Source organism: Melitaea cinxia, chromosome 13, assembly GCF_905220565.1.
Source record: "Melitaea cinxia chromosome 13, ilMelCinx1.1, whole genome shotgun sequence".
Lineage (NCBI taxonomy): Eukaryota > Metazoa > Arthropoda > Insecta > Lepidoptera > Nymphalidae > Melitaea > Melitaea cinxia.
The window spans coordinates 17,170,129-17,242,217 of NC_059406.1; the positions used below are offsets into that span (position 1 = coordinate 17,170,129).

At 37.9% G+C, this 72,089-nt stretch overlaps 3 protein-coding genes across 3 annotated transcripts in view; all 3 read right to left on the minus strand.

Moving 5' to 3' along the window:
* The window catches only part of LOC123658968 (uncharacterized WD repeat-containing protein alr3466-like), a 13,786-nt gene extending 5,073 nt beyond the window's left edge, over positions 1-8,713 (minus strand). Inside the window, 13 exon segments of the mRNA XM_045594258.1 lie at positions 1-94; positions 182-316; positions 749-849; positions 938-1,057; positions 1,850-2,147; positions 2,150-2,404; positions 2,672-2,870; positions 5,134-5,288; positions 5,653-5,926; positions 6,078-6,238; positions 6,437-6,546; positions 6,908-7,288; positions 8,185-8,713. The exon segment at positions 1-94 is cut by the window's left edge and continues 41 nt beyond it. Coding sequence (XP_045450214.1) covers positions 1-94; positions 182-316; positions 749-849; positions 938-1,057; positions 1,850-2,147; positions 2,150-2,404; positions 2,672-2,870; positions 5,134-5,288; positions 5,653-5,926; positions 6,078-6,238; positions 6,437-6,546; positions 6,908-7,288; positions 8,185-8,713 — 2,812 coding nt within the window.
* Positions 8,714-15,019: 6,306 nt separating this feature from the next.
* LOC123658981 (circadian clock-controlled protein daywake-like) lies at positions 15,020-24,800 on the minus strand. The gene is made up of 5 exons (XM_045594268.1): positions 24,712-24,800; positions 17,031-17,250; positions 15,882-16,015; positions 15,544-15,678; positions 15,020-15,192 (listed from the first exon to the last, which is right to left on the minus strand). Exons 1-5 carry the CDS (start codon positions 24,770-24,772, stop codon positions 15,035-15,037), a joined length of 708 nt encoding a protein of 235 aa, XP_045450224.1. The 5' UTR covers positions 24,773-24,800; the 3' UTR covers positions 15,020-15,034.
* Positions 24,801-42,998: 18,198 nt separating this feature from the next.
* Positions 42,999-59,722, minus strand: LOC123658983 (circadian clock-controlled protein daywake-like). The gene is made up of 5 exons (XM_045594269.1): positions 59,631-59,722; positions 44,650-44,869; positions 43,895-44,028; positions 43,566-43,700; positions 42,999-43,171 (listed from the first exon to the last, which is right to left on the minus strand). The coding sequence occupies exons 1-5, from the start codon at positions 59,689-59,691 to the stop codon at positions 43,014-43,016; spliced, it is 708 nt and encodes a 235-aa protein (XP_045450225.1). The 5' UTR covers positions 59,692-59,722; the 3' UTR covers positions 42,999-43,013.
* Between the last annotated feature and the right edge of the window lie 12,367 nt (positions 59,723-72,089).

A 72,089-nucleotide genomic window follows, 5' to 3' on the forward strand; every position in this document is an offset into this window, starting at 1 on the left:
GCGTGCGGCGCGCCCGCCTCCTGAGGGTTATACGACTGGGTCGGCAACGAGCGTGCGACAGCGGGCAGCGCAGCGCGTGCGGCGCGCCCGCCTCCTGAGGGTTATACGACTGGGTCGGCAACGAGCGTGCGACAGCGGGCAGCGCAGCGCGTGCGGCGCGCCCGCCTCCTGAGGGTTATACGACTGGGTCGGCAACGAGCGTGCGACAGCGGGCAGCGCAGCGCGTGCGGCGCGCCCGCCTCCTGAGGGTTATACGACTGGGTCGGCAACGAGCGTGCGACAGCGGGCAGCGCAGCGCGTGCGGCGCGCCCGCCTCCTGAGGGTTATACGACTGGGTCGGCAACGAGCGTGCGACAGCGGGCAGCGCAGCGCGTGCGGCGCGCCCGCCTCCTGAGGGTTATACGACTGGGTCGGCAACGAGCGTGCGACAGCGGGCAGCGCAGCGCGTGCGGCTATAGCTTACCATAGCACAATGTTGTTCCGATTTGTCTGCCAGTAACTACTAAATTTAAGATATAAATAATTTAAGGAACTACATATATCTGAGAATACATATATCTGAGTTGGATTATGAAGATGAATCTAATGATAGCTCAATTATATAAATTCGTTTAGCAGTTTTGCATATATGAGCTGAAAAACAAAATTACATGCATACATACAAGGTTACCGCAAAAAGCATAACCCTTCTAGCAAGCAATAAATAATAAAGAACAGTAAGAGAACGATATCAGTTATTTAAACTCACCAAATCGTAAGGAAGAAAGTCTCGACGCAGCCACAGTATTTCATCTAGCAGTCGCTCACGAACCTCATGAGGCTCGTCAGAGTCTTCACTGGGTTCTCCTCCTTGAACAAGGCGTTCGTCTCTAATTAAGCATTCATCTATTTAACTACGAGTATATACACCGATTGTAATTTAAAGTTAAAAACACACCATATCCGAAACAGTTCATCAACTCCATCAGCGGAGTGTCCAGCAACTTGTCGCCGGTGAGTTCTGCTTCAGTGACCGCGTCGAGCAATCGCGTCTCCTCCTCCTCTGACACCGTCGAGCCTATAATATAACGATCATCTACATAAGAAATATTAGACACGGTTGATAGTTTTAGCAATAATGAAAGTTACGGGAAAAGTACGTGTTGCCGCACTCTCAGCAATGTAATCTTTGCGAACTAATGACCTTCTTTAATTTAGACTACTTATTGCTAATAGTTGTTTTTACATGTACCTTCCTTACTGCACATATGACGTCTGTTATTTTGCCCATAATTATACAAGTATACACCATCTATAATCATCTCAATAAATTCAGTGTAAGATCGACTTTTATTGGGTTTTATTTACCTCATTGACCTTCCCTCAGATGTCATCTCTCACTCAAATATAACATTACAGACGTATCAATTATTATTTTAGAACAAATGACGAGTTTTACCGGTTAAGCTGTATTAAGGATGAAAATGTCTAACTTTGTACATAAAAGATAATTTTAAAGAATTTTGACGAATATTTTATAATTGACACTTATGTAAAAAATATGCGCTTTTGTCGTTTTTACTATCGTGTGTCTGAATGTTGGCCGCGGATCACGCTGAAATAACTACTACGACAAACGAACCAATGAATTTAAATCAACTAGATTAGATTTGAGTAATACTATAGAGCTATATAGAACACTCAGGATTCTTTCTATGTTGTACTTCGACGTGGTTTATCTGGTCAAAATGTTGGTATGATTTTGGTACGTAACGCATAGAAACATCGCCTTGTACATTTTTTTATTAAAATTTGAGTCTTTCAAATATTTGAACACAAGAATAGAATCACAGTTGTCGTGAAGCATTACCGGGCGGTCTGGTGACATATTCTCGCAGCCACCGCTCCACGCCCGCCGCACTCCAGAAGCGTGGCTCCTCGCCCTCAGCGTCCTGTAGCGCGTCATCTAGCGGCACGCGCCACACGGTCAGCGCGCCGCCCAGCGAGCCCACGGCCAGCCGCCCGCCCTCCCCGCCCAGCAGGCGCACGGCCGGCGCGCCGCCCGCCCCCGCCGGCACCGCCACCGCCACCTGCACGCGCACGCGCCCGCCGCCCGCCCACACGCGCCACACGCGCGCCCAGCGGTCCGCGCCGCCCGTGGCCAGCGCCAGCCCGCCCTCGCTGCCCGCCCGCCCCAGCGCACGCACTGTACCGCGCCGCCGTGCGCCGCCAGACTGCTCGCCAGCTCCAGAGCACCCGTCTGCGCGCCAGTCTCATCCACGCTCAACCTCACCCACCACAGCTTCACTAACGCGTCACGACCTCCCGTCGCCAGTAGTAGCGTAGACTTCTCGTCTTCAGATTCGGAATTTTCAAAACTATCCGCGAAATCACAGCTCAAAACCCCTGCAACGAGTGTAGGACACTGTTTGAAACGATGAAATTTAACATATTCACAAATACTACGTGAGGTCAGCAAAATGCTCATTATTACCTCATTCTGTTAACAACACGTAAGAAACTGTTTCTGTTTGAATAATGCTGACCACGGTACATCGTATAGTATATTTAAAAAAAATGTGCTTAGTCTTTTATTACACTTTATTACGAAGAAGTCATGCATTATATTTAAATAGTTAAAAAATGGTTATTGCCACTTTTTCTCAATCAGCTATTTCGATGCTAACATTACACTATTTGATAAGAAATCAGTTGTAAACATTAGGTACACAGTACCGAGGTCATGCGCGTACAGCTGCTGACACAGCAGGCTCGGCTGAGGCGGCGGAGCCAACAAGTTCAGCTCGCCCGCCTCGCCCCCGGCGACAAGCGCCCGCCCGTCCGCGGACCACGCGCAGCACAGGGCGGCCTCCACCAGCCCCAGATATACACTGCCATTTACATATTATATATTTTTTATTTTATACTACTAGTGGGTGGCAAACAAACTTATTTGCCAATCTAGTTATATTAAAAAAAAAAAACGAGAGAACACACACGACTGAAGTAAAACTTAAAAAATATAACTCTCTCTTTCTATCTTCACTAAAATATTACGTTATTCAGATGCCCGACGTTTCGAATATTTTACAGCAATCACGGTCACGGGAGGACTCAATATCTTATATATCCCTTTCAACTTCCGTTCGCCTCGCTCGATCACACTTTTCGTAACGCTCTCGTCTCGTATTCACCAGCTCCTTCTCCAAGTCAAGCGTGCGTAAAGAAGCTTTACTCCAATATTAATAAAGCGTACAGCCTACTTACCTATAATAAGCGATTCCATAGTCTATAGACGCCTGCAACACCAGAGGCATGGCAAGCGCGCTGCTAAGACTACCTCTGACCCTCCCCAGGACTCTGGCTACCTTACTCACCACTAGAACGTAACACGTGTGAATGGTGTCATTCAGCTGATCTTCTGTGTGATCGAGGTGCTTTCTCTAACGATCTGATCTAAATTTTGAGCAGGATATGTCGTGTTGTGCCCTACATAAATAATATGATAAATAAATGAAACATAGTCTTGTATGTGGTCGTTTAGTAATTTATTCCTTATTTATTAGATTCCAACTAAAATTACATGCCATGGTTGCTCTTACATATAATTATCTTTAAATTATACAATTGACATTTACTCCAAATGGGTCGATTATACTTTTTGCGTGTTGGAATTAATTCGAAACAGCCAATGAATAATAGATTACATGTAATTATCAGTTGAATAATACAAGCGTAGTTCGCTTTGCTTAACCGGGGCGTGCTGTAATGAGTGTGGTCACGCTCACGAGACATTTAACGTCATAAATCAAAAGTTCCGATGGCTACTTAATCACAGTACAGTACTATCTGTTCCTTACATCTGCGTTTAAACAACGCGGACGAGCTGATTTGTTGACTAACATGACATCGTTGACGAGCCAGAAATATTGATGTGAATTCCTGACTGCTTAAAAATAATACTTATATACGATACAAAATGGACCACATACATGCTTCAGCGTTTCCATAATACGACCTTTAGATATGTCGAATAGAGGAAAAATGTCTGTATGGAAATTCTACCATTTGCTGAAAATGTTGCAAATATATGTATGTGAATAAGATATGCAGAATACTCCTAATTCATTTGTTCAGGTATATTATATTTATATTTACACATGATGTATTGAATTACCATTACGATAGTTTGCTGGTAAAAAATAAAACCGTTTGGCATTAAAAACTTTTTTTAACCGACTTCCAAAAAAGGAGGAGGTTCTCAATTCGACTGTATTTTTTTTTTTTATGTATGTTACATCAGAACTTTTGACCGGGTAGACCGATTTCGACAAATTTTGTTTTAATCAAAAGGTGGTGTGTGCCAATTGGTCCCATTTAAATTTATTTGAGATCTAACAACTACTTTTCGAGTTATATCTAATAATGCGTTTTTACTTGACGCTTTTTTCGTCGACCTACGTTGTATTATACCGCATAACTTTCTACTGGATGTACCGATTTTGATAATTCTTTTTTGTTGGAAAGGGGATATCCCTAGTTTGGTACCATGATAAGGAAACCAGGAGCTGATGATGGGATCCTAGAGAAATCGAGGGAAACTCTCGAAAATCCGCAATAACTTTTTACTGGTTGTACCGATTTTGATAATTTTATTTGTTTTTGATGTTTATCATGTGGTCACATATAAATTTTATCGAGATCTTATAACCACTTTTTGAGTTATCTTTGATAACGCGTAATTGCTTGACTATTTTTTCGTCGATCTACGTTGTATAACTTGTCGATGTAATTGAAGTCGGTTTTTTTTTTTCGTTTGCGAGCAAACACAATTATTTGCAAAAAGTGTGGGTTATGAGGTATTGCTTGTTAACCGTCGACATGTAACACACACATATCACACATACATAATTATACTAACTATTAGCATTTTATTTATAAACTATTATAATATAAGCATATCCGCACTATACCCGTAGTATACGGCGGGTTTGACATTAAATCTTTCTCTCGCGATTTTTATACTGACATTTATTTTGTTATTATTTAGAAGCGATCTAGAAACATCTTACCGCGCACGATCGAGGCGTTGACAGCCCGGACGACTATATAGGCGTCTATCTCCAACTAAATATAGTTAAAGACGAGTCTAACTGCAAGGGCTCCGGCGAGGGCGGGTCGAAGGCCCACAGGCTGGCCAGCCCGTCGTCGCTGGCCAGCAGCAGCAGCGGCGGGCGCTGCGGAGACACGCGCGCGTCGCGCACGCCGCACTCGCCGCGCGCCGGCAGCGTCGCCAGCTCGCAGCCCGACTGCCACCACTTACAAGTTTAGTATTTGTATACGACGAGGTTGGCAAACATGCGTACGGCCCGTCTGATGGTAAGCGGTTGCCGTAGACGCTTGCAACGCCAGAAGTGCGTTGGCGACCCTAATCCCGACCCTCCCCACGAGCTCCGGCTACCCCAGTAACCACAGGAGCACAACACTTACTTGAGAACTGTATTATTTAGCTACCCCAGACGGTCTGCTCCAAATTTTGAACCAGGTAGATCTTGCTGTGCTCTACTTCAATGAAATGACATTAACAGTCTGTCAGTTCGTCAGTTCACTTAACAGTAACACTAAATAATATTTTAAACCACATTAATATCAAATAAACATTTATTCTCAAACCTGCACATCCCAGAGGTGAGCGCACCCGTCCAAACCGCCGCTGAGCAGCAAAGCTCCGTTCGCTCCGAAGTCGACCGCCAACACGGGGTACGAGTCCACCACCAGCTCCAACTCAAGCTGTAGGCTCTCTTCTTTCTCGTCATAGTTGAACACTCGCACGTGTCCGTCACTGAAGCCCCAGAGTTTATGTATTGATATGATGTTACTAACAATAAGGTAGGCCACATCAGAATATGTCCTGCACACAATGTAAAGCAGCTCGTCTGGGTAGTACCTGAACCTTGTAAACGATCACAGCTAAATAATACTGCTCTCGAGCAGAGTTGTCTGACTGCTTACCGTTAGGAAGGCCGTTCGATTGTTCCAGACTTAGTCGTACAAAAATGAATGTAGGTGACCGCAGTTAACAGTGAATTCAAGTTCACCTGCAAGCAGTCGCGATCAGCTGATTGCAGGCGGCGATGCAGTTGATGGCGGCGGCGTGAGGCTCGCGAAGCACGCAGCGGGCCACCGAGCTCGCGCACGCGTAGTTACTCTCGATGTTTTCTAAGTTATCTGTACGGTCTTCATCTACTGGACCGATGCCCTAAGATGTGATTATTCCTTATTTGACTGATTCAGTAACCTGGTTAATTTTAATAAGGTTATCAGAAAATGAAAAAACAAAACGAAAAACTACAAAACCAAAATAGAAAGTAGTTTTCCATCCACGTTCGTAGATTACAAAATTTATTACTTTTCAATTGCTGCAACGATTTCGTACAAAAAATGGAAAAATATGTACCTCAAGGTCTCCGAGAGCGAAGTGAACGAGTGGATTGCAGGCTGGTTCTAAATCATCGTTCTGTGAGAAGCTCCCCAGCGACCACGTGCACACCGACTTGTCGTTAGAACCTGAAAACAAACAGTGGCAGACTGTCACTGGCCCACCGATACGTTGCTTTACTACAACAGGTTGTAATGTCTTTGATGTTGCTTTGGGACCATGCCGCCATGGGGAAATAATCCATGTGCAACTAATGTATAATGTAGATCATTTAAAACAATGACGACGTAATGGTGCAAGCTCCGACTGGAACCCGCACCGTTTCCGATTCATATATTGTGGCGTGGCTCACCTCGCCTTAAATATCATGTTTGATATATACCTAATTTTAATAAAACCTTTTCTAAACTCAATCTCCTGTAATAATAACGTGCTAGATATAGCAAAATAAAGGTACTGAAAGCTTGGAATGGTTTATATGAAACCCACCGGTAACCATGTAGCGCAGGTCGGCCGCGAGCGCGACGCACGTGAGGTAGCGCGAGTGCGCGTGCAGCACGCGCACGCACGCCGCCGCCGCCGCGTCCCACAGGCGCGCCGTGCGGTCCAGCGACGCGGACGCCAGCAGGCCGCCCGCCCAGCGCAGCGCGGTGACGGCGGCCGCGTGCCCGGCCAGGGCGGCGCCCGCCCCCACGCGCCGGCCGCGTCCGCCGCCCTGCACGCGCCACAGCCGCACGCGCCCGTCGTGCCCGCCCGTCGCCGCCCCGCGCTGCAGCGGTGTCGCGCACAGCACGCCCAAGTCGTGCGCCCCGTCTTCCCATAGCAAAGGCGTTGGGCCCGCGCCTCCCTCCGTGCCGTGTCTAGCTAATTCTATGAATACGTGAACGAACGTATAGTTCATGTTTTTTAACCGACTTCCAAAAAAAGAGGAGGTTCTCAATTCGACTCGACTGTATTTTTTTTATTTTATGTATGTTACATCAGAACTTTTGACCGGGTAGACTGATTTCGACAAATGAAAGGTGGTGTGTGCCAATTGGTCCCATTTAAATTTATTTGAGATCTAACAACTACTTTTCGAGTTATATCTAATAATGCGTTTTTACTTGACGCTTTTTTCCTCGACCTACGTTGTATTATACCGCATAACTTTCTACTGGATGTACCGATTTTGATAATTCTTTTTTTGTTAGAATGGGGATATCCCTAGTTTGGTACTATGATAAGGAAACCGGGATTTGATGATAGGATCCCAGAGAAATCGAGGGAAACTCTCGAAAATCCGTAATAACTTTTTACTGGGTGTACCGATTTTGATAATTTTTAATTTAATCGAAAGCTGATGTTTATCATGTGGTCACATATAAATTTTATCGAGATCTAATAACTACTTTTTGAGTAATCTTTGATAACGTGTAGTTGCTTGACTATTTTTTCAACGATCTACGTTGTATTACTTGTCGATGTAATTGAAGTCGGTTTTTTTTTCGTTTGCGAGCAAACACAATTATTATACGGTTAGAGCGGCAAACAAGCATACAGCTCAACTGATTTACCAGCATTTACTGTAGCCTATAGACGCCTCCAACGCCAGAAGCGTCGCAAAGAGTTTATCAACTCTACACCTGATCCTCCCCACAGGCTCTGACCATCTTAAGATGGTATGAGTAATTACTACAGAAAATCTGAAGTACTTGATAGCAGTATACGTATACAATAATTATTTTATCTAATATACTTTTAACAATAATTTAAAAATTCCTTACTTTCGAAATCGAAAACTTTGAGCACTCCTTCTGTGCAAGCACTTAGCAGAAGAGCGACGTTGTCTAACGTGGCGAGAGCGTGCACGGCCCCCTCGTGCGGTCGCACAAACGCGAGCAATGTTCCGGATCGCACCGTCCACACGCGGATCGCTCCGTCATCGTGTCCAACGACGAGCCTCTCGCCCGCCGCCCACTGCAGTGAGCGCGCCGCTGCAGCGTCGGGCGCCGCCAGCGTGCTCTTCGCTACGAGGGCCTCTCGTGCGCTCCAGATGCGCGCCGCCCCGTCTACACCCACCGATGCCAGTAAAATCCCCGACGGAGAGAAACGAGTGCCCGTGACGCCATATCTATGTGCTCTATTAACCACGGTTCTCTCGACCCAGGCGACGTCTCGTACCCAGCTCCACAGCCGCAGAGTGCCATCCCCACTGCCGGCCGACAGCCGCGCGCCCGCCGTGTCCACACATGTCACTTCCCCGCGCTGCAAGCGCAGTGTGCTCACTGACACGATCTCGCCAACCTTCTCCATGCAGTTTCTTTGCTTAACTTAGAACGAGGAAATTCTGAACAGGAAACAGTATTCCATTTCTTATGAACGGTCTAAGACATGTCGTGTACCGTTTCTTTACAACGGTGCATTGATCGTCGAACTATCGACAGTACTACAGCAGCGTAAACATAAAGACTTAAGTATTTCGAGTGTGTCATCAAATATTTAAAACATCCATTACCCAGATGTAATCAGTCACGTCAGGTGTGGCACACAAGTCAGCGCGGAGTGGTGCGACGGCGGTGACGTGGTGCTATCGATTACAACGCGACCTCGCCGCGACCAACATATCACACGCGTTGTGCTTTCGGATGGACGAATGACATTCATGTCTTAAAATATAAAAGGATTACAAATGATATAATGCTGTCGACTGAACACCCTTTTACACATAAACACACATAAAACGTCCATAAGCTACACAAACAGAAACACGCTATAAATGAATCGCTACAATGTTGTCTAAGTAAACAGTAAACAAACAAGACATTCGGGAGTCCACGTCGCCGAAACAAATTCATACAAGTTTATAGCTATAATAATACTGTTCGAAAACACTAATTAGCAGATACGCTAGTGGTCGTAAGTTCTAGTCCCGCACATGTCATTTTTTTTATAGGCACTGAAGATTTTAAAATGGTATAATTATCATGTTTGTATTAAAACAAAAATACAATGTCTTTTTTCACTTTTTAACCGACTTCAAAAAAGGAGGAGGTTACTCAATTCGACCGTATACACATATTTTTTTGTGTATGTTCGGGGATAACTCCGTCGTTTATGAACCGATTTTGATAATTCTTTTATTGTTGGAAAGGAGATATCCTTAGTTTGGTACCATGATAAGGAAACCAGGATCTGATGATGGTATCCCAGAGAAATCGAGGGGAAACTCTCGAAAATCCGCATAACTTTTTACTGGGTGTACCGATTTTAATGATTTTTCATTTAATCGAAAGCCGATGTTTATCATGTGGTCATCTTTAAATTTCATCGAGATCTGATTACAGCTTTTGGAGTAATCTTTGATAATGCGTATTTACCCGACAATTTTTCGTCTACCTACGTTGTATTACTTGTCGATATAATTGAAGTCGGATTTTCTTCGTTTGCCTGCAAACAATTATTATTACTTAAAGTTATTATACGCAGTCGGTTTTTTATAATTAAATTTATACATTGCTTAATTTTTTTTAATATATATTATAAATCGTCGTCAAATTTAATACATAGACTATACCTACAATAAAATCTTACACTTTTTTTAACGTTACGGACGTTTTTGTCGGCTAGGGTACCCTCCGCAACGCCCTACAAGGAACTTCGTAAACTAAACAAAAATAGAATCGAATTGAGAACCTTCTTCTTTTTTGAAAGTCGGCTAAAAAATAGAGAGTCCAAATATTTTAAATACAGTGTATAGATATATTATAAGTTAATCAAAATAACCACTAACACACAAACACACACATAGGATTACAAAATAAATATCAATTTATAGAAATTAAAACTAAAATATTGTCAGAACTTCCAATTAGAGAAAGTCGGACAAGCGGTCGGTCCTGGCGGCCGGCGGCCGTGTATTCATAATAAATTACCCGCAATTTACATAAATAAATTGTCTACGATTTTGATGCGATTAGTTTTTGTTTACAGATTGTTGTAAATGTATGTATTATTGATTTAGTTGTTCTATAGTTTTTAACCGACTTCCAAAAAAGGAGGAGGTTCTCAATTCGACTGTATTTTTTTTTTTTTTTTTTTATGTATGTTACATCAGAACTTTTGACCGGGTAAACCGATTTCGACAAATTTTGTTTTAATCGAAAGGTGGTATGTGCCAATTGGTCCCCTTTAAATTTATTTGAGATCTAACAACTACTTTTCGAGTTATATCTAATAATGCGTTTTTACTTGACGCTTTTTTCGTCGACCTCCGTTGTATTATACCGCATAACTTTCTACTGGATGTACCGATTTTGATAATTCTTTTTTTGTTAGAAAGGGGATATCCCTAGTTTGGTACCATGATAAGGAAACCAGGATCTGATGATGGAATCCCAGAGAAATCGAGGGATACTCTCGAAAATCCGCAATAACTTTTTACTGGGTGTACCGATTTTGATAATTTTTAATTTAATCGAAAGCTGATGTTTATCATGTGGTCACATATAAATTTTATCGAGATATGATAACTACTTTTTGAGTAATCTTTAATAACGCGTAGTTGCTTGACTATTTTTTCGTCGATCTACGTTGTATTACTTGTCGATGTAATTGAAGTCGGTTTTTTTTCGTTTGCGAGCAAACAAAATTATTATTGTCATTAGCTATTGTTATGAGATTTTAAATTAACGTGGCTATTTTTATTACTATAATTTAAATTTTTTTTTAAATATTCAAAACGAAAAAAAACATTGTAAATATCACGTTTTTGAATAATTTTAGTAACTTTTGTTATAATCCCATAATAAATGCAAATGTAATCAATGTATTGTAATCGTATTGACTATATCTAATATAATATAATTATATATTTATTGCTTATTATTTATTATTGTGTTACATTAAGGAATTCCAAACATTTTTTTTAATATCATATTAAAAAGAAAGAATTCATTGTAATACGAAACTTTGAATAGTTACGAGTGCTGACTCACTACAGACGACGCCGCGGTCGCTTAAAACCGAATATAAAATCAAAAATTTCGAACTAGCGACTGCATCGTGCCGTAGTTTAGTTGGCTAAAGCACACCTACACGGTGAATCGGAAATGCAGGTTCGATCCCCGCTAGAACGAATTTTTGATATAAATCTGTAATGCATGTTTCTGATATCTGTATGATGAAGATATTTGTAAATGTTTGGCTAAAATAAAACATTTATTATTATTATGATTAATAATCACATGATATAAAAAACGTTTAATTTACTGTCTCTGTGTAAGAGGCGTAAAATGTTTGATATTAATATATATGTTGCAGTCAAAACTCTTACCCAGTCAAAAGCACTATTGACTAGCAAAATCAGTCAGAAGTACTTTTGACCGTTTGCTTTAGATAATAATACTTTTGACTAAAATAACAGTTAAAAGTACTTTTGCCCAATGGAGCTGGTTAAAAGTACTTTTGACTAAATGATTCCGTCAAAACTCTTAAAAAGTAAACTTTTATATTACTCATTATTGGTGGAGAACTTGCTGATATTAGAACAAAAATGAGTGACTACGAAAAGAAAGAAGGCTTTTTGCAAAGAATTTAGCGATGGAAGATATGAAAGATAGTCATTTCAATGTGATGACAAAAGAAAAATTTGAAAAGTTTGCAATGGATGTGGAAGACGCGAAATTTAATGAAAAGGAAACACCATTACAGTACTGTAGATTACAACGCTTTAACACATTGAAGTTTGTGGTATAAAAAAATTAGTTACAAACACAGAACCTGTCAAATATTTTTGCCGGCTGAGGTAATCTACGACATTATTGATGCTGCTCATATTTCTATAGGGCATGGTGGTCACGATAGATTTAAGAATGAAACGGCAAATAAGTACGCTAATGTTACAAAAGAAATGATTAATATATATTTATCAATGTGCGAAGTATGCCAAAGGAAGAAAAGCAATAAAAGTATGGGTCAGGTTTAGAAACCGATTCTGCACACTGAAATGAACAGCCGCTGCCAAGTCGATCAGATTGACATGCAGTCGCAAGAAGATCGCGGGCATAAATTTATTATGGTTTATCAGTATCATTTAACTAAATTTATTCACAGTTAATATAAGTAAGTTAATAGTGCTTTTGACTGACGCTTTTTTGCAGTTAAAACTACTTTTGACGGAGAGCGTCAGTTAAAAGTATTTTTAACCGCGAATTTGCAGTCAAAAGTACTAATAACCAATAACTTTCAGTCAAAACCACTTTTGACCAACTAGTCCAGTCAAAAGTACTTTTGACTGATTTCGCTAGTCAATAGTACTTTTGACTGGTTAAGAGTTCTGACTGCAACATATACAAATAAATAATATTGGAGTACTGTTTTTAATCAAAATCAAAATCAAAATCAAAAATAGCTTTATTCAAATAGGCTCTAAAAGCACTTTCGAATCGTCATTTTACAAATTAAAACTTTAAAAATTATTATTTTTGTAAAAGTGAAGCTACCACCAATTCGGAATGTAGATTCTGCAGAAAAGAATCGGGAAGTAACTCCGCAGTTACTCTTTTGAAAATAATATATAAACTGTGTTTTAGTACAAAATTAGATATGTTGCATGAAATACAGCGCCACTAAGTCCACACATCTTTATCAACTATGTAATCCTGCACCGAGTAATAAGCTTTATCTATTTTTTTTTTAATAAAAACTTTAAATTTATATTGAGACAATTCCAAAATCGTTTGTGGTATTTTATTATACATGCGAATACCACATTAAAATAACCGTTTTTTACTAAATACATCCATATGGTACATATACCAAAATATTTTTTTTACAATTTTTGTCTATCTGTCTGTCTGTATGTATGTCTGTTTGTTCCGGCTAATCTCTGAAACGGCTGGACCGATTTTGACAAGATATGAGGAGTAACTTGGCCACTTTTGTTTTAGAATTTTATTAGGATTCTCGGAAATGAACAATAACTTTTTTGTTAAATTCCACGCGGACGAAGTCGCGGGCACAGCTAGTATTTATGTACAAAATTTTGACCAGTGGTGTTGACTTCTCATGATTACTTAGCAGGTTGTCTTTTGTTTCTCAAGTTCGTCTCCCCGAGCGCTCCTCACGCTTAAAACCACAATTCACACCGAACTCATTTATGTACCGTTCCCCTAACGTACTCGTACATACATACATGTCGAAGCTTAAATCTGTTCTCTTTCAACGCTTGACTTGTGGTTGACCTCTTGTACAATTTTTTTTTTATGTCACTAGGTCGGCAAACAAGCGTACGGCTCACCTGATGGTAAGCGATTACCGTAGCTTTATAGACGCCCGCAACACCAGAAGCATCGCAAGCGTGTTGCCGACCCAATCCCCAATCCCCCCAGGAGCTCTGGTCACCTTACTCACCAACAGGAACACAATACTGCTTGAAAACAGTATTATTTTGCTATGATCTTCTGTAAGGTCGAGGTACTACCCCAGTCGGGCTGCTCCATATTTTGAGCAGGAAATTCCTGCTGTGCCCTACCTCAGTTACAAGCTGACGATAAAATTGAGTAGTCAGGTACTATTACTGTTCTATTTATATAATTGTATATAATTGTATATAATTGTATATAATTGTATATAATTGTATATCCTGTAAATAGTTACCCTAATATTGTAAATTTGCTTGTATTTTAATCCGTCTGACTAGACGGACAGAACTGGCTCAACAATAATAACTCTTGTGTTATAATAAATTATTTATGGGCACTATTAGGTCTTTAGTTAGCTCATAATAAGTATGTTACTACACTCGTATTATATGACTATTTCTTGCCTTAAATAAATAAATAAAAAATAAAAAGATATAATGGGAAGGAAATGTCTACCGAGACCATAGGATTTAGTTTTCCTTAAATATTTTGAGTAAGTTATTGTTGCTGGATAACACTGGGTACCTACATTACCTTACCTGAGACAAAATTAAAAGAATATTTTGAAGCCCAATAACCTATGTTACGGTAAGGAGGCTGGTATCATGATAATAAATCTTATTGGTTGTTGTGAAGTTGGTGACCTGGCGACGGGAGCGTGTACTAGAGATAAATTGATTTTTTATTATCGATTTTTATGAACAGTGCCATCTATGCGACAGATGAGAACAACGAAATAAGTTTCAATTTTATATACAGCGCCATCTATGCGGCGGCTGAAACAACTCAAAGTAAATTCATTATTACTTGTAAGTTGATTAAATAAAAAACGGCGCCATCTGTAGCTCTGTATACATGTAAAGTAGTGTCAGTGTAGTGAATAAAGATAGTAATATAGTTGTTGGTAAACATTTAAACAATAAAAATATGTTCTAACCGGTTAGGTTGCTCTGTTGGGTGTTTTAATACCTAAAAACGGCTGGTGAAAGTATTTTACAACGAAGAAGGATATAACCACAGCGATATGCATGTACTACTCGAAAGAATTAAAACTTGTAATAATACTACAAATTTTAAAGACCACATCAGCTGGAGATCCAAATTACTTACTACGTTACATTTTATCCCCACTTTCCCACGGGATTGGAAACTACGCGGGTTAAACCGCAAGACGCTCCAGTCTTTAATTAAAAATACGTAACGGTAAAGTGTACTATTTATTGAAAACTACAAATTTTTTAAACGGTACAGTAGACAGCATCTTGTTCATTTTCACGATGTACGCCTTTATGCACGCGTACCAGATCGGGTCTTGAATGTACTCCGTGACCTCCCGCCAGTGGTCGCGAGCGAGCTGCTGCGCGGCGTCCGCTGGAACGAGAAATAAAAAGTGTAGTTATTATACTTCATTTGAGGAAAGAAAAGAAAAGTCCATTTACAAATTGAATTTATTTAAAATTAACAGTCCCGACGCACTTTACACCTTCGTATTATTATTTTTTGAGTTTTTGAATAATAATATTAAATTATATTTTTTGAATTTTTGAATTTTCTTTTTCAACAAACTATGCCTAAACAATGACCGAACGTAAATAAAAAAAAATATTCATATTACTTAATTCGATGCAATCTCAAAAATTGGCGAGTAATAAGTACGTGCATTTCGGCGATTCACATTTGTTTAAATTATTTGTTGGTTTAGAGGTGCTTCACTATACTTACACAGATTTTCAAAATTGAATTTGACGCTGGTTTTCGGCACACAAACTAGTTTAAGGTTTTCCCCAGATAAATAAACTTCTCCGTCGTCTCCTTGATATTTACTCAATGTGTAGTCCACGTGTACGAAATATCTTCCTGTCAAGAAGAAAAAATAACAATACTTATTTATTTCATCAATTACTTATTAATATTAAAAATTATGGACTTAAAATTTAGTCTGAAATAAAGTATTATTATTATGTATTTTATTTTGTTTCATAAGTAATAATTAAGGTATTAAGGATAGTAATAATTAAGGATTAAGGGTATTTCGTTAGTATTATCGACTGGAAGCTCACCAGTAATTATCTCGAAACTTCCACTTCCCTCCACCGGCGATGACACCAGTTCACCTTTCATCTCATAATCACCTTTCACACGTAACTGCGGGCAGTCCAGGTCGTACTGTAAGCTCGTGACATTTCTAAGTATTCTGGAATATTGTATAAAGAAGAAATATACACATAATTGCATGGATCGCAAAAGAAAAAAGCAGACTTCAATTTACAATTTACATTGACAGTAATACAACCTCGATAGTTAGTTGTTGTCGATAGAAACAATTAGATTAAAGCATAACGCATTTTATACATAGGTACTATTAACTCAAAAAGTACTCATGAGACTTCAATTAAATTTAAATGGGACTACTTGACAAGCTTATACTCAGTAAATAGTTAAAAGGTAACACACATAAAAATGCAGTCGAATTAAGAACCTGCTCCTTTTTTGAAAGAGTGTTGTAACTTGTAAGAGTTGTCTGGCGAAGAGCAACGCGAGCAAAATAAAAGTCGATTGATTGTCTCGATTTTTTTTTTGTCGTTGAAGTCGAGAACGACGTGTTATTCAATATTGAATTACCCTCTCATTTCAAATTTAAGTTTTTGATGAGATTATATCTTTCTGAATGTACGATATTTTTGAAATATATAATGTAGGTAATATATCCCTATCTCTATTAAAATAACACTAATAGACAATAATAAAATACATTTCGAATTAACAACAATTACTATTTCAGGAACAAATAACTGAAATAACGCAATAATTCTATAAAATTCAAAATCATATTTGTAAAAACTATAAAGTAAAATATAACAATGTTAAGTAATGCGCTCTTCCCTAGATGGCGCTGTACTCAGTTACATCTCGCTATTAAAGTTATAAAATGAATATACTTTGATGGCTACCTATTGTAAAATGATAGAAGGTACTCCTGGTGGTACACTATCTCTGTATCAAACTCACTAGAATAAATATTATTTTACGTACTACTCGGAACCAACCAACTTGGAATGTAGATTCTGCAGATAAGAGTCAGTAAAAAACTACGCAGTTACTCTTTAAAAAAAAATGTGTCTTATTATAAATTTAGTCACGTCTTGTATGTAACACAGCGCCACTAAATCCAAACATCTAATTAAATTAAAACAATTAAAGACTCTTACTTTAAATTCGATAACACGCAGTCGTTAAACCCGATGAGGGTAGTGTTAAAGAACTTGTATTTCAAGAGCGGGAGGTCGCCGTTGATTTGTTCGAGGAACAACGGGTCGGAGGGCTTTATGTCAAGTTCTGGAATTCCACGCAACAGTCTTGCCCGAGTTGTGACGACGAACTTCTCTAGACACGTCATGTCGGTAGCTTCACATGGTAGCTTCAGATCGCCTGAAATAGTACAAGCAATAATAAAAAACGACAGTCAGCCCAAAAAAGGTAAGTTGTGACATTCCTTCGACGTCAAATTGAAAACGTCCTGCTTGGTACGGATGGCACAATTTTTGACTAAAATGGTTTCGGGGTTCGCTCCCCATCCTAGTATTATACTTATTTATTATTTCAAAATGTTCTCATAATGAATTCGTTTCTAGTATTTATGATAACTCAACACATTTCCGTTATTATAATGAAACAATTTTTTCGAATTTTATCGCGGTTTATTTGGTTTTTTACATGCCCGATGTTTCGGATACTTTACAGCGACTCCTTCTAGGGCTGTCCTCCCGTGCCCATGGTTCCGAAAATCGTTTTAATCCGAAAAACTTGTTCATTATAATGAGTGAAATTCGCGTAAACTTTAGAAAACATTTCCGTTCACAAATCAGGATCTTCAGCTATAGTAATAATCTTCTAATATATAAAATTCTCGTGTCGCGGTGTTTGTAGTTAAACTCCTCCGAAACGGCTTAACCGATTCTAATGAAATTTTGTGTGCATATCGGGTAGGTCTGAGAATCGCACAGCATCTATTTTTCATTCCTCTAAGTTATAACGAGGGGAATTGAGGAAGTTAATAACATATATGGCAAAACATGGTTTGCGGGGTCAGCTAGTCTTATATATAAAATTCTCGTGTCACAACGTTAGTTACAATACTCCTCCGAAACGGCCGGACCGGTTTTTATGAAATTTTGTGTGCATATCGAGTAGGTTTGAGAATCGGCCAACATCTATTTTTCATACCCCTGAGTTATAAGGGGGGATTAAGGGGGTTAACAGCATACATAGGAAAACATCGTTTGCGGGGTCAGCTACTCTTATATATAAAATTCTCGTGTCATAATGTTAGTTAACGTACTCCTCCGAAACGGCTGGATTGATTTTTATGACCGACTTTTTTATAAATATTCTATTTGTAGCCGCGCCTGTCTGTCTGTTCGCAATAAGCTCAACGTCTACTGAAAACTTAGAACTGATTTTCTGGGGGCACGGTAGTGCCCCCGCCAAGACGAACCAAAAAAAAAAATTAAAAAAAAAAACGAAAAGCACTACCTATCTTTTCTCGAAGTGCTTCGTCGTTTTTTTGAACCCTCATAACTTGGGTTTGGATTATACTAAATAAACAAAATTATGGGGATATGATGTCAATAGTGAATTTATTAAACATATAAAGTTTCAATTGCATAGCTCTTATACTTTAGATTATATTGATATCTAAAAAACCCCGATTTCGTCACTCACTGATGATCATCAAAATTCTTAGAGTACTTCCTGAAGTCCCAGAAAGCTGAAATTTGGTATGTAAGCTAGTATTAGTACACAAACAACAAAAAAATTCTAAAACTTGGAACTTTTACCCCCCCAAGCCCTTAAACTAGGGAATGGAAGTTTGTATGAGACTTCCGCAAATTTTGATGCTAGAGGTCTGAAAATTGATATAGGGACTCCTAGTTACTCCTTGTTATGAATAATAATAATAAAATACATAAAAAATAAAAATCGGTTATTAGTTTATGTCGAAAATTTACATTTTGTAATTTTGGTATTTAAGTTTTGGTGGAGGTCACCGTTTGCATATCAGTTCAACATAAAATCAAAAACAGCGTGCTTAAACCGAATATGATGAAGATTGGATGATATTTATGGTATAAAATGTGTCGGAGGTAAAATTCAGCTATAATATTGTCATAAGCAACTTACAAAAAGAAATGAAATCCCATCAAAAACATTTTCATGTAAAATGTTGCCAAGACGAGATCATATGGCTCGCAGTGTCAAAAAGTTATCAGATCTCATGTAGAGCCAAGCTTCTAACTCTACACGCCCTAACTCTACAAGCCCTAACTTCACAAACTCTACACCTTAGTCAAAATATGTGGCTTGGCCGTTTCGTTACTACCGGCTGCCGATGTTATAGATGACGACTTTCCTGTCTCATTTATATAAATATATTTTCTCTTTTTATTTTTATTTGTATTATATGTATATCAATTATTCTTCTTCTTTTTATTTTTTCTTTAATAGAACTAACTATTGTATGACAGAAAAGTAAAAAACAGTGAAACAAATTTTCACCTTACGTGACGGTAGCGAAACGGCCAAGCCACATATTTTGACTAAGGTGTAGAGTTTGTGAAGTTAGGGCTTGTAGAGTTAGGGCGTGTAGAGTTAGAAGCTTGGCTCTACATGAGATCTGATAACTTTTTGACACTGCGAGCCATATGATCTCGTCTTGGCAACATTTTACATGAAAATGTTTTTGATGGGATCATATAGTTTTCTCCAATAGACATGGCGATTCGTGAGGAAGTAAGCCTTTCTATATATTTAATACTTGTTCTGTGTATAATCTGTAAATGTATCTGTATAGTGTGTATTATATTACGCTCCAATATTCGTACGGGGCCGTGTCTGTTGTAAGGTAAGGTAAATAATGCTTTATTGAAATATAGAAGCTAAAAAACTCGGACATGTAAACAGTAAAACAGTAAAACAATGGAATGGAAATTTAATTACTTGTTGGTGTAAATAATTTATTTGTTATGCAAATTGAAGTTTTTTTTTTGTACCAATTACGATGTTTACCGCGGCCTTAGGTCTTAAGGTACATTAGCGCCGATAGTTTCCCCGAGGTTGCGTGTCGTAATTATTTGTGGAGAACAGTCACGCAACATTGTTCGGAGCTGTTAAGTTTCTTACTTTATTAACCGACTTCCAAAAAAGAAGGAGGTTCTCAATTCGACTGATTTTTTTTTTTTTTTTTATGTATGTTACATCAGAACTTTTGACTGGGTGGAGCGATTTCGACAAATTTTCTTTTAATCGAAAGGTGGTGTGTGCCAATTGGTCCCATTTAAATTTATTTGAGATCTAACAACTACTTTTCGAGCTATATCTAATAATGCGTTTTTACTTGACGCTTTTTTTCGTCGACCTACGTTGTATTATACCGCATAACTTTCTACTGGATGTACAGATTTTGATAATTCTTTTTTTGTTGGAAAGGAGATATCCCTAGTTTAGTATCTTGATAAGGAAACCAGGATCTGATGATGGGATCCTAGAGAAATTGATGGAAATTCTTGAAAATCCGCAACAACTTTTTACTGGGTGTACCGATTTTGATAATTCTTTTTTTAACCGACTTCCAAAAAAGGAGGAGGTTCTCAATTCGAGTGTGTTTTTTTTTTTTTTTTTATGTATGTTACATCAGAACTTTTGCCCGTGTGGACCGATTTCGACAAATTTTGTTTTAATCGAAAGGTAGTGTGTGCCAATTGGTCCCATTTAAATTTATTTGAGATCTAACAACTACTTTTCGAGTTATATCTAATAATGTGTTTTTACTTGACGCTTTTTTCGTCGACCTACGTTGTATTATACCGCATAACTTTCTACTGGATGTACCGATTTTGATAATTCTTTTTTTGTTAGAAAGGGGATATCCCTAGTTTGGTACCGTGATAAGGAAACTAGGATCTGATGATGGGATCTCAGAGGAATCGAGGGAAACTCTCGAAAATCCGTAATAACTTTTTGCTGGGTGTACCGATTTTGATAATTGTTAATTTAATCGAAAGCTGATGTTTATCATGTGGTCACATATAAATTTTATTGAGACCTGATAACTACTTTTTGAGTAATCTTTAATAACGCGTAGTTGCTTGACTATTTTTTCGTCGATCTACGTTGTATTACTGGTCGATGTAATTGAAGTCGGTTTTTTTTTTCGTTTGCGAGCAAACACAATTATTGTTGGAAAGAAGATATCCTTAGTTTAGTACCATGATAATTTGAATTAAATGTTACTTGAGTATTTTTCGTCGATCTACGTTGTATTACTCGTCGATGTAATTGAAGTCGGTTTTTTTTCGTTTGCGAGCAAACACAATTATTTTAGGATAATTGTGTCTGCTGACAGTTAACAGTTTAAACTGGCGCATATTATAAGGCGTAAATTAAATGAAAATTATGGTTATTAACAAGGAGAAAACAAAGAGTGTAAGATATTAAGACACATGTGAACATTTTTTAAATTTTGCTGATTTAAAAAATTGTTTTCGCTCGTTAACGAAAAAAAAACATTTAATTAAATACGCATATAATATAAGTACCTTTAAATAAAGCACAGTCGAATTGAGAATCGACCACTATTTTATATGATGTTTAAAATTGTGACGAAATTATGTACGTAGGCCGAGTTTATATAGTGTAGCTAGCTTTATACGTATCAGAATATACGCCAAAAATGGCGTGAACTCATGTGTTTTGCCCATAGTCACCACGCTAGGCGGGCGGGTTGGTGACCGCAGGGCTGGCTTTGTCGCACCGAAGACGCTGCTGCGCGTCTACGGCCTGTGTATTTCAAAGCCAGCAGTTGGATGGATATCCCGCCATCGGTCGACTTTTTAAGTTCCAAGGTGGTAGTGGAACTGTGTTATCCCTTAGTCGCCTCTTACGACATCCACGGGTCTTCCGGGGGATGGCTATATTTTTTGATGCCGTAACCACACAGCATTCAAAATGTTACAATATCATTACTAATAAACTAAATACCTAATTACAAAATGTTCCGGTGTAAACCATGTCCGGGTGGACACGCTGCCAATAATGCTAACAACGTTTCCCCGTTGAATCCTTCCTCGATAAAGTACCAAAAAAAACTTACTTCATGTACTTAATATTAATTTGTCGTAATGTGTGATGAGAGCGTTACAAGAAGCGTGATCGGGCGAAGCGAACGGAAGCTGAGAGGGAGATAAAAGTTAGTGAAGATAGAAAGAGAGAGTACGTTTCGTATATTACTGTACGGGCAACTAAAGAAGTTTTACTTCAGTCGTGTGCTCTAAAGCACACTCGTTTTTTATTATTTTGTAATACACAACATACAATAATTACAATGATCATTTATTTTACACCAAGTTGGCGCGCACGTACTCTCTTTCAGTTCACTGTACTTGCGAGTAGGTATAATTATTATGGATTGATGTCACGGTGAATCCCGCGATCTTTAAGATAGAAAAGTCTGTGTTTAAAAGAAATTTAAAGTTTAAAAAATTATTATCTTCTCATAATATGAATAATTCGATAATATTAAAGTATATAACATTTATATTTTATTATGAACTAGCGACCCGCTCAGGCTTCGCACGGGTATACAATATATTTATAGCCTATGTCATTCACTGAAAAAATGATTAAAATCGATTCAGTACTTTTGATTTATTCATTACTGCCCGTGGCCCGCACGCGTTAACTTAGAGTAAAAGCCGGCCGGAACCGCCGCAAACGCTACGTACCGCGATTTTTAAATCTGTAATATCTTCGAAAATATTCATTTAAATCATATGCTGTAAAGGGCCATATAGATCTATATTAAATAAAAAATATATTTAAGGTATTTAATTGGATAAGGATTAATACTGTATTGGTTAAAATCGCTTCGAAAATTAGCCATTATTTGTCGTGAAAAGTAAATGACAAAAAAATGTTATTGTGGGATATCCATAAGAGATAGGTATATACCATCGCGGAGTTTTCTGTAGACCTTTTCAATGTGTACAATACTTAGTACATTATTTTGATAAATCTCGTAGGGTTCAGCCTGCGTTTGCAATTTAAGCGAAAAAAAAAATAATTATTTACGACATAACATTAGAAAACTCAAAAATAACAGTATTTCTCCACTATTTAATGGATGTTATTATACATATAAACCTTCCTCTTGAATCAATCTATCTATTAAAAAGAACCGCATCAAAATCCGTTGCGTAGTTTTAAAGATTTAAGCGTACATACATGTGCAGGGACAGAAAAAGCAACTTTGTTTTATACTATGTAGTGATTATTTTCCTTAAATTATATTTTTTTGTTTCCATTTTAAACTTAAATTTTGGAGTAATAATTATAATAGTCTTTATGATTATAATACGTATTATATTCTTTTATTTATATTTATTTTTCCTTTCAAAACCAGGACCTTGAAATCACAACTTGAAAACTTCCTAAAACATCTGACTTGATAAACGAGAAATACATTTTATTTTATTTTATTTTATTTTATTTTATTTTATTTTATTTTATTTTACTTTATTTTATTTTATTTATTCAGAAAACCAACAGCTTCTTATATACATATTATAATATTCTGTATTTAAATGAAGCGTTGGTTGCTGTTGTTCTTTGTTCGTGTTTTTTTAGTTGCCAACACGAAAAATCGTTGTGTTAAGTCTCAAATAAAAAAAAATCACTTCATTTGAGATCGACAAGTATGGTACAATACACATTATTAAGAATAACTCTAAAACTACTCGTCGGATCTTACTGAAATTTAAATTTCCCCACAAAACAAGTTTGTACTTTTGATTAAAAAAAAATAATCAGCAAAATCGGTACACCCAGTAAGAAGTTATGAGGTAACAACACATAAAAATACAGTCAAATCCAAACTCTCATTTTTTTTAGACCTTTAAAATTAGGATACGAAGTTTACCGGGTCAACTAGTAACTACCTATACATTTAAAACAATTGTGTTTGCTCGCAAACGAAAAAAACCGACTTCAATTACATCGACAAGTAATACAATGTAAGTAGGTAAACAAAAAAATAGTCAAGTAAATAGTAAATACGTGTAAAAGCCACGGTTCGCTTAAACCGAAAATAAAAATCATCATATCAAAAATTTCGCTCTAGCGGGTACATCGTTCCATAGCTTAATTGGCTAGAGCGCCGACACGGTCAGTCGGAGACGCGGGTTCGAACCCCGCTGGAGCGGTCAATTTTTGATATGATATTTAAAAATGTTTAGAATTCCTAATGTGTGGGTAGCACAAAAATAAAAAATCGTACATACGTGTAAAAGATTACCGAAAAAGGAGACATCGGATCTCGATCAAATTTAAATGAAACCAATCAAGCACCATTTTTCGATTATTTTTTTTTTTACCGAAATCGGTCCTGAGTTGTTCTAAGGTAAAAATACATAAAAAATACAGTCGAATTTAGAACCTCCTCCTTTTTATGAAGCACTTGTATGTGTTGTGTTAGTGGACTTTTCTATAAGAATTAATATAATTCAATAATTATTCATAAGTACTAGCTATGCCCGCGACTTCGTCCGCGTGGAATTTAAAAAAAAAAAATATATTGTTCAGTTTGCAGAATTACAAAATAAATAAATTTCTAAAATAAAAGTACCTAGCCTAAGTTACTCGTTACTATATCAGCTATCTGCCAGTGAAAGTCCCGTCAAAATCGGTTCAGCCATTTCAAATATTAGCCGGAACAAACAAAGAGACAGACAGACAAAAATTGTAATAAATGTTATTTTGGTATATGTACCGTGTACACATACTATTACATATCCATATACATTTAGTAATAATAATAATAATAATCGATAAACTTACTTGACAGAATTCCGCTGAAGCAGCAAACAACTAACAACACCAATGAGATTCTCGCACTCATACTGTATGTCCGGCGCTATGTCAGGCAGAGCTGTGTCGTTACTGAGACATGTCCGTTGCTTATATTTGTTCACGCTAGGCTAATATAACTAGCAACTCGCCCCGCCCTCGCTCGGGCATTCGATAATAATGTAAAAGTATTCATCGGTTGTGGTGAAGTTTATCCTGAACATAAGTCGAATAGAATTTTAAAGCGGGGGATAAAATAGACCATATTTTTATTATTATTTTTTTTTTATTTAAAAATGTACATCCACGGGCTCAAAATGCCCGCCTTTTGTTAATCATGCATGCATTAATAATACCACAGGCGATTTTTCTTTATTACTACTGATCGACAGTCCTGTGACTGCCTAGTACAACTAGGACGTGGCCCGACGCTGACGGTTTTTTTCCTTACAAAAAACTGTTTGATTGAAAAGTATACACATCATTCCTTTCTAATTTCTGAACGTATTATTATTTTTCTTATCTATGTCTATATTTACACTTATTTGCTAGTTACCATATACGAGTATGTACACATATGTTCTACTTACAATATTGGTACACTTGACCTATGTTAGTGTTAGTAAGGGACCTTTTTTCTAATATATTTATTTATATACTAGCGACCCGCCCCGGCTTCGCACGGTTGCAATGCTGATATTAAATATACTACAGAATGTCTTTATTTATAGTATGAAGCTAGCTTATAGCATGGTTATTAACATAATAACAACAACATTCAAATATGCGTCGTTAGATTACACGTCGTTACAGAATGTGTTGAAGAAATAAAGGTTCACTGCTCGTTCCCCGTATACCCCGTAGTGATAGCGTGATAATTTGTAGCCTATATGTTGACCCGACTTCTTAATAATATTCGTGCCAAATTTGTAGTAAATCCATGCAGTACTTTTTAAGTTTATCCCGGACATACATACAAACAGACAAAAATTCTAAAAACTATATTTTTCGACCCACAAGGACAACACCCAGACCACGCAACCGCCAGCGCAACAGGTACCAACGCGGCGTCATCGCTACCTATCTGACGGTACCCTAATCTCACTCATAATAATGTCAACCAAGCATTTATCATATTGCATCTATTGCAATAAACAAGGAAAGCCGATGCAGCCCGAGTCGCCACGTCCGTCCAGTCACAAGCCGCCGACGCAGCGATTTCGTCATATTTTTAATTTAATTTCCTTATTATATTGTATCGAATAGGTTTGAGATCTTTTAATTGTAATTTAAATTTAAGTAATTATAGAGTTTTTAAGTCATTCTGGTTTTCATTCATCGGCTGCAGTAAACGTGATTGGCGCGCTTCTACGCTTTCTGTAATCACAGTCTTAATCAATAACAACGATTTTAAATCAACGTACGTCTTAAGCCCGGCGCTTATTTTGTGACTAGTAAAGTGGCGTTATTAGGCAATTAGAGATGTAATCAAAAAATCAAATAAAATTGAGGTAAAAAGAATTAATTGGTAACTTAATCTAATGTCGATCTGGTATCAATTCTGATAGTATTTTATTATTACTATTGCGGAATTATTACATATCAATCGGATTTTATAACTAAATGGCGTAAAACTCACATGTGGTCACGTTTTTGGGGACTGAGTCACCCTCGTCCGTAGGTGTATACCCCGTTGTGAAACCCTACACGTGGTCCCCGGATGGTGCTAATCAGGTGACATACTGGTGGTAGGCTCTGGCCGACGGCTCGCGACCACCCACTGAACAAAGTCGTACCGTCAAGCGGTTTCGTGTTTCGGTACGTTGATCGGTGTAGCCGACTGAGAATTTGGGTCGAAAAAGTTGCTCCGCGCGAATTGGCCAGTCTGACTAGCACTGGTGCCGCTGCGTTGTGGTGATTGGTTCTGAAGGGTAGCGGGATCCGAGGCACGGTGCACCGCTGGCCGACCGCAGGTAGTTGGGGGCCCAATTAATGTGCCAGCCACACACGAAAGGCTGCCCCGCCAACTGTCGAAAAATCCCGGGATGCGCCATCGTGCCGGTTGGCGACCGGATGAGAGGGCCCGGTGGACATCTCCGGGGGGGCTCGGGCGTCCCCGCAGTCTCCAGTCCAATCCCCTTTTCCATCGCAGTGATTCGGTGAAAGTCTGAGGGTTAGTAGTATGGAGCCTCGTTTCACTGCCTGCTTCTCACCTTCCTTCACTCGCCATTATGAATAGGAGTAATAGTAAAAACAAGACAGCACAGCGGTTGCACTCCCTCTCACTCTCAGTGCACCTCTCTAACATTCGAGGTTTGCACTCCAATCTCGTTGCAGTCCACCACCATCTTGAGACTGAGAAACCGGCCCTACTGTTCCTCTCGGAGACGCAGATCGGCAGCCCGTCTGACACAGCATACTTGTGTTACCCGGGTTATACCTTGGAGTATAATTTTAAACCACACGCGGGTGTTTGCTTATATGCCCGCGACGACATATGCTGCCGGCGTCTTCGTAATCTTGAAGATCCCAGCTTCTCTAACTTATGGGTTTTGGTGGACACAGGAGTGGAGAAAATTCTTTATGTCTGTGTTTACCGTTCGCACAGCGGAGATCTGAAGACAACCAGGCTTATTCAACACCTTAGTGAGGCGGCTGATGCGGCTCAGCATCGGTATCCTACTGCTCAATTGGTAATGCTGGGGGACTTTAACGCCCACCACCAAGAGTGGCTATTCCCATACCAGCACACTGACCACGCTGGTAGAGAGATTCGCAATCTCGCTTTAGCGCTCAATTTCAACCAGCTGGTCAGGGAAGCAACTAGGGTACCCGATGTTGACTCGCATACTGCCAACTGTTTTTTTTTTTTATGTCACTAGGTCGGCAAACAAGCTTACGGCTCACCTGATGGTAAGCGATTACCGTAGCTTATAGACACCTGCAACCGACCCAATCCCTAATCCCCACAGGAGCTCTGGTCACCTTACTCACCAACAGGAACACAATACTGCTTGAAAACAGTGTTATTTAGCTGTGATCTTCTGTAAGGTCGAGGTACTACCCCAGTCGGGCTGCTCCGTATTTTGAGCAGGAAATTCCTGCTGAGGTAGGCCTCAGTTAAAGTTTGTTTGGACCTTTTCCTGACAACAGATCCTGACCGCTATTTGGTTTCGGTCTCATCGCCTTTAGGCAGCTCCGACCACTGTCTGGTGAAGTCCATATCCGTCAATTCACCGCCCTTACCCTACTCCAAAGGCACCCGTAGAATATGGCGATACAAGTCAGCAAACTAGGATGAGATGCGTTCTTTCTTTGCATCGTACCCATGGCGACAGATTTGCTTCTCCTCCGATGATCCCTCATCTTGTGCGAATGCTGTGGCTGATGTTCTGCGTCAGGGAATGGAGTATTACATACCATTCACTGACGCATCAGCATCCGTGGCAGCTCGACCCTGGTTGTTGTTGTTGTTGTTGTTGTACACGGGCTATTTTCCGCAACTCGACGTCTTGATGCGCCTTTTTTGCGTGATCGGCTGGTGGGCACTATTCGTGCCAGCCAAGCTCCTTGAGGAAGCCTAGCAGACCCTTCACGTTGCCGACGACTTCCTGGAGCAACCTCGGTGTCCCAAGGTGTAGTGCCCTGTAGTTCGCCATACCACCGCATTCCAGCAGGATATGTGAGGCCGTTTCCTCTGCCTCCAGGCACGCTCTGCACAGGGGGCTGTCTGTAACACCTAGATTGTGTAAGTGCTTGTTAAGCAAGGCATGTCCCGTAAGCGCCCCGACCAGTAGTCGGAGCTGGGCCCTTCCATAACCGCGAAGTTTGCGGGACAATCCTGGGTTGATCGTCGGAAGAGCTTCCTTGGTCTGCCTGCAGGTAGTTAGGTTTGTCCAATATTCTTGGTGCATTACCTTGGTGTTGTGTCGCAGCTGGCTGCGCAGCCATCCGAATGGCAGAGGCAGAATGGGTTCGGGTCCGTGGACCCTCATCTCCGATCCATTCCTCGCCAGTCGGTCGGCCGCGTCATTGCCTCGCGATCCACTGTGTCCCTTTATCCATTGAAGGGTAATGGTGTTTGTTTCACTTACCTTCGTCAGAGCTCGATGGCACTCGTATATTAGCCCTGATGTCATAATGTCGCTCTGTAGGGCTTGCAGGACCGATCTGCTATCGGAAAGTATACGGATTGGAAAAACCTGTACCTCTCTAGACTTGATCGCTGTTGCTGCCATTATGATTCCCATACATTCCGCCTGGAAGACGGTGTTGTGGATTCCTAATGGCGATGAGATGTGGATATTCAGGTCTTCTGAGTAGACCCCAGAACCTGTACCTGTTGATGTTTTCGACCCGTCTGTGAAGATTCTTAACTCTCTAGGGTTGAGGCCTTCACCTGGGTCTTCGTGTAATTGTATTCTGTATCTTTTGTCGAATACGTACTGTTTGGGTATCCTGTCGGTAACCGCTTCGACGAGCGGTTCCCTGTTTGCCAGTTCGCCAAGTATTCCTGTATGTGCTACCTTTACGTTCCTCCAAAGGTTTAGCTTCCTGAGTCTTACCGCAGCCGCTCCCGCTTCCTGTTGGATAAACAGGTGCAGCGGCGGCAGGTTCAGTAGGGCTTCCAGGGCGGCTGTCGGAGTCCTCATGCAGCCCGTAGTCGCCATGCAAGCTAGCCTTTGAAGTCGTTGTAATTTTGCTTCACCGGTGATTAGTCTGGTTCTCGGCCACCAAACCACAGCACCGTAGCTGATAATTGGCCTGATGACGGACTGGTACAGCCACAGAGTGACTTTTGGGGATAGACCCCATTTCTTACCTATCATTCTGCGGCACTGCCAGAAGGCTATTGTAGCCTTGTCAATTTTGCTGTTGAGATGCTTGCTCCAGTTCAGTTTGCTATCTAGAATAATTCCTAGATACTTTACCTCCGAGCTGAACTGTAGCTCCGTACCGAACAGTCTAGGGGGTTTGTAGCTCCCCAATTGCCGTTTGTTAGTGAACATTACCTATTCCGTCTATCCAGGATTGACGGTGAGTTCGTTATCTATGCACCATCTCTCCACAATTCGTAGTGCCTGCTGTGTGACATTGCACACGGTACTGCTGACTCTGCCGCTGATTAGAATAGCGATATCATCAGCGTACCCGATCGTGAAGTAGTTGTGCTGGTTCAGTCTGGTTATAAGGTCGTTTACCACTAGGTTCCACAGTAGTGGGGAAAGCACCCCTCCTTGTGGACATCCTCTGGCTACTAGTGCATGTTGTGCCTCAGTTGATGTAAGTTTGATGACTCTTTTTCTGAGCATGTTACCTATCCAGTCAATCATCATCGGGTGTACCCCGTGCTTAACTAGGGCCGACGAGATGCTGTTGAAGTTAGTCTTGTCAAAGGCTCCTTCTATGTCGATGAAGGTGCCAAGACACATAGCCTTATTTTCAATGGCCTCTTCTATTTTACTGACCACTGCATGTAGAGCTGACTCTGTTGATTTACGTTGGCTGTACGCGTGTTGGTTTGGATGTAGGCGTACTGTAGCTAGGGCGTTTTCTCTCAGATCCCGTTCGCACAACCTTTCCAGAGTCTTCAGTAGAAAAGATGTAAGACTTATAGGTCTGTAGGATTTGGGTTCAGAGTAGTCACTTTTTCCCGGTTTGGGGATGAAGATTACCTTTACCTCCCTCCACTGCCTCGGCACGTAGCTGTGAGCTAAACAGGCCGCCAAAACAGTGGTAAGTCTCTGGATCAGTCGGTTACTTCCCCACTTTAGAAGTGCCGGGAAGACCCCGTCCAACCCTGGGGATTTGAAGGAGTCAAAACTGTTGATAGCCCATCTGACTTTTGATGGGCTTACTACCTTGAGTGCATATTCCCAATGCTCCTCTGTTGGGGCTACGTCCTCCTCGGGCCAGTCCACCGACTGCATGATGTGGCACCCTGGGAAATGTGTCTGAACCAGGATGCACTCTGCTTCTTCCGGCGTGCTCGTGAAGGTGTTGTCAGGCTTTCTTAGGGAGCCCTTCAGCTGGCTGGATTGGTTTGCTAGGACCTTCCTTACCCTATTGGCCTGTTCGCAGGTTTCCACGCTGCTGCAGAATTTGCGCCACGAGTCGGTGCTTCTGTACCTTAGTCGTTTCTTGTATCTGGACTTGGCTTTCTTATACCTGTCCCAGTCCAGATCGGCGCATGTATTCATTGCTCTGTTTAGAAGTCGCCTCACCTTTTTCCTGAGTCTTTCCAGTTCAGGCCCCCACCAGATTACTTTATTCTCCGGTGGCAATGATAAGGGACATGCAGTTTGGTAGGAGTCTATAATGTTGCTAGTCAACGTATCTACCTGCTGTTCTATATGTTCTGTTCCCACAAGCCGGTCTGGGCATGCCTGCTCACTGAGCAGCTGCTCCAGTCTCTCAGCGTAGTGCACGCGGTCAGTTTTGCGTGGGTTACGCCTAGGGGTTGCTGGAACTGTATTTACCTGCACATCGAAGCGTATCCATCTGTGATCTGAGCACGACCCTGGTTTAATTCTGACTGTTCTCGTGCTGAAGCAGAAAAGAACACTGCTTACTTGGCCTGGGTCGACGCTCGTAACCGCAAGACAACAGACGTAGGTCAGAGGAAGAAAGCCTATAACAGAGCCGCTAAGTCCTGCAAGAAGGCTCTGCGGAAGGCTCGATTTGACCACATTGGCAGAATTGGGACTAGACTTGCGTCATACCCACCTGGTAGTAAAGCCTTTTGGTCCCTGGCCAAATCGGTCGAATCGAACTTCTGTTGCCCCTCACTACCTCCACTGATAAAACCCGATGGATCACTAGCCCACACCGCTGAGGAGAAGGCAAAATTGGCAGCGCCACACCTCCAACTTCTTCGATTCGATGCGAGACGTCTATGTCTGAAGTCCGAATCCGTCAAAAAGAGGTCCTTAAAACCTTGCGCAATCTGGACGTAAATAAAGCTAGTGGTCCTGACGGAATACCTGCCATAGTACTCAAAACTTGTGCGCCTGAGTTGTCTACAATCCTGACACGTCTGTTTCGTCTCTCTCTAGCGACAGGACAAGTGTCAAAAGCCTGGAAGCAAGCTAACGTGCAGCCTGTGCCCAAAAAGGGCAGTCGAGCTGACCCTGTCAATTACAGACCTATTTCCATAACGTCCATACTCTGTAAAAGTATGGAACGTATACTGAATAACCGGCTCCTGGCACACCTTGAGAAGAACGATCTCCTTAGCGACCGACAGTTTGGTTTTCGCCGTAATCGGTACACGGGTGATCTTCTGGCGTATGCCACTCACATTTGGAGTGAGGCTATCGAGAAACACGGGGAAGCCATTGCGGTCTCGCTCGATATTTCGAAAGCATTTGACAGGGTCTGGCATGACGGCCTTATTAGCAAACTTCCTTCATACGGCCTACCCGCTTCTCTCTGTATTTGGATATCTGACTTCCTGAGGGATCGATCGATCCGCGTAGTTATAGACGGTTGCGATTCCGATCGTTTAGCCATCAATGCCGGGGTTCCTCAGGGGTCTGTACTCTCGGCAACGCTATTCTTGCTGCACATCAACGACCTGCTCAAACCCGGAACCTTTGGGTATGCAGATGACAGCACCGTTGTCGAGCGTTACGTGTCCAACGCACGAGCGAGTGGGTCTGAGATCCAATCGCTGAGGGAAGCTATGATTCAGCGTCTGAACTTGTCCCTTAAAGCTGTCTCCGATTGGGGTGACGCAAACCTGGTCAAGTTCAACGCCTCTAAGACCCAGGCGTGTCTTTTTTCGGCAAAGCGGAGTCCTTTCCATCTGACTCCCTCTTTCCGAGGTGTGCCCGTGCCCATAACCGGCCGCCTAGAGCTTCTTGGTGTTACTTTGTCATCCACCCTCAATTTCGGCTCATACATAGAGACAAAGGCTCAAACAGCTGCCAGAAAACTGGGCGTCCTCTCGAAGATGAGACAGTACTTCACTCCGGAACAACTTCTAAATTTATATCAAGCGCAAGTTCGATCATGCATGGAGTACTGCTCTCATCTTTGGGATGGCTCAGCCAAGTACCAGCTGGAGCTTCTCGAGTCGATTGAGAGACGAGCCAGGAGGCTCATCGGTGATGATGCACTGGTCGCTGCAAAGCTGCCATCATCGACGGAGGGTGGCCGGCCTGTCGGTATTTTATCGGATACACTTCGGAGAGTGTGCGCAGGAACTCCATAACCTGATTCCTCCTACCCCCTTCCATCATCGTACAACCAGACTCTCTGCGTTACGCCACCCTTATATGGTTGACACTCCCCTTATACGCACTAAGCGATTCGCTAGTACATTCTTGATCCGTACAGCCAAAGAATGGAACTCTCTACCAGCGTCTGTGTTTCCAGAAAATTATAACCTGGGGATCTTTAAGTCGCGAGTGAATAGGTTACTTCTAGGTAAGCGTGCTCCATCTTAGACCGCATTTTCACTTATCATCAGGTGAAATAGTGGTCAAACGCAAGCCTATCACTGTATAAAAAAAATATATATAAATTTTATTGAGATCTGATAACTACTTTTTGAGTAATCTTTGATAACGCGTAGTTACTTCACTATTTTTTCGTCGATCTACGTTGTATTACTCGTCGATCTAATTGAAGTCGGTTTTTTTTCGTTTGCGAGCAAACACAATTATTAACGTTAAATTTCACCGTTAAATAGAATTTTAACGATACTGATAACGTTATCTCTGACGTCACGAATTAACGATATTTTTATCGGTACCTCTACGACGTTGCCGCTCCATGCAAATGATCTTCAACACGATGCGCTAGGATTGATAAAAGCGGCAACAACGCACGGCATTGGATTATAACGCTGCTGTAGGTACGAACATCAATGTATTTCCACCGCTTACGTACCCTTAATAATTCGAACATTAGGTATAATGTATTCCGAAATTATGATGTCGAACTTAAAAGAGTACTGTCCGAGTGACTGGTTCATATCTCTCTCATTTTATTATTTAATTTAATTTTATTATTGTTGAAATTCATAAAATAATATTTAAGTATTTTATATAAGAAAAAAAAAATATGCGCCTATACAGAGTGGAGCTGACAATACAACGAAAATTGATAACACCGGTAATACTAGTTTATAGGAGTATTTCAAAACCATCAAAAAACTCCTAACGTTAAAATCTAAAAAAAAATTTTTCAAACAAACTAAATAAGAAAAATATAATAAAATTTTATTACATGTGTAACATTAGGTTCACTGACCTGTTATGACGCGCAGTGTAGGGTTGCCAACTTTTTTTGACAAAAAAAACGTATAAAATGGTTTGGATAGAAAAAAATAAAGTATTTGGAAGAAAAAAAAAGTATTTTTCAAATTTTATGTTTTTATTGCTTTAAAAACGTATTTTTGTGTGCCTTTAGCACATGCTAACAATTTTTTGTTATATTTAAATGTTTCAAACTTGTTTAACAATCAATATTTAAATTTATATAAATAAAAATTCGTTTCTAATTAAATTTATTGACGCTATATTTCTCTCTTCTCGCTACTTTAGATTCATTACTAAAAAAACCCTTTCAGTAAAAGCTTAAGTAGTGGGAACAGAGAGTAAGAATTTTTTTTATATTTGGTAAGCTATCAGGTGCATTTTTAAGTATATATTGCCATTTTTCAACTTTTCACTGAAAATTCTTTATCATCATTAGTTTTTTTTTTTGTCTTATACATTCGGAATATATATCCTGCATCTTAATATTTAATCCGTCTTGTAATTTAGTTTTTTACCGACTTCAAAAAAAGGAGGAGGTTACTCAATTCGACCATATGTATATATATATTTTTTATGTATGTTCGGAGATAACTTCTTCGTTTATGAACCGATTTTGAAAATTCTTTTTTTGTTGGAAAAAAGACAAGAAGGAATCGAATTGAGAACCTTCTCCTTTTTTGAAAGTTGGCTAAAAAATAGAAAAAGTCAAAATATTTTAAATACAGTGTACAGATATATTATAAGATAATTAAAATAACCACTAACACACGAACACACATACAGGATTACAAACTAATTACCAATTTATAGAAATTAAAACTAAAATATTGTCAGAACTTCCAATTAGAGAAAGTCGGACAAGCGGTCGGTCCTGGCGGCCGGCGGCCGTGTATTCATAATAAATTACCCGCAATTTACATAAATAAATTGACTACGATTTTGATGCGATTAGTTTTTGTTTACAGATTCTTGTAAATGTATGTGTCAGCAATAGCACTGTCGTACGCAATTAGAAAGGAATTTATAAACAACAGATGCAACGATCGCGCCACCTAGCACATCGTTCGATAGTCACCTACCCTCAGTTATTATATTACTCGAATTGTTCTGACGTGTATAAAACGAACGGTGTCACCTCGGCTAAGGCAGTCTTGGCTCTGGCTTGGCACGATACACGTGTTGTATCCTGCTAGTAGCTTAACCTAGACTCATTCAATAATTAATTTGTGCAATCGAATTAATTATTACCTATTACGATTAATTTGGCTAGGCGGGACGTATAACTCGAGCAGTGAAGGTGAGCGTTGATGCGCATTGCAAAGGGGGCCTCCTTAAACCTACACCTGGGTCGCAAGTCCTAGGCACTGCTCTGAGTTACTCCCTCCGCCACACGATAGACACGTGTTCGGTGGACGTTACAATTTCGTTATAATCTTTTTAAGTACTACCTACATAATATTGTAAAGAGTGCGAGTATAACCTACGCCCGCGCCCTGCAAATATAGAAAAGCAGCTTCCAATTCAGTCGAAAGACTACATCAGAAGTGGGATAAGATCCACCCCCACTTTCAAAATTTAACTAATTCAGTTAATTACATTGAACGAAGAAATGTTTCTCTTCGCTTCCGGTGTGGAAGCTATTTCAGAAAATAGCTGAAGTTATAGGCCCACCTGACGATACATCTGTTTTTAGCTAGTGTGCAAGTTAGTTGCAATATTTGGCGGTCATTAGTGGGTACATCGATCATCATTTTATTTTCTTTTATTAGTGGGTACATCGGTATTTTAGTTCTTTCCGTTCGTTCTGTTCTTATCGGTTAGTAAGCTGGTTGAAGGGGCCTCGTACGCCCGGGTCACGCTATGTTAGGAAGGGATGAAGGGGCCTAGTACGCCCGACCCACAGTTAGAAAGCTGGTTGAAGGGGCCACGTACGCCCGGGCCACGCTATGTTAGGAAGGGATGAAGGGAGCCAGTACGCCCGACCCGCTAGTGAATTACGGTCTCAGCGTTTTGGTCAGGAATAGCCGAACAGTTATTAATGTTACCAGTTACTGTTGTATAGGTCGGGAGTAGTAACGCCGAGTTGGCGGATGCACGACATGGACGCACGAGGTCGTGCGATTGTCAGGATTGGCCGTGTCAGCAATAGCACTGTCGTACGCAATTAGAAAGGAATTTATAAACAACAGATGCAACGATCGCGCCACCTAGCACATCGTTCGATAGTCACCTACCCTCAGTTATTATATTACTCGAATTGTTCTGACGTGTATAAAACGAACGGTGTCACCTCGGCTAAGGCAGTCTTGGCTCTGGCTTGGCACGATACACGTGTTGTATCCTGCTAGTAGCTTAACCTAGACTCATTCAATAATTAATTTGTGCAATCGAATTAATTATTACCTATTACGATTAATTTGGCTAGGCGGGACGTATAACTCGAGCAGTGAAGGTGAGCGTTGATGCGCATTGCAAAGGGGGCCTCCTTAAACCTACACCTGGGTCGCAAGTCCTAGGCACTGCTCTGAGTTACTCCCTCCGCCACACGATAGACACGTGTTCGGTGGACGTTACAATTTCGTTATAATCTTTTTAAGTACTACCTACATAATATTGTAAAGAGTGCGAGTATAACCTACGCCCGCGCCCTGCAAATATAGAAAAGGAGCTTCCAATTTAGTCGAAAGACTACATATGTATTATTGATTTAGTTGTTCTATAGCTTTTATTGTCTTTATCTATTGTTGTAAGATCTTAAATTAACGTGGTTATTTTTATTACTAATTTTTTTTTTTTTTTAATATTCAAAACGAAAAAAAAACATGGTAAATATCACGTTTTTGAATAATTTTAGTAACTATTTTTATAATCCCTCAATAAATGCCAATTTAATCAATGTATTGTAATCGTATTGACTATATCTAATACTAGCTGTGCCCGCGGCTTCGCCCGCGTTGAAATCAGTGTGTCACAAAGTTTTCCCGGCAAACTTCCAGTGAAACTCTCATCAAAATCGGCTTAGCCGTTATGTAAACCTTCTTCTTAAACCGCATGAAAATCTGTTCAGTAGATTTTGAGGGGATCACATACACTTTTGGAGACTTTGTTTTATAATACACTAACTGTTGCCCGCGACTACATCCGCGTGGTTATAAAGATATGCATTACTATTAAGATGTTTAACGCAAATTATTGTTTTATTTAAGTTACTTGAAATGCTTATTACACTGAGTAACTTTTTAAAAGGCACAATTTAGTATAATTTAATAGTTGTTTTTATAAAACCTCTCTATACACCACATTCTTAGTTTTATTTTCAGGCAGCAGTATAAATAACCTATCAGGCGAACTTATATGTTTCATACAAACTATCAACCCCAATTAAGTCCCTTAGCGGTGGAATATCGCAAAATCCGTTTTTAGCGGACGTCTACTAACTATAATCTACCTCCCTGCGTAAATTTCATCTTTGTCCATCCTGGATGGATGAACCCTCCAGCGGTTTTTGAGTTCTCGTGATGAGTGAGTCAGTGACCTTTCTCTTTTATATATATAGATTACGATGCATTATTTGGACACCTTTTCACTATCTATAGAGCATACATTTTAAATTTCAAGTCTCTTACTTCAAAAACATAGGACTTTCATTCAAACTACCAACCCCCGTTTCACCCCCTTAGGGGTCGAGTTTCGTAAAATCGGTTCTCAGCAAATGTCTACGTCCTATAAGAAACCTACCTGTCAAATTTCAAGTTTGTATCTGTTATAGTTTCGGAGATTTCGTAATGAGTGAGTCAACCTACCATCCTCCATTTTAACCCCAAAAGGGTGTTGATTTCTTAAGATACATTATTTGGACACCTTTTCACTATCTATAGAGCATACATTTTTTAAATTTCAAGTCTCTTACTTCTAAAACATAGGACTTTCATACAAACTTCCAACCCCCGTTTTACCCCCTGAGGGATCGAGTTTCGTAAAATTCATTCTTAGCGGTAGTTCACGCTGTATAAGGAACCTCCCTGCTAAATTTCAAGTTTGTAGGTGTTATAGTTTCGGAGATTTCGTGATCAGTGAGTCAACCTACGATCCCCCGTTTTAACCTCAAAAAGGGGTTGATTTCTAAATATTCATTATTTGGTCACCTTTTTATCATCTATAGAGCTTACATTTTAAATTTTAACTCTCTTACTTCAAAAACATAGGACTTTCATACAAACTTGCAACCCCCGTTTTACCCCCTTAGGGGTCGAGTTTCGTAAAATCCGTTCTTAGCGGATGCCTACGTCTTATAAGGAGCCTACCTGCCAAATTTCAAGTTTGTACGTGTTATAGTTTCGGAGATTTCGTGATGAGTGAGTGACCTTTCGCTTTTATATATATTATAGATAGATAATATAATTATATACTTATTGCTTATTATTTATTTTTGTGTTACATTAAGGAATTCCAAACATTTTTTTAAATATCATTTTAATAATTGTGTTTGCTCGCAAACGAAAAAAAAACCGACTTCAATTACATCGACAAGTAATACAACGTAGATCGACGAAAAAATAGTCAAGCAACTACGCGTTATTAAAGATTACTCAAAAAGTAGTTATCAGATCTCGATAAAATTTATATGTGACCACATGATAAACATCAGCTTTCGATTAAATTAAAAATTATCAAAATCGATACACCCAGTAAAAAGTAATTACGGATTTTCGAGAGTTTCCCTCGATTCCTCTGGGATCCCATCATCAGATCCTAGTTTCCTTATCACGGTACCAAACTAGGGATATCCCCTTTCCAACAAAGAAAGAATTATCAAAATCGGTATATCCAGTAGAAAGTTATAAAGTATAATACAACGTAGGTCGACGAAAAAAGCGTCAAGTAAAAACACATTATTAGATATAACTCGAAAAGTAGTTGTTAGATCTCAAATAAATTTAAATGGGACCAATTGGCACACACCACCTGTCGATTAAAACAAAATTTGTCGAAATCGGTCCACACGGGCAAAAGTTCTGATGTAACATACATAAAAAAAAAAAAAAAAAAAAAAAAAAAAAAATACAGTCGAATTGAGAACCTCCTCCTTTTTTGGAAGTCGGTTAAAAAGAAAGAATTCATTGTAATACATAATTGTGTTTGCTCGCAAACGAAAAAAAACCGACTTCAATTACATCGACGAGTAGTACAACGTAGATCGACGAAAAAATAGTCAAGTAACTGCGCGTTATCAAAGATTACTCAAAAAGTAGTTATCAGATCTCAATAAAATTTATATGTGACCACATGACAAACATCAGCTTTCGATTAAATTAAAAATTATTAAAATCGGTACACCCAGTAAAAAGTTATAGCGGATTTTCAAGAGTTTCCCTCGATTTCTCTAGGATCCCATCATCAGATCCTGGTTTCCTTATCATGGTATCAAACTACAGATATCCCCTTTCCAACAAAAAAAGAATTATCAAAATCGGTACATCCAGTAGAAAGTTATTGCGGATTTTCGAGAGTTTCCCTCGATTTCTCTGGGATCCCATCATCAGATCCTAGTTTCGTTATCATGGTACCAAACTAGGGATATCCTCTTTCCAACAAAAAAAGAATTATCAAAATCGGTACATCCAGTAGAAAGTTATGCGGTATAATACAACGTAGGTCGACGAAAAAAGCGTCAAGTAAAAACGCATTATTAGATATAACTCGAAAAGTAGTTGTTAGATCTCAAATAAATTTAAATGGGACCAATTGGCACACAAAACCTTTCGATTAAAACAAAATTTGTCGAAATCAGTCCACACGGGCAAAAGTTCTGATGTAACATACATAAAAAAAAAAAAAAAAAAAAAAAAAAAAAAATACAGTCGAATTGAGAACCTCCCCCTTTTTTGGAAGTCGGTTAATTATTAAAATCGGTACATCCAGTAAAAAGTTATTGCGGATTTTCAAGAAGTTCCCTCGATTTCTCTGGGATCCGATCATCAGATCCTGGTTTCCTTATTATGATACTAAACTTGGGATATCTCCTTTCCAACAAAAAAAGAATTATCAAAATCGGTACATCCAGTAAAAAGTTATTGCGGATTTTCAAGAGTTTCCCTCGATTTCTCTGGGATTCCATCATCAGATCCTGGTTTCCTTATCATGATACTAAACTTGGCATATCTCCTTTTCAACAAAAAAAGAATTATCAAAATCGGTACATCCAGTAGAAAGTTATGTGGTATAATACAACGTAGGTCGACGAAAAACGCGTCAAGTAAAAACGCATTATTCGATATAGCTCGAAAAGTAGTTGTTAGATCTCAAATAAATTTGAATGGGACCAATTGGCACACACCACCTTTCGATTAAAAGAAAATTTGTCGAAATCACTCCACCCAGTCAAAAGTTCTGATGTAACATACATAAAAAAAAAAAAAAAAATACAGTCGAATTGAGAACCTCCTCCTTTTTTGGAAGTCGGTTAAAAACTGAATAGTTACGAGTGCTGACTCACTACAAACTAGTACAAACGACGCCGCGGTCGCTTAAAACCGAATATAAAATCATCATATCGAAAATTTCGAAATAGCGACTGCATCGTGCCGTAGTTTAGTTGGCTAAAGCACACCTACACGGTGAATCAGAAATGCAGGTTCGATCCCCACTGGAACGAATTTTTGATATAAATCTGTAATGCATGTTTCTGATATCTGTATGATGAAGAAATTTGTAAATGTTTGTCTAAAATAAAACAATTATCATTATTATTATTAATCACATGATATAAAAAAAACGTTCAATTTATAGTCACTGTGTAACAGGCGTAAAATGTTTGATATTAATCCATACATCTCGCTTCAGCCTGTAATATCCCACTACTGGGTATAGGCCTCTTTCCCAAGTAGGAGAAGGATCAGAGCTTAATCCACCACGCTGCTCCAATGCGGGTTGGCGGATATATTCCCTACTATGAGTAACGATCGCTATCAGGTGTACCTACATGATAACAACCGGGACCGACGGCTTAACGTGCTCTCCGAGGCACGGTGGGGACCCACAAGGACTGCACAAACACCCAGACCACGGCAAACACCTGTATGGCCAATACGAATGTTTGTCATGTGCGGGGATCGATCCCGCAACCGCCAGCGCAACAGATACAATCCATGGCTGTAACCGTTGCGCCAACGCGGCGGTAATCTATCCATCTATATCTATACAAATAAATAATATTGGAGTACTGTTTTTAATATTAAAATAACACGGTACATATACCAAAATATTTTTTTTTTACAATTTTTGTCTGTCTGTCTCTATGCTTGTTTGTTGCGGCTAATTACTGAAACGGCTGGACCGATTTTGACAAGATATGAGGAGTAACTTGGCTACTTTTGTTTTAGAATTTTATTAGGACTCTCGGAAATGAACAATTACTTTTTTGTTAAATTCCACGCGGACGAAGTCGCGGGCACAAATTTTTTTATGTACAAAATTTTGACCAATGGTGTTGACTCGTCGTGATTACTTAGCATGTTGGCTTTTGTTTCTCAAGTTCGTCTCCCCGAGCGCTCCTCACGCTTAAAACCACAATTCACACCGAACTCATTTGTGTACCGTTCCCCTAACGTGCATACATACATGTCGAAGCTTAAATCTGTTCTCTTTCAACGCTTGACTTGTGGTTGACCTCTTGTACAATTTTTTTTTATGTCACTAGGTCGGCAAACAAGCGTACGGCTCACCTGATAGTAAGCGATTACCGTAGCTTTATAGACGCCCGCAACACCAGAAGCATCGCAAACGTGTTGCCGACCCAATCCCCAATCCCCCCAGGAGCTCTGGTCACCTTACTCACCAACAGGAACACAATACTGCTTGAAAACAGTATTATTTTGCTATGATCTTCTATAAGGTCGAGGTACTACCCCAGTCGGGCTGCTCCATATTTTGAGCAGGAAATTCCTGCTGTGCCCTACCTCAGTTACAAGCTGACGATAAAATTGAGTAGTCAGGTACTATTACTGTTCTATTCATATAATTGTATATAATTGTATATCCTGTAAATAGTTACCCTAATATTGTAAATTTGCTTGTATTTTAATCCGTCTGACTAGACGGACAGAACTGGCTCAACAATAATAACTCTTGTGTTATAATAAATTATTTATGGGCACTATTAGGTCTTTAGTTAGCTCATAATAACTATGTTACTACACTCGTATTATATGACTATTTCTTGTCTTAAATAAATAAATAAAAAACAAAAAGATATAATAGGAAGGAAATGTCTACCGAGACCATAGGATTTAATGTTCCTTAAATATTTTGAGTAAGTTATTGTTGCTGGATAACACTGGGTACCTACATTACCTTACCTGAGACAAAATTAAAAGAATATTTTGAAGCCCAATAACCTATGTTACGGTAAGGAGGCTGGTATCATGATAATAAATCTTATTGGTTGTTGTGAAGTTGGTGACCTGGCGACGGGAGCGTGTACTAGAGATAAATTGATTTTTTATTATCGATTTTTGTGAACAGTGCCATCTATGCGACAAATGAGAACAACGAAATAAGTTTCAATTTTATATACAGCGCCATCTATGCGGCGGCTGAAACAACTCAAAGTAAATTCATTATTACTTGTAAGTTGATTAAATAAAAAACGGCGCCATCTGTAGCTCTGTATACATGTAAAGTAGTGTCAGTGTAGTGAATAAAGATAGTAATATAGTTGTTGGTAAACATTTAAACAATAAAAATGTCTTCTGACCGGTTAGGTTGCCCTGTTGGGTGTTTTAGCACCTAAAAGCGGCTGGTGAAAGTATTTTACAACGAAGAAGGATATAACCACAGCGATATGCATGTACTGCTCGAAAGAATTAAAACTTGTACTAATACTACAAATTTTAAAGAGCACATCAGCTGAATAACCAAAATACTACGCTACATTTTATCCCGACTTTCGCACGGGATTGGTAACTACGCGAGTTAAACCGAAGACGCTCCCAGTCTTTAATTAAAAATACGTAACGGTAAAGTGTACTATTTATTGAAAACTACAAATTTTTTAAACGGTACAGTAGACAGCATCTTGTTCATTTTCACGATGTACGCCTTTATGCACGCGTACCAGATCGGGTCTTGAATGTACTCCGTGACCTCCCGCCAGTGGTCGCGAGCGAGCTGCTGCGCGGCGTCCGCTGGAACGAGAAACAGACCACCTTAAAAAAGTGTAGTTATTATACTTCATTTGAGGAAAGAAAAGTCGAAAAACCGAAACGAAGAAAAGACAAAAATCAAATCCATTTAAAAATTGAATTTATTAAAAATTAACAGTCCCGATGCACCTTACACCTTCGTATTATTATTTTTTGAGTTTTTGAATAATAATATTAAATTATAATTTTTTGAGTTTTTGAATTTTCTTTTTCAACAAACTATGCCTAAACAATGACCGAACGTAAATAAAAAAAAATATTCATATTACTTAATTCGATGCAATCTCAAAAATTGGCGAGTAATAAGTACGTGCATATCGGCGATTCACATTTGTTTAAATTATTTGTTGGTTTAGAGGTGCTTGACTATACTTACACAGATTTTCAAAATTGAATTTGACGCTGGTTTCCGGCACACAAACTAGTTCAAGGTTTTCCCCAAATAAATAAACTTCTCCGTCGTCTCCTTGATATTTACTCAATGTGTAGTCCACGTGTACGAAATATCTTCCTGTCAAGAAGAAAAAATAACAATACTTATTTATTTCATCAATTACTTATTAATATTAAATATTATGGACTTAAAATTTAGTCTGAAATAAAGTATTATTATTATGTATTTTATTTCGTTTCATAAGTAATAATTAAGGTATTAAGGATAGTAATAATTAAGGATTTCGTTAGTATTATCGACTGGAAGCTCACCAGTAATTATCTCGAAACTTCCACTTCCCTCCACCGGCGATGACACCAGTTCACCTTTCATCTCATAATCACCTTTCACACGTAACTGCGGGCAGTCCAGGTCGTACTGTAAGCTCGTGAGATTTCTAAGTATTCTGGAATATTGTATAAAGAAAAAATATACACGTAATTGCATGGATCGCAAAAGAAAAAAGCAGACTTCAATTTACAATTTACATTGACATTAATACAGCGTCGAATTGAGTAACCTCCTCCTTTTTTTGAAATCGGTTAATAAAATGAATATACTTTCATGGCTACCTATTATAAAATAATGGAAGGTACTCCTGGTGGTGCACTAGTCTCTAGCGCTTGGTTCGTGCACGCTCTTCATTGAGTGTCTTACGTGTGCCTTACTCCCTGTTGAGCGGTTGCTCTCAGAAAGTCTCAGGTTCAATACGACTCTGTATCGAACTCACTAAAATAAATATTATTCTACGCCGTCCGTGTGTCCATGTCATCTTTCTGTACCTGCGTCGCTGACGTCTATCCCCCACTACACTTCATTAAATATTTTTTAACTAATTAATTACAGTTAAAGTAAATCCAACCAACCATCTCGGAATGTAGATTCTGCAGATAAGAGTCAGTAAAAAACTACGCAGTTACTCTTTAAAAAAATTGTGTCTTATTATAAATTTAGTCACGTCTTGTATGAAACACAGCGCCACTAAATCCAAACATCTAATAAAATTAAAACAATCAAAGACTCTTACTTTAAATTCGATAACACGCAGTCGTTATACCCGCTGAGGGTAGTGTTAAAGAACTTGTATTTCAAGAGCGGGAGGTCGCCGTTGATTTGTTCGAGGAACAACGGGTCGGACGGCTTTATGTCAAGTTCTGGAATTCCACGCAACAGTCTTGCCCGAGTTGCGACGACGACCTTCTCGAGACACGTCATGTCGGTAGCTTCACATGGTGGCTTCAGATCGCCTGAAATAGTAAAAGCAATAATAAAAAACGACAGTCAGCCCAAAAAAGGTGAGTTGTGACATCCCTTCGACGTCGAATTGAAAACGTCCTGCTTGGTATGGATGGCACAGTTTTTGGCTAAAACGGTTTCGGGGTTCGCTCCCCATCCTAGTATTATAGTTAACTAGCGACCCGCCCCGGCTTTGCACGGGTGCAATGCTGATGCTAAATACACTACAGAAATACAATATATCTTTGGAATATACACTACGTTTTTTACTTTAGAAACAAAAGATAATCAACGATCATAAAAAACAAAAGATACCTATTCTATTCAGTTTTTTTTTAACTGAAATACCTCAACTTAAACTACGATTTTAATTTAATTAAAAATACTTTGCTATTCGTTCGACTAAAAACAAAAGATAATCAACAATCATCAACAACAAAAGATACCTATTCTATTAAGTTCTTTTTCTGAACTTACATAGCTCAACTTAAATTACGATTTTTGAAAATAATTTCCCTAATATTAAATTGATCTAACTCTAAATTTTAACCAAGATCTTAATAGAAAATTCCAATACAAAAATTATGGTTAATCTTATCTAACCGTATGTACTTATACTAATTATTACTATAAGTGCGATTTAAAAATTAACCTTACAATAAAATGTAATTTATATTTTAAAACTACTATCATACAATTAGGTACTTATCGTAACTTACTTATAATTACTGATACCTACGTTGTCGCGCTGAAAAGCACCGTTTTATTAAGTATTGTTATTTTCCTCGCTAGAGAGCTCCGATAATAAACGCATCCGATCGCTGCTAAATTCAAAATGCTATCGGGAGAATCGCGGCCTCCGACGCGCTATTTAAAGGCACGTTGCCGCCACCGCCCGCCGGCCGGTACCGCCGCAAACGCTACGTCCCGCAATTTTTAAATGTGTGATATCTTCGAAAATATTCTTTTAAATCATATGCTGTAAAGGACCATATAGATCTATATTCAATCAACAATGTATTTAAGGTATTTAATTGGATAAGGATTAATGCTGTATTGGTTAAAATCGCTTCGAAAATTATCCATTATTTGTCGTAAAAAGTAAATGACAAAAAAATGTTATTGTGGGATATCCATAAGAGATAGGTATATACCATCGCGGAGTTTTCTGTAGACCTTTTCAATGTGTACAATACTTAGTACATTATTTTGATAAATCTCGTAGGGTTCAGCCTGCGTTTGCAATTTAAGCGAAAAAAAAATATTTACGACATAACATTAGAAAACTCAAAAATAGCAGTATTTCTCCACTATTTAATGGATGTTATTATACATATAAACCTTCCTCTTGAATCAATCTATCTATTAAAAAGAACCGCATCAAAATCCGTTGCGTAGTTTTAAAGATTTAAGCGTACATACATGTGCAGGGACAGAAAAAGCGACTTTGTTTTATACTATGTAGTGATATCAAGATGTTCTCATAATGAATTCGTTTCTAGTATTTATGATAACTCGACACATTTCCGTTATTATAATGAAACAATTTTTTCGAATTTTATCGCGGTTTATTTGGTTTTTTTACATGCCCGATGTTTCGGATACTTTACAGCGACTCCTTCTAGGGCTGTCCTCCCGTGACCATGGTTCCGAAAATCGATTTAATCCGAAAAACTTGTTCATTTCGAGTGAAATTCGCGTAAACTTTAGAAAACATTTCCGTTCACAAATCAGGATCTTCAGCTACAATAATAATCTAATATACAAAATTCTCGTGGGGGGGATTAAGGGGCCTTATAACATATATGGCAAAACAATGTATGCGGGGTCAGCTAGTAATGTCTATAATAATTCTTGATTTTAATAAAAAATTTAACTAGGGTAGGACACCGCAGGAATAATCGTGATCAACATCTCTCTCTTTCTATTTTCACTAACTTATATCACTCTCTCAACTTCCGTTCACCTCGCCCGATAACACTTTTCGTAACGCGCCCGTCAAGCATTCAACAGCTTACTCCGCTAGTCAAGCATGCGTAAAGAAGTTGTACTTCAATAAAGAGATAGAAACAAAATCAAATAAAGAAATAATGGACAGTTATTAGTAATCTATTATCTATTACATATTATAATAAAATGGTAGGAAAGTCAAAAGTGTACGTTGAATATTTTTATAAAAGAATAATTGGGGTGTGATCTACAATCGATACCGAAGCCAAAAATATGGTTTTTAGAATTTTTGTCTGTTTGTCTGTATGTATATCCGGGATAAACTCAAAAAGTACTGCATGGATTTACTTCAAATTTGGCACGAATATTATTAAGAAGTCGGGTCAACATATAGGCTACATATTACCACGCTATCACCTACGGGGAACGAGCAGTGAACCTTTATTTCTTCAACGCATTCTGTAACAACGTGTATTCTAACGACGCATATTTGAATGTTATTGTTATTAACCGACTTCCAAAAAAGGAGGAGGTTCTCAATTCGACTGTATTTTTTTTTAATGTATGTTACATCAGAACTTTTGACCGGGTAGACCGATTTCGACAAATTTTGTTTTAATCGAAAGGTGGTGTGTGCCAATTGGTCCCATTTAAATTTATTTGAGATCTAACAACTACTTTTCGAGTTATATCTAATAATGCGTTTTTACTTGACGCTTTTTTCGTCGACCTACGTTGCACCGCAATACTTTCTACTGAATGTACCGATTTTGATAATTCTTTTTTTTGTTGCAAAGGGGATATCCTTAGTTTGGTACCGTGATAAGGAAACCAGGATCTGATGATGGGATCCCAGAGAAATCGAGGGAAACTCTCGAAAATCCGTAATAACTTTTTACTGGGTGTACCGATTTTGATAATTTTTAATTTAATCGAAAGCTGATGTTTATCATGTGGTCACATATAAATTTTGTCGAGATCTGACAATCACTTTTTGAGTAATCTTTGATAACGCGTAGTTGCTTGACTATTTTTTCGTCGATCTACGTTGTATTACTTGTCGATGTAATTGAAGTCGGTTTTTTTTTTCGTTTGCGAGCAAACACAATTATCATGTTAATAATAACCATGCTATAAGCTAGCTTCACACTATAAATATCACGCAATATAAGTAACTTAGGCCGATAAACATAATTAAATGAATATAAGTAGTATCAAGGCAATTTTAAAGCAGTGCCATCTATGATATTACAAAAACAGATCATGTAGGCGAGGTTAATAGTTGTTTTTAAAAGTCATAGATGAAGATGTGCATTTTCTTCTTAAAATTGTATCGTTAATTCGTTCCAGAGATGAGTAATACAATTAAAAAAAGTATTTATATAAGTTTTAACCTGCTTCATCTATCTATACTAATATTATAAAGCTGAAGAGTTTGTTTGTTTGTTTGTTTGAACGCGCTAATCTCAGAAACTACTCTACTACGTTTCGCAAAAATCATGTACGAAAGAATTAATCCTCTTTAAAAGTTCTAAAAAAAAGTCCGCGACAGCATATATCTATCATTTAAGGTTGGCTCACTATAACCTTTTTTATGTTAACCAAGTTTGTTCTAAAATAATGCATTATTTGCGAAGATGTTTTTATAAACATGATATTAATCCTTATCTAAATGAATACGTTATTCATCACAAGCATTTAATTTAAAACATAACAGCCTTACATAATTCGATTTCAATGAGTATCTCAGGAGATATCGCAGTTTTAAAATAACATCGCAGCAAAATAATGATCAAGTATTGCGCGCGCCTCCGTTCCACGCGGACGAAGTCGCGCGCATAAGCTATACCTAATAAAATAATTAGACACAGGTGTTTGGAATTACTTGAAGAATACAGGTTTTTACCAGCTCCAGTATACAAACCAATTTCTTTGGGTACGCGTGGTGCCTGTATTTCCTGGTCATTAGATGATAAATTCAAACTTGAGGTTCTAGCTTTAGATGAAAAATTATGTGCACCGTCAAACCCTTTGATTTGACAAGTCGCAGAGCCACGATATTATCTATTTCGAAATGTCGAGCTGTATTTAGGACCAAATCCTATTTATTGCACATGTCTTGAAATGCACATTTTGCATGCCACACTGCGACACATTCTCTGACGATCCGCTCTTTTCATTTTCGTAGTTACTATTATTATTATAATCATCATTTCACGTACCGTACCGTGGTCTCTAATTTTTGTCTGTCTGTCTGTCTTTCTGTTGGCTTATCTTCGGAGCGGCTGAACCGATTTTTATGGGATAGTCATTAGAAAACGAAAAAGGTTGGGGGCAAAACATAGGCTCCTTTTTATCCCGAAATTTCCGCTAAATCGGGGGTTTACGCGGGAAAAACCATGTTTACCGTGTCCGAGTACCTAATGCCCAGATAGATATGAAATACCCAAACATTTTTTATTAAATACGACAGTTTATTGCGATCAAATTCTTTTGTTTAGATAACTGTGTTGAGTTTTTATGGGACAATCATTAGAAGATATAGAGATATAGTGATGAAGGTTATAGACAACTGCTTTCCTCAAATTAACGCGGGTGAAACCGCGCTACACAGCTAGTGTCTTATAAAATTCATCGAGTTAGTCTGTATCTAATAATAATAACAAACAGAACTCAAAAAGAACTGCATAAATTTATATCAAAATTTAACCTCGAATACGGCACGCTATTGCTGTAAGCAATTTGAGCTAAATAACGAAGAAAGAGGAAAATTAAGCATGCCATACATATATATCATAAAGATAAGACATACTTATATTTTTTTACAGTACAGAATAAATAGTAATAGAGTTAGTACAAAATAAACATTGACTGTTAATATTTTTGTTCGGTATTTATTGGTTTTATTATTGCTTCTTAATTTATATATTTTCATGTCTCATATAAACTTAAGTGAGATGTGGAACTAGCTAGGTTTTTTTTACTCACACACAGCCATTTATTTTATGTTAAAATCGTGTAAAGTCATAACTTAAATGTGTTATAATTTTTTACCATATAAAAATGTTTCCTTTATGCTAACTAGATGGCAATGGCGTCGAATTAGATCGCGCTATGGTTTTATTCACAAAAAGTGATCTTATAAGTACAGATATTTATTTTATTTATTTATACTTTATTGTACACCACAAAAGTGGGCGTTGCTATAACTTATCGTGTGTTTTTTTTTCTCCATCTGCTTCAGTCACAACTTATGACTTAATTCAGCAGAATCACCATAATGTGATTTATTCAAAACAGGCTGAAAATAAGCACTTTTTGAAGGTCAATTTTACAAAAGGCACAAGACAGTCTCCTCTGTTACTGGACTTTCTGTAGATATGAAATGTTAAGCAGAACGGGTAAATGAATGTTATTTTAAAAGGTATAATCGCAGGTATTTTTGGTGCTGTATAGCGTACACGCAGATGACGTCGCGGGCAGCAGCTAGTATATATATAAATCTAATATATATCATTCTCGTGTCGCGGTGTTTGTAGTTAAACTCCTCCGAAACGGCTTGAATGATTCTCATGAAATTTTGCGTGCATATTGGGTAGGTCTGAGAATCGAACAACATCTATTTTTCATCCCCCTAAGTTATAACGGGAGGGACGATCGAGGAAGTTAATAACATATATGGCAAAACAATGTATGCGGGGTCAGCTAGTCTTATATATATAAAATTCTCGTGTCACAACGTTAGTTACAATACTCCTCCGAAACGGCCGGACCGGTTTTTATGACCGACTTTTTTATAAATATTCTATTTGTAGCCGCGCCTGTCTGTCTATTCGCAATAAGCTCAACGTCTACTGAAAACTTAGAACTGATTTTCATATAGTTTTCTCCAATAGACGGGGCGATTCGTGAGGAAGTAAACCTTTCTATATATTGAATACTCGTTGTGTGTGTAATCTGTGAATGTATCTGTATCGCGATCATTAGAAAGCGGTGCGCGTCGTTGTGGGCGCGAGTACGCGGAGCATCGAACACCATCCTGAACGTCTTGGCCGACCGATGGGACTCCCCATTATTTTGTCGCTGGGTACAGCTTCATGCTCCTTCTGCTAACTATAATCTTTAGCACAGGGGTCCCATAGGAAGAACTTATTATATTACATTTATAAGTTTTACTAACTTAGTTGTAAGTTTAGTTCTAAGTTTTGTGTACCTAACACGTAGATTATTATTAAAATGTATTTAGTTTATAATTTGTAATTGTACTAACACTAGATTATAAGAAAAATTGTTACTAACACTATATGGGCTAGTCCCGAAATAAATATATTATTATTATTATTATTATTATAGTGTGTATTATATTACGCTCCAATATTCGTACGGGGCCGTGTCTGTTGTAAGGAACAAAATAATGCTTTATTGAAATATAGAAGTTAAAAAACTCGGACATGTAAACAGTAAAACAGTAAAACAATGGAATGGAAATTTAATTACTTGTTGGTGTAAATAATTTATTTGTTATGCAAATTGAAGTCGGTTTTTGTACCAATTACGAGTTTACCTCGGCCAGCAGGCTTACTCTTGAAACTCGATCCTATTTGAAATTTAGGATTGGGATCGAGAACTTGTCAATCGGTAATCTTGACCACTACACTAGCGCACGATTTGACTCAACTACAGTGGCATTTTATGTAACTAATAGAAATTGGGATTTCTCGATCTTATACATTTTTTGCACTCTTAAGTCTTGACAATATTTTGACGTTGACTATCGACTTGGAAATCGTGTTTGGGATCGAATTTACTCGTTTCAATAAAGATAACTTTTTAGTGTTCGATTGTGTATATATATATATTTTGATGATTATTTTTAACCGACTTCAAAAAAGGAGAAGGTTACTCAATTCGACCGTGTATATAATAATTATATATATATAAATATATTTTTTTTATGTATGTTCGGAGATAACTCCGTCATTTATGGACCGATTTCGATAATTCTTGTTTCGTTGGAAAGGAGATATCCCTAGTTTGGTACCATGATAAGGAAACCAGGATCTGATGATGGGGTCCCAGAGAAATCTAGGAAAACTCTCGAAAAGCCGCATAACTACTGGGTGTACCGATTTTGATGATTTTTAATTTAATCGAAAGCCGATGTTTATCATGTGGTCACATTTAAATTTCATCGAGATCTGATTACAACTTTTAGAGTAATCTTTGATAATGCGTATTTACCCGACAATTTTTCGTCTACCTACGTTGTATTACTTGTCGATATAATTGAAGGCGGCTTTTATTCGTTTGCTTGCAAACACAATTATTTAAGTCAGTTAAAGTATCTTTTGTTGTACAAATCTTGCTGGTTTGAAATAATTAACATATTTGGCATAAATAATACATAATTACGAGCAAAATGTTACGTCAGATGTTCGCTTATCTAAACAATCTCTTAATTACCTTTAAAAGACGTGTGTTTTGAAAATACAATTTCCATATTATTCATTTGATGAAAACAATGGGTAGGTACTTGTAAGTTTAAACACGGCAAATGTTTAATAAAATTATTACCAAACCATTTAAACTGACGCATATTATAAGGCGTCAATTAAATAAAAATTATGGTTATTAACAAGGAGAAAACAAAGAGTGTAAGATATTAAGACACATGTGAACATTTTTTAAATTTTGCTGATTTAAAAAATTGTGTTCGCTCGTTAACGAAAAAAAAAAAAACATTTAATTAAATACGCATATAATATAAGTACCTTTAAAAAAAACACAGTCGAATTGAGAACCAACCCCTATTTTATATGACGCTTAAATTTGTGACGAAATTATGTACGTAGGCCGAGTTTATATAGTGAAGCTACTTTTATACGTATCAGAATATACGCCAAAAATGGCGTGAACTCATGTGTTTTGCCCATAGTCACCACGCTGGGCAGGCGGGTTGGTGATCGCAGGGCTGGCTTTATCGCACCGAAGACGCTGCTGTGCGTCTACGGCCAGCAGTTGGATGGTTATCCCGCCATCGGTCGACTTTTTAAGTTCCAAGGTGGTAGTGGAACTGTGTTATCCCTTAGTCGCATCTTACGACAAAACAACGACAACTTAGCATTCAAAATGTTACAATATCATTACTAATAAACCAAATACCTAATTACAAAATGTTCCGGTGTAAACCATGTCCGGGTGGACACGCAGCCAATAATGCTGACAACGTTTCCCCGTTGAATCCTTCCTCGATAATGTACCAAAAAAAAAACTAAATTCATGTACTTAATATTAATTTGTCGTATTGCGTGACGAGAGTGTTACAAGAAGTGTGATCGGGCGAGGCGAACGGAAGTTGAGAGCGAGATAAAAGTTAGTGAAGATAGAAAGAGAGAGTACGTTTCGTATATTACTGTACGGGCAACTAAAGAAGTTTTACTTCAGTCGTGTGCTCTAAAGCACACTCGTTTTTTATTATTTTGTAATACACAACATACAATAATTACAATGATCATTTATTTTACACCAAGTTGGCGCGCACGTACTCTCTTTCAGTTCACTGCACTTACGAGTAGGTATAATTATTATGGATTGATGTCACGGTGAATTCCGCGATCTTTAAGATAGAAGTCTGTGTTTTAAAGAAATTTAAAGTTTAAAAAATTATTATCTTCTCATAATATGAATAATTCAATAATATTAAAGTATATAACATTTATATTTTATTATGAATTATTTTCCTTAAATTATATTTATATTTTTTTGTTTCCATTTTAAACTTAAATTTTGGAGTAATAATTATAATAGTCTTTATAATTATAATACGTATTATATTCTTTTATTTATATTTATTTTTCCTTTCAAAACCAGGACCTTGAAATCACAACTTGAAAACTTCCTAAAACATCTGACTTGATAAACGAGAAATATATTTTATTTTATTTTATTTTATTTTATTTATTCAGAAAACCAACAGCTTCTTATATACATATTATAATATTCTGTATTTAAATGAAGCGTTGGTTGCTGTTGTTCTTTGTTCGTGTTTTTTTAGTTGCCAACACGAAAAATCGTTGTGTTAAGTCTCAAATAACAATAATTGTGTTTGCTAGCAAACGAAAAAAAAAACCGACTTCAATTACATCGACAAGTAATACAACGTAGATCGACGAAAAAATAGTCAAGCAACTACGCGTTATCAAAGATTACTCAAAAAGTAGTTATTAGATGTCGATAAAATTTATATGTGACTACATGATAAACATTAGCTTTCGATTAAATTAAAAATTATCAAAATCGGTACACCCAGTAAAAAGTTATTACGGATTTTCGAGAGTTTCCCCCGATTTCTCTAGGATCCCATCATCAGATCCTGGTTTCCTTGTCACCGTACCAAACTAGGGATATCCCCTTTCCAACAAAAAAAGAATTATCAAAATCGGTACATCCAGTAGAAAGTTATGCGGTATAATACAACGTAGGTCGACGAAAAAAGCGTCAAGTAAAAACGCATTATTAGATATAGCTCGAAAAGTAGTTGTTAGATCTCAAATAAATTTAAATGGGACCAATTGGCACACACCACCTTTCGATTAAAACAAAATTTGTCGAAATCGGTCTACCCGGTCAAAAGTTCTGATGTAACATACATAAAAAAAAAAAAAAAAAAAAAAAAATACAGTCGAATTGAGAACCTCCTCCTTTTTTGGAAGTCGGTTAAAAAAATGACCTCAATTGAGATCGACAAGTATGGTACAATACACATTATTAAGAATAACTCTAAAACTACTCGTCGGATCTTACTGAAATTTGAATTTCCCCACAAAACAAGTATGTACTTTTGATTAAAAAAAAATAATCAGCAAAATCGGTACACCCAGTAAGAAGTTATGAAGTAACAACACATAAAAATACAGTCAAATCCAAACTCTCATTTTTTTTTAGACCTTTAAAATTAGGATACGAAGTTTACCGGGTCAACTAGTAACTACCTATACATTTAAAACAATTGTGGTTGCTCGCAAACGAAAAAAAACGACTTCAATTACATCGACAAGTAATACAATGTAAGTAGGTAAACAAAAAAATAGTCAAGTAAATAGTAAATACGTGTAAAAGCCACGGTTCGCTTAAACCGAAAATAAAAATCATCATATCAAAAATTTCGCTCTAGCGGATACATCGTTCCATAGCTTAATTGGCTAGAGCGCCGACACGGTCAGTCGGAGACGCGGGTTCGAACCCCGCTGGAGCGGTCAATTTTTGATATGATATTCAAAAATGTTTAGAATTCCTAATGTGTGGGTAACACAAAAATAAAAAATCGTACATACGTGTAAAAGATTACCGAAAAAGGAGACATCGGATCTCGATTAAATTTAAATGAAACCAATCAAGCACCATTTTTCGATTATTTTAACCGACTTCCAAAAAAGGAGGAGGTTCTCAAATCGACTGTATTTTTTTTTTTATGTATGTTACATCAGAACTTTTGACCGGGTAGACCGATTTCGACAAATTTTGTTTTAATCGAAAGGTGGTGTGTGCCAATTGGTCCCATTTAAACTTATTTGAGATCTAACAACTACTTTTCGAGTTATATCTAATAATGCGTTTTTACTTGACGCTTTTTTCGTCGACCTACGTTGTATTATACCGCATAACTTTCTACTGAATGTACCGATTTTGATAATTCTTTTTTTGTTGGAAAGAGGATATCCCTAGCTTGGTACCGTGATAAGGAAACCAGGATCTGATGATGGAATCCTAGAGAAATCGAGGAAAACTCTCGAAAATCCGTAATAACTTTTTACTGGGTGTACCGATTTTGATAATTTTTAATTTAATCGAAAGCTGATGTTTATCATGTGGCCACATATAAATTTTATCGAGATCTGATAACTACTTTTTGAGTAATCTTTGATAACGCGTAGTTGCATGACTATTTTTTCGTCGATCTACGTTGTATTACTTGTCGATGTAATTGAAGTCGGTTTTTTTTTCGTTTGCGAGCAAACACAATTATTTTTTACCGAAATCGGTCCTGAGTTGTTCTAAGGTAAAAATACATAAAAAAATACAGTCGAATTTAGAACCTCCTCCTTTTTTAACCGACCTCAAAAAAAGGAGGAGGTTACTCATATATATATATACATATATATATATATATATATATATATATATATTTTTAATGTATGTTCGGAGATAACTTCTTCGTTTATGAACCGATTTTGATAATTCTTTTTTTGTTGGAAAGGAGATATTCATAGTTTGGTACCATGATAAGGAAACCAGGATCTGATGATGGAATCCCAGAGAAATCGAGGGAAACTTTCAAAAATCGTAAAGGTGACTAGTAAATTAAATCATGTTTTCATTAAGTACTATAAAGCACTACTATTTAATAAAGGTCTGGAGTCGATCTGATGATGGAGACGAAAGATAGTCGAGGGAACTCTTCAACAATTTATAGCAATTACCTGCTTTTTGAACTTAATTCGTTTCTATTGATGAGAACTTTGCACCTGTATGAGTTATAAGTGCCATTACAGTCTGATGATGGAGACAAAAGTTAGTCGAGGGAACTCTTTAACGATTTATAGCAATTACCTGCTGTTTGAACTGAATTCGTTCCTTTTGGTTAGAACTTTGCATATATATGAGTTAAAAGTGCCATTTCAGTCTGATGATGGAGACGAAAGATAGTCGAGGGTACTCTTCAACGACTTATAGCAATTACCTGCTGTTTGAACTTAATTCGTTTATATTGATGAGAACTTTGCACCTATAGAGTTACAAGTGCCATTAAAGTCTGATGATGGAGACGAAAGATAGTCGAGGGAACTTTTCAACGATTTATAGCAATTACCTGCTGTGTGATCATCTGTGTCGCAGGACCAGGTTTGATGATGGAGCCCATAAACACTCGAGGGAATTTCTCAACAATTTACACCAGTTACCTTTTGCTGTTTGACGACCGCTTTGATATAATGGTGCATGTGCCGTGTCGGCGGGGCCTAAACACCTACGGTCGCGGGTTCTATTCCAGCTCGGAGTGGATATTTATGTTTATATAAATATTTATTTTTGGCCTAGTCGTTAATCCTTGTGGTTCTCCCAACCTAGCCTCGGAGAACACACTAGGCAGTCCCGGTTGTTATTACGTACACCTGATATCGAACTTTACTCATAGTATGTCGACGCGTTAGCGCAGCGGTCACAGCACCCGGCTGTTGCGCTGGCGTTAGTGGGTTCAATCCCCGCGCACGACAGACATTTGTATTGGCCATATAGATGTTTGTCATGATCTGGGTGTTTGTGTTTGTGTATTGTGTATGTTTCCGGACCCCCGACATAAGAGAAAAAGCATCCTTGTTAGGTCTACCCATCACTAAAAATTGTAAAATAAAATAATTTTTAACAAAAAAAACCTGCTTCAAAAAGGAAACTAAAAAGTGAAAAATAAATTTACTTAGTACAAAGTAATTCATATTTTGATTTAGTTAATCAGAAATGATTAAATAAATATTTTATAATTTTGAAGTTGGTGCCAAGTAAATACTACAACAACCTGGCTACAATAACAAATACAAACAAGACACATACAACAAACAAGTACAAAAAATATGATTAGATATGTCAAAACAATAACAGAATAATAACAGTATTCAACCTAATAGTCAATGAAACAAATTATGAAAGAAAACTGAAAACAACTTATGAGTAGATACTAGAGTAGTATGTACTCAAAACTTGTGCGCCTGAGTTGTCTCCAATCCTGACACGTCTGTTTCGTCTCTCTCTAGCGACAGGACAAGTGCTGAAAGCCTGGAAGCAAGCTAACGTGCAGCCTGTGCCCAAAAAGGGCAGTCGAGCTGACCCTGTCAATTACAGACCTATTTCCATAACGTCCATACTCTGTAAGAGTATGGAACGTATACAGAATTACCGGCTCCTGGCACACCTTGAGAAGAACGATCTCCTTAGCGACCGACAGTTTGATTTTCGCCGTAATCGGTCCACGGGTGATCTTCTGGCGTATGCCACACACATTTGGAGTGAGGCTATCGAGAAACACGGGGAAGCCATTGCGGTCTCGCTCGATATCTCGAAGGCATTTGACAGGGTCTGGCATGACGGCTTTATTAGCAAACTTCCTTCATACGGCCTACCCACTTCTCTCTGTGTTTGGATATCTGACTTCCTGAGGGATCGATCGATCCGCGTAGTCATAGACGGTTGCGATTCCGATCGTTTGGCCATCAATGCCGGGGTTCCTCGGGGGTCTGTACTCTCGGCAACGCTATTCTTGCACATCAACGACCTGCTCAAACCCGGAACTTTTGGGTATGCGGATGACAGCACCGTTGTCGAGCGTTACGTGTCCAACGCACGAGCGAGTGGGTCTGAGATCCAATCGCTGGGGGAAGCTATGATTCAGCGTCTGAACTTGTCCCTTAAAGCTGTCTCCGATTGGAGTGACGCAAACCTGGTCAAGTTCAACGCCTCTAAGACCCAGGCGTGTCTTTTTTCGGCAAAGCGGAGTCCTTTCCATCTGACTCCCTCTTTCCGAGGTGTGCCCGTGCCCATAACCGGGCGCCTAGAGCTTCTTGGCGTTACTTTGTCATCCACCCTCAATTTCGGCTCATACATAGAGACAAAGGCTCAAACAGCTGCCAGAAAACTGGGCGTCCTCTCGAAGGTGAGACAGTACTTCACTCCGGAACAACTTCTAAATTTATATCAAGCGCAAGTTCGATCATGCATGGAGTACTGCTCTCATCTTTGGGATGGCTCAGCCAAGTACCAGCTGAAGCTTCTCGAGTCGATTGAGAGACGAGCCAGGAGGCTCATCGGTGATGATGCACTGGTCGCTGCAAAGCTGCAAAGCTTGCATCATCGACGGAGGGTGGCCGGCCTATCGGTTTTTTATCGGATACACTTCGGAGAGTGTGCGCAGGAACTCCATAACTTGATTCCCCCTTCCCCCTTCCATCATCGTACAACCAGACGCTCTGCGTTACGCCACCCTTATATGGTTGACATTCCCCTTATACGCACTAAGCGATTCGCTAGTACATTCTTGATCCGTACAGCCAAAGAATGGAACTCTCTACCAGCGTCTGTATTTCCAGAAAATTATAACCTGGGGATCTTTAAGTCGCGAGTGAATAGGTTACTTCTAGGTAAGCGTGCTCCATCTTAGACCGCATTTTCACTTATCATCAGGTGAAATAGTGGTCAAACGCAAACCTATCATTGTATAAAAAAAAATAGAGTAGTTATTGTTTTACTTGGCACCGACTTCAAAATTATAAAATATTTATTTAATCATTTCTGATTAACTAAATCAAAATACGAATTACTTTGTACTAAGTAAATTTAGTTTTCACTTTTTAGTTTCCTTTTTGAAGTCGCTTTTTTTTTTGTTAAAAATTATATGAAGCACTTGTATGTGTTGTGTTAGTGGACTTTTCTATAAGAATTAATATAATTAAATAATTATTCATAAGTACTAGCTATGCCCGCGACTTCGTCCGCGTGGAATTTAAAAAAAAATATTGTTCAGTTTGCAGAATTACAAAATTAATAAATTTCTAAAATAAAAGTACCTAGCCTAAGTTACTCGTTACTATATAAGCTATCTGCTAGTGAAAGTCCCGTCAAAATCGGTTCAGCCATTTCAAATATTAGCCGGAACAAACAGAGAGACAGACAGACAAAAATTGTAATAAATGTTATTTTGGTATATGTACCGTGTATACATACTATACATATCCATATACATTTAGTAATAATAATAATAATAATCGATAAACTTACTTGACAGAATTCCGCTGAAGCAGCAAACAACTAACAACACCAATGAGATTCTCGCACTCATACTGTCTGTCCGGCGCTATGTCAGGCAGAGCTGTGTCGTTACTAAGACATGTCCGTTGCTTATATTTGTTCACGCTAGGCTAATACAACTAGCAACTCGCCCCGCGCTCGCTCGGGCATTCGATAATAATGTAAAAGTATTCATCGGTTGTGGTGAAGTTTATCCTGAACATAAGTCGAATAGAATTTTAAAGCAGGGGATAAAATAGACCATATCTTTATTATTATTATTTTTTTATTTAAAAATTTACACCCACGGGCTCAAAATGCCCGCCTTTTGTTAATCATGCGTGCATTAATAATACCACAGGCGATTTTTCTTTATTACTACAGATCGACAGTCCTGTGACTGCCTAGTACAACTAGGACGTGGCCCGACGCTGACGGTTTTTTTCCTTACAAAAAACTGTTTGATTGAAAAGTATACACATCATTCCTTTCTAATTTCTGAACGTATTATTATTTTTCTTATCTATGTCTATATTTACACTTATTTGCTAGTTACCATATACGAGTATGTACACTTATGTTCTACTTATAATATTGGTACATTTGACCTATGTTACTGTTAGTAAGGGACCTTTTTTCTAATATATTTATTTATATACTAGCGACCCGCCCCGGCTTCGCACGGTTGCAATGCTGATACTAAATATACTACAGAATGTCTTTATTTATGGTATCAAGCTAGCTTATAGCATGGTTATTAACATAATAACAACAACATTCAAATATGCGTCGTTAGATTACACGTCGTTACAGAATGCGTTGAAGAAATAAAGGTTCACTGCTCGTTCCCCGTATACCCCGTAGTGATAACGTGATAATTTGTAGCCTATATGTTGACCCGACTTCTTAATAATATTCGTGCTAAATTTGTAGTAAATCCATGCAGTACTTTTTAAGTTTATCCCGGACATACATACAAACAGACAAACAGACAAAAATTCTAAAAACTATATTTTTCGACCCACAAGGACAACACCCAGACCACGGCAAACATCTGTATGGCCAACACAAATGTTTGTCATGTGCGTGGATCGAACCCGCAACCGCCAGCGCAACAGGTACCAGGTAGTGTTTTTAAGTCATTCTGGTTTTCATTCATCGGCTGCAGTAAACGTGATTGGCGCGCTTCTACGCTTTCTGTAATCACAGTCTTAATCAATAACAGCGATTTTAAATCAACGTACGTCTTAAGCCCGGCGCTTATTTTGTGACTAGTAAAGTGGCGTTATTAGGCAATTAGACATGTAATCAAAAAATCAAATAAAATTGAGGTAAAAAGAATTAATTGGTAACTTGCCATATCGATTTTGATAGTATTTTATTATTACTATTGCGGAATTATTACATATCAATCGGATTTTATAACTAAACGGCGTAAAACTGTATTGGCATTTTGTAAATTGAGTCACATTAACCGCCCCTGAGGCTCCCCCTCAGGCACAGCGTCAATGTCAAAATAGCGCGAAATTAAAGAAATGGGCTTTATTGGGAACAGTCCCTTTTTTGGTGGAACCAGCTTATATCGGCCGTCACAAACCTCACAACAACTCCACCATAAATGTTTTGTTAATTTGACAGCCTTTTAATAAAAGCCTTGACATTTATTTAAATATAGCTGTGCCTCGCGGTTTCGTCCGCATTAGTTTGAGGAAAAAACTTACTAAAATACTGTATAGCCTATAGCCTTCCTCGATAAATGGACCATCCAAAACAAAAAATAATAATAATAATTAGGAAATAAACTCTCCAGTTTTATAATATTAGTACAGATTAATTATTTTTAATCATATTTTCCTTAACTTAACTACACAACATATTCTGACACCCGTGTCCGGTACTGAGGACTCCAAACAGTTGAGGCACACTCTAGAATAGATCTAACAAATGTATCATACAAGACGGTGGGCGGAAGGATGCTTGAACTCTTTGGATATGCTGAGTACAAATCCCAACATACAATATTTTTTGCTAACTATATCCATACTATATCACAGACGCCGCGTTGGCGCAACGGTCACAGCCATGGATTGTACCCGTTGTGCTGGCGGTTGCGGGTTCGATCCCCGCACAAGACAAACATTTGTATTGGCCATACAGGTGTTTGCCGTGGTCTGGGTGTTTGTGCAGTCCTTGTGGGTCTTCCCACCGTGCCTCGGAGAGCACGTTAAGCCGTCGGTCCCGGTTGTTATCGTATACACCTGATAGCGATCGTTACTCATAGTAGGGAATATATCCGCCAACCCGCATTGGAGCAGCGTGGTGGATTAAGCTCTGATCCTTCTCCTACATGGGGAAAGAGGCCTATGACCAACAGTGGGATATTACAGGCTGAAGCGAGCGAACTATATCATCGACGTGCTCATTAAGGAGTAATTGTGAGTCAATCATCCAAAATCTCTCACCGCATCAACCCCGATAGCACTTCGCCATTCAATTTATAACAGTAGTTTGTACAATAACGCTTCCTACTTAAAGTTATTACATTACACTTTTTTTTTAATTATGAATAAAGAGTGAACAATAATTACTAACTCGATCTAGGTCATTCTGAAGGTCTATACAGTCATCGTTGTCTTTAATTATCTTGAAAATTTTATAGTCATAATTTTGTAGTCATATCGGTCAATCATGTACATAGTTTATTTATAAATAGCAATAAACTAAAAAAATTCGTTATACGTTAACAATAAAGCCGTCAAAATCAATTTAATTGTAAACAATAAGATTATGAGGCGTGCACTTTTGGATGTTCCATTTTTTTTTAAGTTTTTACCATAGTAAAATCATAAATCAAAGCCATATCTACACGAACCAATCAACTAGTCGAAGTTCCTAGACAAGCTACTAGAGGGCGTAAAGGCGTGCACTTTTGGATTTTCCTATTTGTTTATCAAAATTATGACATCAGAATTGATTTCCATAATGGCCGAGAGGCGCTAGTTGCTAACAATACAGTAAGAGGTCGTAAGCGGAACGGCCCGTGGCGCGCTCATCAAACAGTATACCTATAAAAGTAGACGCAGCATTGTTTTTAAACGGTTTTATTTAGCTCACCCCGTTTGTTTTATTTTTTATTTATTATTTATTCTTGGGTCAAATTTAGTAATTCAAATTTCACCCTCTTCCTGTCAACCGATTAATCTGAAATTTTGTATACACTTTGGATTTTGGTGACAATACAATTATGTTTATTCACCGTGTCCTATAATGGGACGCGTCACAGACGAGGGGTTATCATTATAAATTCAAGATGGCCGCCGCTACAAAATGGCGGATAATTTATGTTTTATTAATCCCATCAATATGGGTATCAAATGAAAGGGCTCAACAAGCAGAATACAATATACAATAAAAAATTGAAATCCAAGATGGCGGCCGCTACAAAATGGCGGATAACGTAGGTTTTATCAATCCCATCAATATGGGTATCAAATGAAAGGGCTCAACAAGCAGAATACAATATACTATAAAAAATTGAAATACGAGATGGCGGCCGCTACAAAATGGCGGATAACGTAGGTTTTATCGATCCCATCAATATGGGTATCAAATGAAAGTGCTCAACCAGTATAATCAATGTACTATATAAAATTAAAATCCAAGATGGCGGCCTCTACAAAATGGCGGATAACTTAGGTTTTATCAATCCCATCAACATGGGTATCAAATGAAAGGTCTCAACAAGTAGAATACAATTTACTATGCAAAATTGAAATCTAAGCTGGCCGCCGCTACCAAATGTCTGATAACAATTTTTTATCAATCCCACCAATATGGGTATCAAATAAAAGGGCTTGACAAGAAGAATACAGTGCACTATACAACCTCAATATTTAAGATGGGCCTTGCAATAATGAAGCACTAAATGAATTAAACAGAATGCGAAATAAAAACTAAAAACTAGAAAATAAAAATAGGTAAAAAAACTTTTTAAGTTAAACGGTTTTATGTTAAACATACATTGCAATGTTTAAGATAAATGTACTAAAAACCAAAAAATAATAAAATAGATACAGTCGTGGGAATTATAAACATATGCATAGACTAGACTAAAATAAAACCGTGGGGCACGTCAATTGTCTACAAATTATCGACTTAATGTGCGATAGAAGAATCGTTTAATTCGTCGTTAAAATAGGCAGTTGGCCCGCAGACGGTGAGGAAATTACTTACTATTTTCTTGCTCATGGAAATTCCAATAGTTATACACTCCATGTAAATAAAAGAGATGTTTCAACTAGTTTATCGTTGGACATTCACACTGCTGGCTGGCGAGGAATCGTTTCACTGCTCGTAGTTTGTCTTTAATCGACAAAACATATGATAAAAGTACTACTCACTCACCACTATGAAACCCTAAAACTCGCTTATAATCGAGCTTGCTAGCTTGTTTCCACATTCTAGCCCTACTTATCACACGTCCATCTTTGTCGGTTGAACAACTGCCTAATTATAGTGTAACATTACAAAACAAACATTTTAATCAACGATTGTAGACAATTGACGTGCCCCACGGTTTTATTTTAGTCTAGTCTATGCATATGTTTATAATTCCCACGACTGTATCTATTTTATTATTTTTTGGTTTTTAGTACATTTATCTTAAACATTGCAATGTATGTTTAACATAAAACCGTTTAACTTAAAAAGTTTTTTTACCTATTTTTTTTTATCTACACAATACACACACTGTCGTCTGCTCCTAAGGTAAGCAACTTAATGCTTGTGTTTTAGGTAACAGCCGACTGGTATAGCTACATTTTTTTTATAAACACATATAAACAATACATATATAAATATATAAATAAATATATATATTACACCTAGACTCGGGGTGGGAATCGAACCCACAACCCTCGGAGCAGTAATGAGGGTTACTACAGGAGTCTAGTCAAGCATTTTAGACAAAATTAAATGTTGTCAAAGTTGCCTTGACTAATTCCTTACTGCTACCCTTATTAGATTACGCTGACATTGTTTATATCGATTTATCTGAACAACTGTTAAACAAATTGGAACCATTACAAAACATATGTATTCACTTTATATTCGGGTTGCGCAAATTTGACCATATATCTCAATATCGTCAACAGTTGTGTTGGCTACCAATTAGACAGCGACGAAATGTGCATGCTCTTTCTTTGTTGTTCAATATCCTTTATCACCCTCACACACCCCCTTATCTTAAGGAAAGGTTTAGTTTTTTAGGACATGACACTGAATGTCACTTCACGTTCCCGTAGTAATAACTTGCTTGTGGTACCTCTTTGTCGCTCTAATGCTTATGGTAACTCCTTCACTACTAAAGTGATCAAACTTTGGAATTCCCTACCCAATAACATCCGTCAAGCAGTCTATAAATATTTTTAAGAATCGTTTGCACAAATACTACTTAACTCTTACATAGTTTTAAATATGTATATGTTTCTATTGGTATATTGTTTTTATTTGTATGTTTGTATAAATATAGTGTGTATGTGTTTACATGTGTTTATATGTTTATGTAGATATATACCGTTTAAATGTATTGTAATTAATTTAATTATATGTGCTAAACTTGCGTTGTTGATTGCGCACTACTACCGACATATTTTTCTTATACTACTTTTATTAAAGGTCGCTGGAAGAGACCGCTATAAGCGATAAGGCCGCCTTTGCATACATTATTTGTTTTTGTATCAAATCGTTCTAAAATGTATCTTATTTTTTGTGTGTGCAATAAAGTTTAATAAATAAATAAAATAAAATTAAGTTTACTATACGCAGGGAACCAACTCTGCAATTGAGATTTTTTTCGTCAAATCGCACCAGAAGTCGATACTAGTGTGGAGTTTCGCTATTTATTGCGCATGTGCTTGTTGGAAATTATTTTAATTACTTTTTAGGATTCCATATCTCAAAAGGAAATAACGGAACTTTTATAGGATCGCTTTGTGGTCCGTCTGTCAAGACCCTTTTTTTAACCGACTTCCAAAAAAGGAGGAGGTTCTCAATTCGCATGTATTTTTTTTTTATGTATATTACATCAGAACTTTTGACCGCCTGGACCGATTTCGACAATTTTTTTTAATCGAAAGGTGGTGTGTGCCAATTGGTCCCATTTAAATTTATTTGAGATCTAACAACTACTTTTCGAGTTATATCTAATAATGCGTTTTTACTTGACGCTTTTTTCGTCGATCTACGTTGTATTATACCGCATAACTTTCTACTGGATGTACCGATTTTGCTAATTCTTTTTTTGTTGGAAAGGGGATATCCCTAGTTTGGTACCATGATAAGGAAACCAGGATCTAATGATGGGATCCCAGAGAAATCGAGGGAAACTCTCGAAAATCCGCAATAACTTGTTACTGGGTGTACCGATTTTGATAATTTTTAATTTAATCGAAAGCTGATGTTTATCATGTGGTCACGTATAAATCTTATCGAGATCTGATAACTACTTTTTGAGTAATCTTTGATAACGCGTAGTTGCTTGACTATTTTTTGTCGATCTACGTTGTATTACTTGTCGATGTAATTGAAGTCGGTTTTTTTCGTTTGCGAGCAAACACAATTATTTAGGAACGTCTGGATGTATTAAGCTGAAATTCATATCAAATGACACTTAGAGCTGTGAAAAAAATTGTCATTTTTTACCGAATGCTGAAATGATAATTTTTGTATTTGCGACTCCCATAATTTTTCTGACGTTCGAAAAACAAAACGGCTACGCTACATTGTAGTCACACTACATTGTAAGAACCTGAATTTTTTTGTTGTTTTTCAGATGTACCATAACCGAGTTCCAGGTGGGACAAGGACCGCGCGTATCGTGTGGAGGACCCCCGCGGCAACTAGCGTCACGACGTCATTTTTAAATATTTTCCAAAAAAAATTTATTATGTTACTCTTGAAACTCTTTGTGATAATGACCTAAATAATAAAAATATTCCGACCGATAGTTTCAGATTTATTAATTAAAAAATAAAAAAGTGCATTTCTCGGTTCGCCAGGGTGGCCAGACCCCTTAATCGATTTATTAGACGTTATAACGTCAAATCAAACTTCTAAGCCAACGCAATCAAAAGATTCTGTTTATGCTGCAAATTTTGACACTCGCAAGAGACTCAAAACCTACAGGGTACTTCCCGTGAACTCAGAATCTTGAAATTTGGTACGAAGCAACGTCTTATAGCTATAGATAAATGAAAAATTGCGAAAAGCATAAATTGTTAGTTACATCACGTGATAAAAATATATTCAATAATTTTTGTACGGTGTACCCTCGGTGCACAAGTCCAACTCGCACTTGGCCGATTGTTTTGTACATAAAACACATTTTTTGAGTTTACTCCTTAAGAATCGATTTCCATATCAGGCCCCGGTAAGAGAAAATATGAGGAGTAAACTCTACTGAACGCATGACCTCGTTACCTTTCTCGTAACGCCATCTATCGCGTACAGTCAGTCTGAGACGTAACGACGTTTTCTAATAACGCCATCTCGACGTTACGTATCATCGATAGATGGCGTTATTTGATTCGATTATTTATCATTTGATAATGTATTAATCTTATTCTTAGACTAGTAAGCCTTTTTGTGTCTATTTAGACAGTCGATCTGAAGAAGTAACTCCACTCGTGCGTCGCAGCTGACACATACACTTTTTATTTTATACCCTTCTTAAAAATCTTTATTACCTCTGTAATCTTATATACAAAATTCTCGCGTCTCTATGTTAGTTACAATACACCTCTAAAACAAATTTTGTATACATATCGGATAAGTCTGAGAATCGGCCAACATCTATTTTTCGTACCCCTGAGTTATAAGGAAATAACGTTTGTGGGTCAGCTAGTAATCATATATATTAATACGCTAAGGTTTAAGATGTTTGCTTTCCTTTTTAAAAAAAATCACAATTGCTCACATCATAATATCATTTTACCTACTACCTTTGTTACCTAGACCTTAAAGAGGAGCAGTTAAATAAGATAGATAGATAGATACTCTTTATTGTACACAACAACAATCAACACAATAACATATTACAAATAAAAATAAAACAGTGTACAAAGGCGGTCTTATCGCTAGAGTAGCGATCTCTTCCAGACAACCTTTGGGCATATAGGACACAGCGTAGTGAAAAAGCGGTAGGGAAGTGTATACAGAGAAGTGACAATTAGTGTCACCTAGAACAATATCAACTATCGAGTACAAATACACATACATATACAGCACAATACATACATACATACATAGATACATACATACAAACATACATACATAGATACATACATACAAACATATATATATATATATATAAAATACTATACCTACATATAAACGAAATACATATAATATGAATAATAGCATAGAATACAAAATACAAGTGAAGCGATACTCCTACAATATGTTATGCAGAGATAAAAACAATTATGACGTACTAAGTGACAAATAGTGCGCCTTGAGGTATTTTTTAAAGCAAGACAGGGATTGGGCTTGTTTTATAGGAAGAGGTAGAGCGTTCCAAAGTTGAACAGCTTTAACTGAAAAGGAATTGGAGTAAAAAGAAGTAGTGTGAGCTGGGGTTTCGAGCATCAAAGTAGACTCAGATCTAAGGGTGCGTTCGTGTGTATTACAAAGATACTTGAAACGCTCCTTAAGGTACAGAGGTGTATCAGAATGAAAAAGTATACAATATAGTAGCGAGAGTATGTGAGTATTCCTGCGAAAGCGAATCGGAAGCCACTTGAGACAACTGCGAAATTCGGAAACGTGGTCATATTTGCGAAGACCAAATATGAACCGTATGCAAAGATTTTGAAGGCGCTCAAGCTTATTTAATTGCTCCTCTTTAAGATCAGGATAGCAAGTGTCAGCATAGTCAAGAATTGGTAGAAGGAGTGACTGTGCTAATGTAATTTTGGTAGGCAAAGGGAGGAAATATTGCAGTCGTCGTAGTGATCCGATGGCTGCAAATAGTTTACGGCTCATCTCACTCAGCTGAGGTGCCCAAGAAAGATGTCTATCGAAGATAATTCCGAGGTTTTTGACTGTGTCGCTGTAACTGATTACGGCGTTGTTATAAACGACTGGTGGTATAAGTGACCAATCTATTCGACACACAAGTTTAGGACTACCGATAATAATGACTTGACATTTTGAGGGATTTATGTTTAATCCGTAGGAGTTACTCCATCTATATATGTTCTTCAAGTCATTATTTAAATTGCTTATTGATGTAGGTAAATCTGTCAACTTAGCGTGAGAATAAATTTGAAGATCATCGGCATACAAGTGGTAGAGAGAAGATATGCGGAGAGTTATTGAATTTATGAAGATCGAAAATAAGAGCGGAGACAACACGCCACCTTGCGGACGCCAGCATTAACGTTGGACCAGTCTGAATATGAATCCTGGACACGAACGCGCTGCCGACGACCAAACAAGTAACTATGAAACCAATCAATTGCTGATGGAGATATGTTAAGTGAGCACAAAACAGCCAGCAGTAAATCAAAATCCACCGCGTTAAACGCATTGCTAAAGTCCAGCAAGGTCAACACGGTGAGATTCTGACCGTCCATTGCCCGCCTAATGTCGTCAGTGATTTTCAATAAGCTTGAGCGCCTCCAGAATCTCTGCATACGGTTCATATTTGGTCTTCGCAAATATGACCATGTGTCCGATTTTCGTAATCAACTCAAGTGGTTCCCTATCCGCTTTCGCAGGAATACTCACATCTTTTCTTTACTATATTGTGTACTTTTCCATCCAGACACACCGCGTTATCTAAAAAACCGCTTTGAGTTTCTCTGTGACACTCATGAACGTTCCCTCAGGTCATCTTCAACCTTAACACTCAAAACTCCTTCTCATACTACTTCCTTTTATTCAAACTCCTTTTCTGTTAAAGCTGTACAACTTTGGAACTCTCTTCCTCTCTCTATAAGAAAAGCTCAATCTCTTGCTTGTTTTAAAAAATATCTAAAGGCGCATTTTTTGTCACTAAATACTTCATAATTATCATTATCAGCTCCATAAATATATATATTATGTAGTATTTGTTTATGTAGTATATATGTATATATTTATTTGTATATATGTATGTGTATGTATATTGTGTGTATATGTATGTGTATATGTATATTTACTTCTGTTAATATCGTACTGCTTGTTAACTATATGCCAATTCTTTATCAACTGTTTGTACACTTCCCTACCGCTTCTCTTTTACTTCGCTATGTCCTATGCCCAAAGGTTGTCTGGAAGAAATCGCTCTTAGCGATAAGACCGCCTTTGTACATCTTTCTTTTCATGTATCACTTTTGTTGTAATGTTTCCTTGTGGTGTACAATAAAGAGTATTTATTATTATTATTATCATAATATCATTTTACAGCTAATTGCTTGCTCTACCGTTATCAACAACTAAAAAATTTATTATTGCTTTTGTAAATTAATACAATTACAATACAGTAATGCTGGGCGAATGGGCGTTTTCAACCGACTTCAAAAAAAGAGGAGGAGGTTACTCAATTCGACCTATATATATAAAGAAATATATTCCTTTGAGTTTGTATATTTGTATATTACCTTTTTTATAGCAGTAGTAATATGTATTGTTTTATAAATAGATTTTTTACACTCCATAATAGCCACAAATAAAAGAAATATTTCATTTTAATTTTATGTATAGGAATTGGTAAATAACTTTAAATGTCGTTTCTTTGTTTTTTCACGTAGGTTAAGGGTTTTCATAATTTATTTTTGTATCATAATGTATAAAGAAAAATTGTATAATAAAATCTCTCAGTCAACTAATGTCTTATATAATTGTGTTTGCTCGCAAACGAAAAAAAAACCGACTTCAATTACATCGACGAGTAATACAACGTAGATCGTCGAAAAAATAGTCAAGTAACTACGCGTCATCAAAGATTATTCATAAAATAATTTTTAACAAAAACAAAAACCGACTTCAAAAAGGAAACTAAAAAGTGAAAAATAAATTTACTTAGTACAAAGTAATTCGTATTTTGATTTAGTTAATCAGAAATGATTAAATAAATATTTTATAATTTTGAAGTCGGTGCCAAGTAAATACTACAACAACCTGGCTACAATAACAATATTTTATTAATAAATTTATAATTTACTTGGCACCGACAAACCGTTACCTAATTAATAAAAATTATTAACCGACCGTTAAATAATTAATAAAAATTATTTTATTTTACAATTTTTAGTGATGGGTAGACCTAACAAGGATGCTTTTTCTCTTATGTCGGGGGTTCGGAAACATACACAATACACAAGCACAAACACCCAGATCATGACAAACATCTATATGGCCAATACAAATATCTGTCGTGCGCGGGGATTGAACCCACTAACGCCAGCGCCACGCCAACAGCCGGTGCTGTGACCGCTGTGCTAACGCGTCGACATACTATGAGTAAAGTTCGCTATCAGGTGTACGTAATAACAACCGGGACTGACAGCCTAGCGTGTAGCGAGGCTAGGTTGGGAGAACCACAAAGATTAACAACAAGACTGAAAATAAATATTTGTATAAACATAAATATCCACTCCGAGCAGGAATAGAACCCGCGACCATCGGTGTTCAGGCGCCGCCGACACGGCACATGCACCATTATATCAAAGCGGTTGTCAAACAGCAAAAGGTAACTGCAGTAAATTGTTGAGAAATTCCCTCGAGTGTTTATGGGCTCCATCATCAAACCTGGTGCTGCGACACAGATGATCACACAGGTTTCGTCTCCATCATCAGACTTTAATGGCACTTGTAACTCTATAGGTGCAAAGTTCTAATCAATAGAAACGAATTAAGTTCAAACAGCAGGTAATTGCTATAAATCGTTGAAAAGTACCCTCGACTATCTTTCGTCTCCATCATCAGACTTTAATGGCACTTGTAACTCATATAGGTGCAAAGTTCTAATCAGTAGAAACGAATTAAGTTCAAACAGCAGGTAATTTCTATAAGTCGTTGAAGAGTACCCTCGACTATCTTTCGTCTCCATCATCAGACTGAAATGGCACTTATAACTCATATATATGCAAAGCTCTCATCAATAGAAACGAATTAAGTTCAAATCAGCTTTCGATTAAATCAAAACTTATCAAAATCGGTACACCCAGTAAAAAGTTATGCGGATTTTCGAGAGTTTCCCTCGATTTCTTTAGGATCCCATCATCAGATCCTGGTTTCCTTATCATGGTACCATACTAGGGATAACTCCTTTCCAAAAAAAAAAAGAATTATCAAAATCGGTATATCCAGTAAAAGTTATGCGGTATAATACAACGTAGGTCGACGAAAATAGCCTCAAGTAATGCGTTTGCATTATTAGATATAACTCGAAAAGTAGTTTTTAGA

Excerpts from the sequence above, each read along its gene's own strand:
- LOC123658983 (XM_045594269.1), bottom strand. The coding sequence starts at position 59,691 with ATGAGTGCGAGAATCTCATTGGTGTTGTTAGTTGTTTGCTGCTTCAGC. Across the intron at positions 44,029-44,649 it reads TGCGTGTTATCGAATTTAAA|AATACTTAGAAATCTCACGA; the intron begins GTAAGAGTCTTT and ends ACAATATTCCAG. Across the intron at positions 43,701-43,894 it reads AAGTTTCGAGATAATTACTG|GAAGATATTTCGTACACGTG; the intron begins GTGAGCTTCCAG and ends TCTTCTTGACAG.
- LOC123658981 (XM_045594268.1), bottom strand. The coding sequence starts at position 24,772 with ATGAGTGCGAGAATCTCATTGGTGTTGTTAGTTGTTTGCTGCTTCAGC. Across the intron at positions 17,251-24,711 it reads CTTCAGCGGAATTCTGTCAA|GCGATCTGAAGCTACCATGT; the intron begins GTAAGTTTATCG and ends GTACTATTTCAG. Across the intron at positions 16,016-17,030 it reads TGCGTGTTATCGAATTTAAA|AATACTTAGAAATGTCACGA; the intron begins GTAAGAGTCTTT and ends ACAATATTCCAG.